At 43.5% G+C, this 70,960-nt stretch overlaps 4 protein-coding genes and 1 long non-coding RNA gene across 17 annotated transcripts; 1 reads left to right on the forward strand and 4 right to left on the reverse strand.

Annotated features, from left to right (window-relative positions):
* The first annotated feature begins 5,223 nt into the window (after positions 1–5,223).
* Positions 5,224–10,616, forward strand: LOC144715836 (cell division control protein 6 homolog). 5 transcript variants are annotated; one of them, XM_078590844.1, is made up of 16 exons: positions 5,230–5,591; positions 5,665–5,773; positions 5,859–6,079; positions 6,894–6,968; positions 7,039–7,151; positions 7,261–7,367; positions 7,467–7,526; positions 7,708–7,781; positions 7,860–7,910; positions 8,258–8,307; positions 8,808–8,871; positions 9,286–9,375; positions 9,526–9,585; positions 9,774–9,869; positions 9,960–10,055; positions 10,185–10,616. In XM_078590844.1, the coding sequence occupies exons 1-16, from the start codon at positions 5,388–5,390 to the stop codon at positions 10,221–10,223; spliced, it is 1,509 nt and encodes a 502-aa protein (XP_078446970.1). In that variant the 5' UTR covers positions 5,230–5,387; the 3' UTR covers positions 10,224–10,616. The 5 variants fall into 5 exon arrangements, with proteins under 5 accessions (XP_078446969.1, XP_078446966.1, XP_078446968.1 ...); XM_078590843.1 differs by lacking the exon at positions 10,185–10,616 and having other exon boundaries at positions 5,224–5,591; positions 9,960–10,177; XM_078590842.1 differs by having other exon boundaries at positions 5,225–5,591; positions 9,774–10,055.
* On the reverse strand, positions 9,192–9,928 carry LOC144715837 (uncharacterized). Its single transcript, XR_013584746.1, has 2 exons — positions 9,789–9,928; positions 9,192–9,610 (listed from the first exon to the last, which is right to left on the reverse strand). It is a non-coding gene; the product is annotated as an uncharacterized LOC144715837 (long non-coding RNA).
* A 17,837-nt stretch (positions 10,617–28,453) lies between the features above and the next one.
* On the reverse strand, positions 28,454–44,551 carry LOC144715630 (pfkB-like carbohydrate kinase family protein). 9 transcript variants are annotated; one of them, XM_078590584.1, is made up of 13 exons: positions 44,417–44,506; positions 43,967–44,089; positions 43,614–43,801; positions 43,037–43,113; positions 42,840–42,949; positions 42,634–42,748; positions 42,206–42,268; positions 41,936–42,099; positions 41,782–41,843; positions 41,519–41,585; positions 28,966–29,031; positions 28,749–28,877; positions 28,454–28,667 (listed from the first exon to the last, which is right to left on the reverse strand). In XM_078590584.1, the coding sequence occupies exons 1-13, from the start codon at positions 44,500–44,502 to the stop codon at positions 28,640–28,642; spliced, it is 1,278 nt and encodes a 425-aa protein (XP_078446710.1). In that variant the 5' UTR covers positions 44,503–44,506; the 3' UTR covers positions 28,454–28,639. The 9 variants fall into 9 exon arrangements, 8 of the variants coding, with proteins under 8 accessions (XP_078446710.1, XP_078446709.1, XP_078446708.1 ...); XM_078590583.1 differs by having other exon boundaries at positions 42,840–43,113; positions 43,967–44,065; positions 44,417–44,551; XM_078590582.1 differs by having other exon boundaries at positions 42,840–43,113.
* An 8,178-nt stretch (positions 44,552–52,729) lies between these two features.
* LOC144715475 (S-adenosyl-L-methionine-dependent methyltransferases superfamily protein) lies at positions 52,730–62,934 on the reverse strand. Its single transcript, XM_078590400.1, has 7 exons — positions 62,745–62,934; positions 62,494–62,597; positions 54,793–54,926; positions 54,177–54,319; positions 53,444–53,515; positions 53,241–53,366; positions 52,730–53,123 (listed from the first exon to the last, which is right to left on the reverse strand). The coding sequence occupies exons 1-7, from the start codon at positions 62,824–62,826 to the stop codon at positions 52,957–52,959; spliced, it is 828 nt and encodes a 275-aa protein (XP_078446526.1). The 5' UTR covers positions 62,827–62,934; the 3' UTR covers positions 52,730–52,956.
* A 64-nt stretch (positions 62,935–62,998) lies between these two features.
* On the reverse strand, positions 62,999–64,675 carry NMT1 (myristoyl-CoA:protein N-myristoyltransferase). Its single transcript, XM_078590399.1, has one exon. The coding sequence runs from the start codon at positions 64,572–64,574 to the stop codon at positions 63,222–63,224; it is 1,353 nt and encodes a 450-aa protein (XP_078446525.1). The 5' UTR covers positions 64,575–64,675; the 3' UTR covers positions 62,999–63,221.
* Between the last annotated feature and the right edge of the window lie 6,285 nt (positions 64,676–70,960).

Below are 70,960 nucleotides of genomic sequence, written 5' to 3' on the forward strand. Positions count from 1 at the left end.
TTCTCAAAATAACCCATTAAGTAAAATATATTCATAAATGTCCCTATGATCGTATGTGTATATCCCTCTAGGCCCATGTATCATTCTAGTTAATAACTTTAGTGGTCCGATAACAATTATTGGTGAACCTTATCAATTAACTATATCATCATGTAGACTAATTAACTATTGACCAATTTAACCCAATGGACGTGTTAAGTTTTCGACTGGTGGGTTGCCAAGCTACACATCGTGCTCTAGAAGATACTGAGTAGTATTCAAACTCTCTCTTTGAACTTTTATCGTCATCGATTACCGTATATGTATAATCCATCGTCCACGCAAGACTCTCAAATGATTTAGTATGTGGTTGATCATCAAACCTCAATCTATCATTATATTAGTATTGGTGCGTAACGGGGATCATTGGAGAACGCCTTCTCCAATATCCTCACTACCCTAGCCAGGGATTTACTGCATCGTCTTCCTTGAGCCAATTTCCTCTTATACTGAGGGTGAATGATCCCATCTTGACTACTCAATCATCTCGTTGAGCTTCATACTACATCCGAGCTATAACTTGTTTGAATCCAGTGATTAGAGGCTCTTAAGTCATAGTCAAATGTAGTCTTCCATCCACGAGATGTCCTTGATGTCTCACGTCAATGGATCATTTATACAACTGTGGCATGAATCAACTTGATCAACATTTAGGTATAATACTATTCAGAGATTCATACGGATCAATCAGTAAACTCTTTCTCCAAAGAACACCCACTATTTGCCCTTAGTGTTGCCACAGTAATAGCCACATGATCAGCTACACTTATCGTCTAAATATGATCAGTTTGTGTTATTCTATCTAGATAATTTGATGTCCATTTCAACAATCCATTAAATAATAATTTAGAATACATGTTTGAAGATAAGAAATCATTGTATTATTATCTCATCATAATTCACAAGGTCACTACACGTATTCATGAACTTCATTATAAATATGACACTAGAATTATAATGAACATAACATCTTATGTAGAAGGTTCTACATAAGATGATGTGATCATCTGTAGTTTTATATAAATTCTGAATTTATTTAGACATCTCACTAAATGAAATTTGATTTCAAGCATTCAATCAAAACCAATGGAACCAAACAAGAGAGGGAAGGGGAGAATGCTAGAGTGATAGAGAGAGGGAGAGAATTCGAGAGCTATAGAGAGGAAGAGAATGAGAGAAAGAGAGTGAGAGAATGAGATTGCTAAAGAACCATCGTGTTCCTCACCTTTGTCATATCTCTCTTTCTCTCTCTCTCTCGCTCAATGTTTCTCCCTAATCAACTACATATCTAGCATGGGAAAGACATTGAGAGAGTTGTGGAGGAGGAAACAGCGAGGGACAAATGTGTTCTAATAAACACCTTCAAAATGAACACCATGATGGACAAAGGTGTCCAAAGGGTAGAAATGGGTGTTCTGTTCGCTTTGTGTGAATTTGTGCGAATTGTTCGTTCTATCCGGTTTTCCGAACAGAACAAAATCAAATTCGTACAGACCCGTGTGCGGTTCAGTTTGTGCGAATTGTGTGAATTGTTTTGTATTTTTTAAAAAATAATACAGAAAAAAATTCATTCCTCCCTCAGTCCCTCCCTCGTCGGCTCGTCGCTCTCCATGTCCCCCCTCGGCCCCTACTCCCTTAGTCCTTCCATCCCTCGTCGCTCTTCGACGTCTCTCGTCCCCCTTCTCAATTTTTAGGTATATTTCAACGAGTCACACGAGCGTCCCTCGTCAGCCGTCACTCTCCCAGGCCCCCCTGCTCCCTCTGTCCCTCGTCGGCCGTCGCTCTCCCAGCCCCCCCTGCTCCCTCCGTCCCTCATCGGCCGTCGCTCTCCCAGCTCCCCTGCTCCCTCCGTCCCTCATCGGCCGTGGCTCTCCCAGCCCCCCCCCTCCCCCGCTCCCTCCGTTCCTCGTCGGTTGTTGCTCTCCCAGCCCCCTGCTCCGTCCCTTGTCGGCCGTCGCTCTCCCAGTCCCCCCTCACTCGTTGCTCCGGCCGTCGGATGAGGAGCACACTGGAGCTTTTTCCGGCACTAAACCTTTTCGGATCACCAGCTGCCTAATCTCTCGGCGAGGTACAAACTTGCCCACTCTCTCCCTCTCCCTCTCCCTCTTCTTCTCTTTTTCACTAACTCTTCCTCTCGCTCTCCCTCTCCCTCTTCTTCTCCATTTCTCCATCTCTCACACTCACTGTCACTCTAATTCTCTGTCTCTGTCTCCCACTCTATCGCTCTCCCAGTCTCCATTTCTGTCTCTCACTCTCACTGTCACTCTCATTCTCTTTGTCTCCCTCTCTCTCACTCACTCTTCCTCTCCCTCTTCTTCTCTATTTCTCTGTCTCTCACTCTCACTGTCACTCTCATTCTCTACCTCTCCCTCCCCCTCTCCCTATTTTTCTTTCCTTCACACACTTACCTCACACTCTCCCTCTCCCTCTTCTTCTTTCTTCCACTCACTCTCTCCCTATCCCTCTCCCTCATCTTCTCCAATTCTCTGTCTCTTACTCTCACCGTCACTCTCATTCTCTCTGTCTTCCTCTCTCTCATTCACTCTCACCCTCTCCCTCTTCTCCTCTCTTTCACTCACTCTCTCCCTCTCCCTCTCCTTCTCTCTTACTCCGTCTCTCACTCTCACTGTCACTCTCATTCTCTCCCTCTCCCTCTCCTTCTCTCTTACTCTGTCTCTCACTCTCACTCTCACTCTCATTCTCTCCCTCTCCCCCTTCTTCTTCTACTCTCTTTCACTCACTCTTCCTCTCTCTCTCAGTCTCTCTTTCTCTCGCTGTCCCTCTCCCTCTCCTTCTCTCTTACTCTGTCTCTCACTCTCACTGTCACTCTCATTCTCTCCCTCTCCCTCTCCTTCTCTCTTACTCTGTCTCTCACTCTCACTCTCACTCTCATTCTCTCCCTCTCCCCCTTCTTCTACTCTCTTTCACTCACTCTTCCTCTCTCTCTTAGTCTCTCTTTCTCTCGCTGTCCCTCTCCCTCTCCTCTCTTACTCTCTGTCTCTCACTCTCACTGTCACTCTCATTCTCTCCCTCTCCCTCTCCCTATTTCTCTTTCCTACACACACTTCCTCATGCTCTCCCTCTCCCTCTTCTTCTTTCTTCCACTCACTCTCTTCCTCTCCCTCTCCATCTTCTTCTCCAATTCTCTGTCTCTAACTCTCACCGTCGCTCTCATTCTCTCTGTCTTCCTCTCTCTCACTCACTCTCACCCTCTCCCTCTTCTTCTCTCTTTCACTCACTCTCTCCCTCTCCCTCTCCCTCTCCTCTCTTACTCTGTCTCTCACTCTCACTGTCACTCTCATTCTCTCCCTCTCCCTCTCCCTCTCCCTATTCTTCTTTCCTTCACACGCTTCCTCACGCTCTCCCTCTCCCTCCCCCTCTTCTTCTTTCTTCCACTCCCTCTCTCCCTCTCCCTCTCCCTCTTCTTCTTTCTTCCACTCACTCTCTCCCTCTTCTTCTCCAATTCTCTGTCTCTCACTCTCAACATCACTCTCATTCTCTCTATCTTCCTCTTTCTCACTCACTCTCTCCCTCTAACTCTCCCTCATCTTCTCTCTTTCACTCGCTCTCTCTCTCTCCCTCTCCCTCTTCTTCTCTCTTTCACTCAATCTCTCCCTCTCCCTCTCCCTCTCCTTCTCTCTTACTCTCTGTCTCTCACTCTCACTGTCACTCTCATTCTCTCCCTCTCCCTCTCCCTCTATTCTCCATGACATTTTAATCAACTGTTATTTAAATGAATGGACGCAGGAGCACATGATGCGCCTCTGGCAGAAGGAAATACTCCGTGTAAGATCAAGCAAGCAAGAACACTCTTTTACCTTCTCATGAGACAACAAAGAAACAGAGCTTCCAAGGTATTCCATCCGGATACATGGAAGATATATGGGTAGATACATTATTCAAAATCTGAGAAGACGATGATTTGTTTTTGACTTAGATATTTGTTTTAAAACATATCTTTGATCGCAAATCTGTCAGCGGCAAACTGTTACAATGTGGAGCTTGAAGAGACAGAGATTAAAAATTGCAAAAATTAAGAACAAATACCTAAATATATTATTATTGAAATCTAATCATTCCACCCTCTAACTAAATTCTAGAAAAATATCGAAGTACACAAATTTTCATATGAGTCATTTTAATGAAATTAATTCTCAAAAATCTATTAAATCCATTAATTGCTTTCTTTTAATACCGAATGAATTCAGATAAGTCACCAAGCGAATTCAAATGAATTACCAAAATGAATTCAGTATAATCCCCTCTTCTAAATAAATTACCAAATGAATTCTTCAAAATAATCCAAACTTTTTTCTTAAATCTAAGTTACAACAATGACATAAACCCCTAACATATCAGGCACCATTAAATTATAAATACCATTATCACTGGATTTAATGACTGTTAGATTTGTAATGATAGAATTTCTACTGAAGATGGTGTGTTGTGAATTAGAATAATTATAATAAATTAGAATAATTTTAGTATAATATACTTTGGAAGATGCATAACAATTTTTTGCAATTTTGTGCAATTTACGAACAATTATATGCAATTTTTGACTCTACGTGCGAATTATTTTCTCTTCGTGCGAATGCTGTTCGTTTTGTGTGAATTTGTTCGGTTGTGCGAATTTGTTCGGTTTGTGCGAATTTGTTTGTTTGTGCGAATTTGTTCGGTTGTGCGAATTTGTTCGGTTTGTGCGAATTTGTTTGTTTGTGCGAATTTGTTCGTTTGTGTGAAGTTATTCGGTTTGGGCGAATTTGTGCCGTTTGTGTGAATTTGTGCCGTTTGTGTGAATTTGTGCGATTTGTGCGAATTTGTGCGAATTGTGCAAATTGTTCGAACATATGTTCTAATTTTCGCACATAAAAAGAACAACACAACAAACAGACCCCTGTGCGGTTTGTTTGTGTGAATTTTTTGTTCGTTTTAAACGAACGGAACAGAACAACCATGTCTATCGAAGGAATAATTCGAGTGTCGCATTATAGTAGGCTTCTTTTGGATTTTTAAATGGTGTATAGGAGTTATAGTACCAGGTAATAAGTTTAAATATATATATATATATATTATATTATAGAAGTTAAAATATATTATAAAAGTTAAAATTATAAGTAACGACGCCTCTTCGGTGCGTTTATTCCTTCTCAACGAACAAGTAACTAACCGCATCGGGGAAAATACCGTGCTGGTCTTTTGAAGTCCTCTCGCGCCCGCCATTACAACGTTTTCCCGCCCACTGGTGGTCGGATTGAGTATTATTTCCCGCGTCTTTGGACGGTCGATGTAGTCTCCCCCTCTCTTGCCTGTCGTCGTCGTCTAGGCGAAGCCCCAGGAGAGGAAGAATGGCCAATACCCCCACTCCGAGGCGAGGCAGGTCGGCTGTCGTCGCGGAGGAGACGGAACCGAGCCGAGACGGCGCCGCGCATTCTCCCAACCGGAAGCGGAAGAGTCGCGATCAGCCAAGTCCTGCGAGCCCCGTCAGTTCTACTCCTCAGGAGAAGCGATCCTCTCTTACCGGGCGTGTCTCCTGCAATGCCGATACGAAGGTCTTCGATCCTTCCGCTCTTCGCTCTTTTTTCGCTCCCCCCGTCCAAATTTCCCGAGCTTTTGCTTTTGCAGGAGGGAATTGCGAAGATCGCTAACACCGGGATTACATGTTGCTCCCCCAAGTCTCCTCGAAAGCGCCTCTTCGCCGGTTCACCGCAGAGGAGCCGATGGAATCCCGCAGGTTTGTGAATTTTTGTTCGCCAATTGAGAGGATGCCTTCTTCTTTCTTCCCGCGTTGAATTCTATTTACAATTATTATCTGGCAGATCCGGTTCAATTGAGCGCGGCGAAGGAGGCTTTCCATCTTTCTTCCCCACCCACGACTGTCGCGTGCCGCGACAGCGAACAGAATCATATCTTAGAACTCTGTAAGACCTGCATTAAACAAGGAATAGGCGGAAGTTTGTACGTGTGTGGGTGCCCGGGGACGGGGAAGACGCTGTCCGTGAAAAAGGTCGAGGAGCTCTTGGTTGCCTGGACAAAGGAGGTAAGCTTTCTAATAATCCCACATTCTCAATTCCCTGTTGTAATTGTATATATCTGTTGTGATGATTGGACCACGAATTCAGCCTCGAAGGCCCAATCCTCTCTCGCATTTGCCGTAGTTGTTCGTCACACGCCGTTGCATGATGCGACTCGCATTGCTCTGCGACCTATTTAATGATTTATTATGATGCACGAGCATTGCCACATTTTTTTAACAAGCCTACTATTTTCTTTGCGAGAACGACGATCGGTCTATGATTCCGTCGGCAGTTCTTTCGAGCGAATAATTTATATTCTCCGATATCAAAGACGGTCTGCATTTTCCGTTGAGATATCTGAATGTCTGACCGGACAACAAAAAATATTTTCACAATTATATTCGCCCTTTTATCAAATTATATTTATTTACGCGATAAAATGGCTTACGCGAAGCCGCGATGCATTGCACTTGTAATGTTCTTTTGTCATCTTTTTATGCGATAATTGATGCGGGTTGAGAGAAATTCCTCAGCGTACGTTCCCGTACAAGATAAACTCAATTCCGGGTACAAGACATTCTTTAACTTTTCTTGTCGTCTTTTTTTCTACAAATCATGTTTCAAAGTGCTCCAGGTGCATGTAAATCCAATTTTAAAGGCTGAATACTGAATTAGTCATATTTTCCCGCCGACCAATTAGTTTTGCTTTATAATGGGGTAATGCAAATCTGAACCGCCACCCATTGATTTATTCACATCCATGACGATTCTTCCGTTATTCATAGTCTATGTCTTATGATCAGATTTACTTACTACTAGCCTCATGGCCACTCCCAGGTGGGACTTCAATCTCCAATTACATTGAGTATCAGTTGTACCTCGCTTACCTCGACCTCTCAGATTTTCCCAAAGGTGCATCTTCTCACGCTCCATATTTTCTATTTTTGTTTTTTTTGATTTGATTATTAAAAAGCTTAATCAGTTGCAGATTCTAGAGAGATGCTGCCTTCAGAAGGTTACTGGCGCGTCTTCGCCTCTGCAGAAGCTTCGGGACTCGATTTCGAAGAGGAAGCCTCCTTTTTGCGAAAGATCAGTGTACGTTCTCCCAGACATCTCGACTTTGTACAATTAACATGTTTGTACTTCCTTGACATGGGATGTCACCTTCCTGACTGTTTCCTTAATGGTGAAATGTCTTCAACAGATTGGTTATTTTGGACGAGTTGGACTACTTAATAACTAAGGACCGTGCGGTTCTCCATGATCTCTTTGCGCTCACTACTATTCCTTCGTCTCCGATCGTTTTAATTGGTAAATGCGCGTATTGAAGTGCCAAATTTGCCCCATTTGTACGGCAAGAAGAAGAGCGCACGTAACTTTTCGTTTGTCTTTGATTTTTTTCGTCCTCAGGAATAGCAAATGCGATTGATCTGGCAGATAGGTTTCTACCTAAGCTCGAGTCGTTAAGCTGTAAGATTTCTCAATCAATGATGTTCAAATTTATTAGATCGTTCCTTATGTTTTGCTCGTGGTCCATCCGTTTGTTCCCATTCATGATTCTCTAGTCTCCGATTTTTGTTTTGATTCTTCCTAACTTGTCATCTCGCACTTCAGTGAATCTATTTTTTTGTTTATGGAACTTTTTTTTCAGGCAAACCTAGTGTTGTAACATTTCGGGCTTATAACAAAGACCAGATACTCGAAATACTTAATCAAAGACTCTCTGTATGGATACTCCACGCCTTTTGCCAAGTCTTTTTTTTCTTTATTTTTTCTGATTCCTTGTTTTCTCATTGTTGGCAGATTCTCGGGTATGAGGTCTTTGACGCGCAAGCGCTTGAGTTTTGTGCCAGAGTGAGTGCATAATTTTTGTTGTTCAACTTATCCGACAACCTATTAAACCTGTTTTCCTAAATATGAGTTAGTTAGATGTCTGATTAAAGAACAAGGACGAAAATTCTCATTGACTGTTTAAAACAATTTTCACCGTCTTCCTCTTTGCTCAGCGGAAAACATAATGATGTTCCTCATCTTAGGCTCACATAATAATCTCGAACGACTTTGATGACTTTAATGCCTTAAGCATCGTCCGGTCATTAGAATAGTGAGATGATACGCACGGCAAGCAGATGATTCTCTTAGTAACTTAATTCAACCAATTAACGAGGTAGGAACGTTCTAACCCTGGGCGCTCATTTCAGAAAGTCGCTGCCGCATCTGGAGATATGAGGAGAGCCCTATCCGTGTGTTTGTAAGTTGTCGGATTTAATTCATCCAAATACGCTGTAATTCAATTAGTTGATATTAACTTTATACTCGCCAAAAGTTTTCTTCGTTTGAATGAGGTCATTTCCCCAAATGCATATCCTTTGGCATGTCTTCGTAGCTTCTTGTGCCTCGTCTGCTAGTAATACAGAGTGAGCACTGAGCATTTTTTTCTAATTAATTGATCGTCTCCCATTTTTCTTTCTGCACAAGTTTGGTATTTTTTTCTGCACAAGTTCGGTAGATGTCTCGTGGACGTAATAACATTCGTTTTCTATTTTCTCAATCTTTTTAATCCACCCTTTTAAAAGGTATTTCTCGGTTTATTGAATTTGATGCAAATAAAACGAACTCAATGATTGTTGTAACTAGGAACAACGTAACTCATTGCGGTCGGATTTTATAACTCGGGCCGTGTGAAAGTAATTTCCCAATATATTTAAGTTTTTTTATTCTAATCTTGGGTTTTTTGACCCGTGATTTCAGGGGTGCCATCGAGCAGTTTGAAAAAGAACTCAAAATGGATGAGAAAGAAAAAAAAATGGAATTGGTAGGCTACTTTATTGCCGGTATTTTTTTGACTATTGTTCGTATCAATTGTCTTCTGATGGTCGATATTAATTTTATATATTAGTTCTCTATTCCTGTGGAAAGTTTTATGACAGTTGTGGAAAACGTGGTTCCTGTTTTCATTATCGCCATGTATGGCTGGAAGTAATAGATGAACTCATCCCTCGATGCGGCAAAACGATGATGGCATGTCCAGCCAAGCATCTTTTTGTTGGCTTCCGGGGAAAATGCCCCGGCAACTATGCCAATTTAAACGCGTTATTCTTTTGCGCCTAAATTCAAAAGGCATGATCTTTGCCAGGCATGAAAATCATTTACTAGATTCAACGACGAATAAATAGCATGGATCTTTGATTTCGTCACAAAATGCATCATTTTTAATGTCTTTATTCAGGTGGGGTTTAATCACATGGATTATGCGTTGTCCAAGGCATTCAGAACGCCCGTGGTGGAAACAATCCAGTCGTTGCCTCAACATCAACAGGTCAGTCCGCTGTTCTTTGCAGCATACGCCCCTGAAGACTATCATGCCACGTGTCTATAATATTGTTAAATAACAAGAGATGATGCACACTAAACCGACCCTCGAAACGAACATTGACTGGCACATTTACCGACTGTCCGTCGGTTTCAGATAATCTTGTGCGCGCTGGTGAATCTTTTGAAGCGTCGGAAGACATCGACAGTGGGGGACGTAAGTCTTTTTGCTCATTCTCGACCTGTTGACAGAAACTTGTTATTTTTCTCAATGTAGAACATAAAACAATATAATTAGCTGAACCGTAATAAATTTATGTGTCGGCGACCGCGGTTTCTAAGGTACGGCAAAAGTTAAAAAAGGAAGTGAGTTAATTTCACACGATATTCATTCCATTGGCTCAGCTTAACAAGTCTTACTTAGAAGTATGCAAGTCGGTGCAAGTCGCGGCGGCTGGGGCGACGGAGTTCTCGAGCATGTGCAGAGTATTGGGCGACCAGGTCAACTATCCGACGAACCACATAAACAAGTGTGCAAATGTCTGCGACCGAAGAGCGATGACCGTTTACTCGCTGGTGAACTGCGTGCAGGGCCTGATCGAAACGGTAGGGAACAAGACGCGAGAAGAGATGCGGAAGACGGTGGGGCTGGCAGTCGACGCAGCCGACGTGGTCTTCTCTCTCAAAGTGGGTGAAGAAGCTCTCACTGCCTTCTTTCAACTCCTTTGTCGGCGTCGTTCGAGGAATGAAGCGCGCGATTGAGTTTGATGGTAAGAGTAATATAAATATTTAACTTAATATTGTCTTGCTTGGCAGGGAATCCGATTCTTTCGGCAGTGTCTCTTGAGTAGTTGAGTCAGCCAGCTTGTCAGTCAGGCGGTCAGTCAGTCAGTCAGTCGGCGGGAGATGGCGAGGGTCGAGTATCTATTTCAGGGCCCGTCGCAGATTCCACGGAGGGAGAACACGTGGTTCGCTGCGCCGGGTGGAGATCCGATATGACGTTGATATGATGAAAATGACGGTCTGCTACCATGTCCTTTCTGCGGATTCGACTGACTGGTTCGCATAGCCGCCGTCCTCGATTTCTGCGAATGGTCTGTCCGCATCGTGAGATTTTTTCCACCAAATCCTGCCTTCTGTGACGTGTGATTTGACGGTGAGATTTGTCATACGGAGGAGGAGCGGGTTCATTGTGATTTTATTGATTGATTCTTTGGCGATTATTCAGCGGCACTCACCTGCCAAACTGCCCTTCCTTCCCAACTTTCAAGAAATGCGAATGATATCCCCATCTTCTTATCCTCAGAAAACAGAGTATCAAGAACTTGCCTGGCTCTGCATAATATTTATAATTAAATATACAGTATGGAATAAAGGGAAAAGCAGTGATCTTTTATGAATTATAAAGAGTCCCAACTTTCCTAAATATTAATGTCGAATTCTTCTTCATACCAACACCCCTCGGGTTAATAGCACAAAATATCCTAAACTTTTTCAAATATCTGAGATATGACCTAAACTTTTTTTTGGCATGGTATATCTCAAACTCTCTAAGTCGATGCCAACATATCCTGCTGATGATGTGGAATCCATCGTGGCTGCCATGTGGATTTCCGATTTCATGTCCGATTATGTGAGTTTTCTCTCATGTCTCTGCTCGTTCCCTTCTTCTCTTCTCTCTCTCTAGAACGCCTCTCTCTCTCTCCCTTTCTCTCTCTAGAACGCCTCTCTCTAGAATGCCTCTCTCTCTCCTTCTCTTTCTCTCTAGAATGCCTCTCTCTCTCTCTCCTTCTCTTTCTCTCTCTAGAATGCCTCTCTCTCTCTAATCAAAAAACACCTGGCAGGCGGAATACCCGTTATGACGTGGAATCCATCGTGGCTGCCAGGTGGATTTCTCTAGGTCAAAATCTGGTCGGAAATCTACATGGCAGCCACGATGGATTCACGTCATCACCGGGATATGTCGGCGTCGACTTAGAGAGTTTGGGATATACCGTGCCAAAAAAAAAGGTTAGCTTATATCTCAGATTTTTGAAAAAATTTGGGATATTTTGTGCTATTAACCCACACCCCTCTGATAGATATATTTCTATCTTCCTACGCCGTCCTCTCACAGCTCTTCAGCTAAATTATGTTGGTGATAATTTTGCAATGGGTTTGTCGGACTGATGACAGATCTACACCCAGTCAGTCCAATCTATTAGTCCACATTCAAGGACGGAAGACATTGATCATTTATGTCAACAGTCATTGATCTGAGATGACTGATGACCAAAATCACATAACAATAATCGATGACAATATGACAAAAAATAGGGGGAAATATTTAAGTTAGATTAGTATTGTATTTAATATTTAATCTTATTATCATATTTTTATGTTGTATAGCATATATTCTATATGGTATTTAATATTTTGAAATATAAAACTTGTAAACTCTACAAATAATATGTCCTATGATTTAAAGGTGGACAAAGATGGTAGAGGAAATGAGGAACATGGCAGAATGATGTATTGATGTTTTTATATTCATCAGGAGTGAAATCAAGTGCTCTTCACCTTTAGAGTTCCTCCGCGGACATGAATGTTTTTCCCATGCCTTCACATTTTGGAAACATTCAAGAAAGAAACATTCACAAAATAAATCAAGCATATAACCAAGAGAAATTTTGGCACCAGAATCTTGTTGCGTTCTTCTAGGCCAATTAGGGATTGGGCAAGTTCAAAGTGTTTCCCCCTCTTCGTGGCCTAATTTTAACAATCATACTGTATGGATGGGAAGAGGGAAAAAAGATGAAACTGCCTTGAAAAATTCAGGTGGATCTGACGATTGGATCTCAAGATATAGAGGTTTGAAAATGATGATTTATGACCATCCAATTTCTTATATTTCTCTCTCCTCTAATGGCTGTCCTCTCTCCAGCATTTTGTGCACGTTATTTGCTCATGTCATTTCAACATGATTGACGCAAAAAACCTTGAGATTTACATCTTAATTCCATGCATCTTCATCCATGTATCACCTGCGCAGCAATCAAATCGGTTAGATAGTAAGAAAGAGAAAGAGAGAATAAACGAGATCCATGGCTGGGACCACCCCAAATATCTGGATCTGCATCAAATTTCAGAGTTCATTCACTGGATTTGATTTAAATAATTCGTGTCATTATTTCTCTTGAAGCATTTAGTGTAAAAGGTGTTTTATTTTCTTTAGTGGGAACATCAACAATTTCTACGTGCATCTATTTCACAAAAAAGGCGTCAAATTTTTTATTGGCTGACATTGCTCAATGCACTTTTCAAATTTCGTTACACTCCCACATGTTCCTGCATGCTTTAAAAATCACCATAATTAACCTAATTTTTTCTCATTTTAATCTTGCAAATCTCGAGGTCAAAATAATGTGTCTTCCAATGATTCACGGACAATCATCATTGACTGATGAGATTCACTTATTAATGTTCAATACATGTAAGAATATGACACACAAGATCACATTTTATTCATAAAAAGGGAAGTAAAGGAATTAATGATTCTAAATATCTCATTTCCAATTAAAAATTACTTTCTTAATGAATCTCTTGTTGGAAAGATGGGTTTACCCCTTGGTCATTCCATTCCCATTCGAGGGCTCCAGAGAGTGTGATTACGTCACAACCTTGAACTCTATCTCTTCGGGGTGTAATCCCAATCACAATGTCAGCTGGTTTCATGACTGTTCACTTAGCCGTGTCTTCAGGGTGTTATGTAATGATCCATACATTGAGTGCCCCATCATCCTCATGAGCAACACCGGGTAATGAGGAGCCTGCAAAGGAAAGACCAGTAAGGATTTTTGGTGTTTTAAATCTTACCATCCAAATTTCATTAAGAAGATTAGATGGCTGAGATAAGGTCTGCCTATTTAAAAAAGCCTGTTTTGACATGGGCTTTGGGCCGGATTGGCTAGAACCCTAGTCTTTTTCTTACATGTCTTTCTTGAAGTCGCGGACTATTGGAATGTGATCTATTTATTAACTTCGCAGCCTTGCTAGTGCAAAGCTGAAAATTAGAATACAACTTATTAATTCCATATCAGGAATTTTTTTAAAAAATGTGATATAAAAATGCCATATTTATAAGCCTAGTGAATTAAATATTCCTTTTTCCAGTGTGTGTGTGCAGGCTGCATTCTCACATAAGTTCTCTAATGTAGACTTCCCATGTTCTCTTGCGCTAAGTCTGGGGCTCCCTCGTGATCCTTGTGCTTTTACTACTTCCATGCATGTGCTTACAGGCCGCAACTTACCTTGCACTCCCTGGCATGCATCTGGCAAGCTCAGCCTCTAATGTAACACGATCGGGTTCAGGATCGAACGGCTCGTGTTACACCAAAGAATGAGCAAGTGCCATCATATTATATAGCGGAGACGAGTAATGATGATGTCATGTTAATGATAATGCGACCATAAAATCAGTAAGAAGTATAAATTCAGCGTCAATGTACGCCAATGACCATTGAGCTACGGTAAATGTGACCAGGAAATGCCACTTGGCTCTCGATGATCCGGACATCGGGTTGAAGGCCGACGGTGCGGGCTCGGCTACTGCCGCTTTTGCACACACCTTCGACGGTCCGAACCAAGGACGTGCCAAAATGAAGTCCTATTCCTCACAACGTGAATCCTATCTATCACTTATCTAACCCCGACGGTGGAGAAAATGTTCGGAGGCACTGAGGGAAATAATATAACGCCGAAAGGGAAATAGATAAGTGTACCAGTAGCGCTAAGCGCGAGCGTTGTCTGATTTGGCAGCAGTGGCAGGCAACCAACTTGTAGACGCGAGGACGACACAAGTAGATGCGGTAAGGCACGGCGACGCACGCGCTGACGAGGCACCGCGGCGATGGACGCGGCGGCGAGGTGCGGCGAGGTGCGGCGATGGACACAGCGGCGAGGTGCGGCGATGGTTGTTGCCACGAGCATGATGGTGAAGTGCGGGTTTGGGTGCAGAGATTGGTGCGGTGACGATTGGGCGCGGCGGCAATGGTAGGGCCCGACAGCGGGTTGCAGTGGCCTTCGGTCAGCCACGAGGTGTGACAGCCTGAGATCGGCCGCAGAAGCAGTGACCTCAGATCGACCTCAAGGTCGGCGACCTCGAGTCAGTGGCTGTGGGAGCCTACAGTAGCCTCTGGTTGGCGGATGTGGGCGCTTACAGTGATCGCGGGTGGCCTGGGCGTTAACAGGCTGCCGAGGTGGCGGCGGGCGACCTGGATGGCCACGTGCAGCCCTAGGAAGCCGCAGGTCGCCTGGGCAACTAGCGGCGGCTCACGGCAGCCGCTCACGGCAATGGGCTGCCGCAGGTGGCTTGGGCGACCGCCGGCAGCCTCAGGCGGCCGCTCGCGGCGCTGAGCGGCTGATGGGGGCCACTTGCGGCCTTGGGCGGTCGCTCGCAGCCCTAAGCAGCCGGTGTCGGCCGTTCGCGGCCCTTGGCGGCGGCTAGCAGCCTTGGGTGGTTGCTGGCAGCCCTCAGAGGCCAGTGACGGCCCTTGCTGGCCGCTGGCGGTCCTCAGCGGCTGTTGGCGGCCCTCGGCGGCCGTTGGCGGATCTAGGCGGCCGGTGGCAGCCCTGGGCAGTGCTGGATTGCCTCAGTAACCACTTCTGGACCTCTAGAAAAGGCGGCCGCAGCGGCAGTTTCTGGCAAAGGCGGCGGCGGTTTTTGGCAAAATTTAGGGTTTTCTTTCTCTCTCTTAACTTCACATTGGCATTTTCATAAATATGTCAAAAAATCAAAAAACACTATAAAATCAAGAAAAATACTAAAAAATCACATATTTTTTTTCAATCTTCTTCTACCCCTCTTCCTATGGGTGGGCACCACCTTTTATATGGGCAAATATGGGCCTTCCCCCTTTAGAAATAAAGGAGAAAAAGGCCAAATTAAAAATTAGGCAATTGATAAGCCAAAAATAGGGGTAAATTTTATGCAATTTTAAACCCTTTTCGTTGTCAATTTTAGCTTATACAATAAAATTTATAAAAACTCTACTTAAGATGTGTAGTGATAAGTATGAGTGTCGTCCAAGGGAAGCTAGTAAGGAATCCAATTGATGTTCTTCTTGAATAATTTGAACCTAATTGGGGTTAATTTAATCTTAAACAGAGATTAAATCACCCTAATTAGATGAGAAATTTGAAAAGGGGGGTAGAATAGATGAGAGAAGTAGAAGAAATAAGGGGCTCTAAATTGAATTAATTGATCCAATTGAAAGGATCAAAGAAGTCAATTAGAGAGACTAAGAAGAAGGTTTAGATGTGTTTTGGTTGATTCTGTAGATTTGATAATTAAGGAACAACTACTCTATTGAATAATGGAATGGGAAATTCAATATCCTAGAAAGTTAACCCTTTTTATGTTTTTTTTATAGTTTTCTTGAAATGCACTTGAAATAGTTATGAAATCTCTCAATTTCTCCTCTAAATCCTAGTCAGGGCTTGTACATTCCGCTCAAGCCAAGCGATTTAGAAGTTCAGATACGGATCAAGAAGAAAGATTAAGAAATTCAACTAACAACATCCAAAATACACCAAAAGTTCAAATACAAAGAAGGAAAAAATATCAAATAGGTTGATCCAAGCTGGAGCTCCTCTCTGTCCTGCAGCTGTGATAGAGCACCATCAAGAATGAGCTCCCCTCTCGAAATTTACCTTTTATACTTAGGTTACATGGTAAAAATCACCATTTTACCCCCATTTAGTAATTAATGTTTATCTATCAACGTAGGCTGGATTTGAATTATCCAACCATACACATAGAAAGAGGGGATCAAGACGAAAAGATCCATAAAAAAATCATCTCAATCGGACTTCAGGATCAAAAGTTATTAATAAATCAATTTTAAACCAATTTAATCCATTGGATTTAAATTGATTTATTTATTCATTTCTTTTTTAACATGCCATGACGTGTCACTCTCTCATTGGCTGGCGCATTTTGAATTCTCCTTTTTTCAGAAAAGTCCTTCAAAAGCCTGGAATTGCTGTTGGACGCCGCCAAAAGTAATTGTGTATATGCCCCTTGCGCACTCTCTCTCCTCTGGTTTCTGCTAAAAACATTAAATAAATATTAAATAAATGCAATAAAACCCCATAACACTTTAAGTCACATCTTTACGCCTGCAACCACGACCGAGAGCTGTTTTGAGGGTATCATTGCAACCAAAATTTACAAAAAGGCCCTTCAAAGTTTGAAAATAATGTTAATACTCTTTTTTTCTTATAAATATATCTTTTTTTCTTAAAAAAATGTATTTCTTCTTCAAATAAATCTCAGAAAAATCCTAAAAAATCCTAGAAAATTCTAAAAAATTTCCTGATTCATCCCTGTACTGATAAATCTCGAAATTAAATATTAAACTTGCCATTTTCATTCAAAAATAATCATTTCAGGATCAAATAAGTCCCTTAAAATTCATAGAATTAACAGAAAATTAGAAAAAAATCAGAAATCACTTGAAAACAGTATTTTCATGTAAATCAATGATAACAACCCTATTTTAAGCTCTTTAACTGCATAAAATTGTGCTAGTAGCATGAAATAAAGACCGAATTTAGGGTGTTATCATATGCCCCCAACTTAGACATTGCTAGTCCCTTAGCAACATCTAGGTATTTTACCGAATTATCATTTTTTCATCCTGTAGGTCAAAGAAAGAGTGTTGGAAGTGTTAAGTATATAAATCACAAGCTGAGATAAAACAATAAATGGCAATTTGAGCATTGACCTTTTCAGGAATGTGGGGTTTCTTTCTCCTTGGTTTGGATACCTAAGTAAATGAAAATGGAGTTCACTTGTTGCTAGGTATGACGCTATACTCCTAAGGTAAACTCGCTCCACTCATTTGAAGATGGCCTCATTTCTCTCGCAAGCAAGATCACTCTCTCCCGGGGTGGCGGCCACCTAGTACTTGTCTCTCCATTAGCTTTTATCCTACCCAAGAATATGAGAAGCCATTTCCTCCTCCTTTTGAGCACAGAATATGGAAGATAATAAGAAGAATATATGGTGGACTTGTAAAGACTGTGATAGGGAAGATGGAAACCTTGTGAAGTGGTTAGAGTAAGCGTTAACAATGAGATAGATGTACTGTTCAATGGGTGTGGTGCTACCTAAGATAACCTAGTCCCAAGATTTTAGAAGAAGTGAGAGAGATAGAAAAGATATGACCAATATGATGATTCATACACGTAGACCAATCTACCATGAATGGGATATTAACATAGGAAATTCATACATGTCAAAACCCCCCTCTCCTTTTTTTTTTTAAACTTTATTTTTCTCTTTATTTCTTTTATTTATTTATTTTTTAATTCTTTTTTTTTATAGAAGAGGGGTATGACAAAAAAAAATATCTTTTGTCCTATGAACTGTTTATAAACATCTTATCACAACTAACATGAATGGCATATCAATCACATTGGTCAAGCTAGAAAGGAAAGAAGAATAAGATTGAGATAATGCAGATTAAATTATGGACAGAAAAAGAGGCAAAGAGGTGATATCGGCTTGATACCGTGGAAAGGGAGATAGAAATACTTGGGAGATAGGTATATCTTCAGTAGTGGAATCGAGGTGATGAGCAATAGAATGTAAAATATGCTGGAAAAATGAGGTGATGGGATCACGTTGTGATGGATAGGATGTGAAGTGTATGGAACGATGAGATAGGTGAAGACAACGCGTTCATTATGAAATAATGACCCACTCCTATTATGAAATAAGAGTAGGCTAATGGAGAGACAAAATATATAAGTGGGATTGGCTATTTTGAGCTGATGGAATGGGGGATCTCAATTCACTCATCACTCTCCTTTGAAGCATAGAGCTTCTACCCTTAGACTTTCCATCATCTAATCACCTACTAGACACCCTCCCCAATTTGAAATTGAATCCACATTTCACGTGTGTTGCACCTCAACATGTTCTTCATCCGCTCTAGGAGCTTAACTTCTCTACACATGTTACCAAATATTTATACTATATTAATACCTTGTTCAATATATACACCATAAAAATTTTGTTCCATATGGAATAATAGGATTTGGAGTTTAATAATAAACTCCGAATCATGTTGTCCCATATGGAAGAAAACAATGATTTTAGGGTGTATATATTTAATGAGGTATTAATATACATTAAATAAATTAATAATACATTTAATATATATACATATCATACATTTAATATATATATAATAAATTCATCTTTAATATATTATTCCCTAGTATAATATATACATCTCAGAATTATTGTTTTCTTCCATATGTGATAATCGGATTCAAAAACTCCAAATCCATTTATCCCATATGGAAGAAAACAAGAATTCTAAGTTGTATACATTAAACGAGCTTATAAAACATTTAAAGAGCTCTCTGCTTACCTGCTGGCCCATGGATTTCCACTTCAAACCATTGCACTGTCACAACTATGACGTAAAATATTGATTTTTAACAACCATATTATGTTGGATATCGAACTTTGATATCAAACTTTGATATCCATTATCAATATCTGCTATCGTCATCCTTCCCCTGAGACGGAGGCAGATGATGACATCGAGATGGATCACGATATCGGATATCAGTACTATAGCAACCGATATCTGATATCGTCATCCAATATTCAGATCACAAAAAAATGGATACTGGAAATTTGATTTCTGGTATCCGGTACAGCATTCGTCCTGATACTGTAATCTGATAATGGTATCGGGAGGGGCGATCCCTATTCGACGCACATGTCGTCGTCCATGTAGTACCAACAGAGGTAAGAGTTTATACTTGACTCCAAGTCAATGAACTCCTTCGGCTTCCTCGGCCCTTCAAAGACGACGACACTGGCTCGTACACCCTTCTGGATTCGAGACCGATGTTCCTCTCATCGGTGGTCGTGATCATCTAGGTGTCATTAGGGCACTGAGTATTCTCCATCATGGTGCGGCGTGGCGTTGAGGTGGGTTGAAGTAGCGTTCATGGTCTTTCCAACGTAAGGGTTGACCATCATACGATACGCGGATATCGGGAATCATGCATGGTGAATGACGGAGGAACCCCACTGAATTCCTTGTATGGGGGGTTGTGGGGCCGGATGTAGTCGTCCTACCGGGCCAGTGATGGCACATGCCATCAAAGATCATCATCGACATCATCCATGCAGCGCGCCCTTGACATTGAAGACCAGGTGAAGCTGCTCCAGCTATCCTTTCTGTTTTCTCGTCTCTCTCTCTCTCTCTCTCTCTCTCTCTCTCTCTCGTGTTCTTGTCCTTTTCCCGTTCTGGTTCATCCCATTTTTGTCGTGTTTTGTCGCGTTCGCGATGGGTTTGTCCGTCTACCATTTTACCATCAAGGGGAGGGACCGTCCCTTGATCCTTCCCCCATGTCTCCCTCTCCTTTTCTTTCCCCCACTTCCTTCATTTCCCCACTTTTTCTTATGTTCTTTATCTTTGTTTGTAATGAGGGGAGCCCATTTATAAGGGCTCCCCTAATGGACTCCCTTTGTAGGCCCAATTTGGGGGCCCATTCCCCTTCCCCTTCCCCTTTATAAGGGAAGAGGGGGGCGCCCTAATTGGCAGACTAGGAAAAGAACTAAGGGAAAATCGTGTTTTTTTGTCTTGGTCTCCCTCTCTCGAATTGAGAAGAAAAAAAAGGAAGGAGAGGATCGACAAAGCTGAAGAAAAGAAGAATTGGAGTTGAGAGGGGCAACAAGGCAAGGCATTTTTCCCCTTATTGAGTCGCCCAAAACGTTCGCTCCGCCCTCCCTGGACTTCTCTCCTCGCCTCAGAGACGCACGCCTGCTGCTGGATCAGAGTCGACAGCTGTCGGCGAAGTTCGCCGCCGATGCACATTCACACCGGATTCCGGCAGAATAAGTGACGTCACTGGCTGCTAAAACTCCTCAAATTTGTGACTTCTCTCTAGGAATCGAATACAGTGAAGTTCCCCCAAGGTTGGGTGTCGACCTCGGCAACATCCGGCCCCCGTGCTGCTCAATTCGGGCGTGAAGGTTATCGGGAAATCCCTGCGTTGGCTGGTGTTTGATTCCCTCGTTCGGATCCCTGATGCCACAGATTGTTAATCCCACAGTCAGACAGATCGAGTGAACAAATTTCTTACCGCCCCAACCGAACGACCCACGGGAACAGCGTGGTCGACGTGGTCATCCCACCTGCTGCAGGATCGGCGCCATTTCCTAGGCCTCAAGCGACGACCGTCACACTCTGCGTGGGGTCATGGGGTCGGATCGCCTGAGTCCATTCGGGTCAGCCGATGAGCAGCCGCAGGATCTGCACAACCCCGGCTGCTACGGACGTTACCGACCCGCCTACATGGGAAAAACTGATCATCTTGAGTTACTCCCGAGGTCCGTCACCGAATTGCCCAGCCGTAGCATACACTTGACTGCCGCGAGCGTGGTACAACCCTCTGGTAATACAGCTCTAGGGTTGTCTTCCGGCTAAGCAGTCCCTAACCTGTATCAGTCCAAGCTGGCTCGTCCGAGACCGGAGTGCCGGAGACGATTGACTGCCCGGCGAGGTCCAGTTCGTCGACCTCTCTCCTCCAACCTTTATTTGTAGCTCCGGCATCTTGCCGTCGAGCCACCGTATCTCCTCCGGCGCCTCTCTGCCCCACCCGCTCTGGACCACCACTGACGAAGATGAGATTCTGCACCACGAGCCACCGTCGACGATGTACGCCATCCTCTCCCGTCACTCGTTTAATTATTCTCTTGTAGTATACTTTCATCCTGTCTCCACCGCGCTCGGGCTAGGTAGGTGAGAGAGGCTAAACGAGAGATAACTACAAATCTGAGTGTCTTACCGGTACGGACGAGTACGTCCGTTACGTGCGAGCCCAACCGATTGAGTTCGTTTGGCCGTAGACGTCCTCATCGCTCCGACAAGGTTCGAGAGGCCCCCATCGCCGTCACCCGACGACTCCTGTCCAAGCTTGGAGCTCGGTGCCTCCCTTGAGTCGGAGCCTGCATGTACGACACGTAGGGCATTCTGCATCACGTAGTTACATACCTGTTAGGGTAACCGTCGGACAACGACACTGCCGTAATACGATACCATCATTGCTTATAGGCACCGAAGCATCATACTCGGTGCCGACCGGATGACGTCCTAGATGATGTCCGACATCAGCCGGTGATTCAGCCCTGAACCCATGGTCAGATTCACCTCATGGAACTAGTCACTCCCCAAACTAGCAAACCTAAGGGATGTGCCTAGGGTAACAGTCGGGGCGTTAGTCTTTCCGAAGCTCGTCATGTCATCTGTTGTCCTCCAAGGAGTCGTCTTTGTCATACGGGCTTCGTGGTTGCTCTAGTGGTTGTGCATCCGGAAGTGGGTCGCATGCTCTATCTAGGGCCAAGGGCGTTGGCACGGCGGCAAGTACCAGTGGTGCCACAGGTCGAGCCAGTAACTGCTCTACTCATTCTACGACGGAGGTCAAGGTGCGAAAGTAGACTTATCGATCCTCGATCGGGTCCTCCCGGGGTCGATGCAACTAGTGCGGCCTTCCTTGAGAGCATCCAACTCCTCGGCCACGTACAAAGGGAGCTCGTGGTAGGGGCTCACCCACTAGATCTTTACCGTGTGGGCGGCGACTAGTCATCGTAGGCTCCTCGATGTCACTAGGGAACGATGCTCCTAGTGATTGTGTGGCACTACGACTCGGTCGTGTGTGTCCACGACAACGTCGGGTCTGCCCGTGTGGTATGGTCGACCTGGCGGCACCCCGATTGTCGGGTGCCATCTGCCCAAGTCCCGAGCCGCCTCCTACAGAGGTTAGGGGACGAGGTTCGGGGAGACACCTAGGGCTGCCTCTCTCTAATGGTGATGAGCCTTCTCGTTGCAATGAGATCGGTTCTCCCTGGGGCATCCTCCTGTTAGATCGTGTCTTGATACCATAGCCAATAACCTCTGGGTACCTAGATGGGTTTTCGAAAATGGATGAATGCAGTTGAGATGATGTGAGTGTACGAAAGCGAGATGTGGGTGACCACAGGTTGGCTCTCATATCAAGATGATGCCGGACGACTTGATGATGTCGTTTGGTGGGTAATAACCTACGGAGATGTAACTACGTGATGCAATATCCTAGGTGAGAATACGTACAGAATCTGACTCGTGGGGTTTTGCTGAGCTCCAAGCTCCAGCGTGAGAGAATGGTGACGGTGTTGATGACCTCATGACCCTCGTCGGAGCGACGATGGCATCTACAACATCGAGCAGACTAAGTCAGTTGGTGCTCACATATAACGGACGGGCTTGGCTGGTACCTAAGATATCACTCGAGTAAAATCTCTCGTGGTAGTTTATCCTCTCACTTGTTCTAACCCGAGCGTGGAAGAGTGCAGCCAAAAAGTGTATGCCATAAGATAAATTAACTTGGTGAGCTAGGGGAGTGAGTGATGCAGCCTTTGTACACTAATAGTGTAGGAATATGACTTGAATCCACAAGCCTTGCACTACTGGAAGGAGCCAAGTCCTGAATCAACAGAACTAACTTCTCCAACTTGAGTCCACAAGGGGTTTGCTTGAATCTACAAGCAACTAAGCACTCTCTAGCGAAGAGAACACTTAGAGGGGAGAAACAACAATTTCAACAAGATAATAGATTTCAATAATGCTCATTCAGAGGTACATTGGGGCCTTATATAGGTCACAAGTGTAGGGTCCCCCATAATGACTGTACCCATGATGAGACAAGTCAAAATATTGAGAAAAGCAATTCTGACAAGCTAAAACAAAGGATGAGCAGCTGACAAGCCTGAGCAGAGATATCCTGCAGATTTTAGGGCTTGTAGAAGCTGTTCGGAGATATTTGTGTGGCTCAAGAAGATCCTGATGGGACAAAACAGAAGATATGCAGCTCTGACAAGTTAGAGCAGAGATCCTGGCATAAGAAGAATCTGTCAGAGGATTCTGTCAGAGAAAATCCTTTAAGAAGATACTGTCAGAAGATCTTGTTAGAGAAAATCCTGTTAGAATATCTTGTTAGAGAAAATCTCGTCAGTGGATTTTGAGAGGCTCTAGGTAACTTTCTGCAGATCCTGTCAGTTCTAGAAGAATCTCCTTCTTGGGCCACAAGTTGTCAATGGGCCTCAAAAAATGGGCTTTTGGGCTACATCAGTGAGGTACCTGTTTGGTGGCATGTCCCACTGTCGAAATACACGTCGGTGTAGGAGCCGAGTGGGCGGAGTTGATGGAGATGTGCTGGAGACGGACACTACATCGCTCAACTGGCGGTGGAGTAGCAGCTCAGGAGATGTGACACTGGATTAGAGGAGGCGGCGCAGGGGCGCGGGGTGCAGCGGCATGCGATGCGGTGGCAATGGCATGGCGAGGCTGCAATAGCGTTGCAGATGACACGGGGCGTGGTGCGGGTGCGGCCGGTGGCAACAACAGCTGCGGGCAACGCAGGCTTGGCGGGAACGTAGGCACATCGGCGAAAGTGGTAGCGGCGGGGGACGCGAGTGCGGCACGGCACGCGCACATGTGTGAGAAGCGGCGACACGGGTGCAGGCACGAGCAGCGGCACGACGCATGGCGCGAGCGTGGGCAGTGTGGATGGCGATGCGGAATGCAGCATGGGAGCGTGCCGCAGCACGACAGTTGTGGTGGCGTAGGCACGATGCTGGAGAGTGGCGGCACAGCGGTCGCGGGCAGCGCAGGCACAACGAGGGCGCCTCACAGCACGAAAGTTTCAGGCGGCGCGAGCGCAATGTGAACGCAGGAACGGCAGTGGCACGATACTCGCCGGCAACACATGCACAGTGCGGGCGTGGCTTAGCACGAGGGTCGCGAGTGGCACAAGCGCGGCGCGCGCGCCGCGCAGCATGGCGGTCTGATGCGGGTGGGTGCGGTGGCAGACTCCAGTGGCTTAGTGGCTCAGTGTTGTGGGCCACGGGTGACGCAGCGAGTGGCGCGACGGTCAGGCAAGCTGGCGCGACATGCTGGCAGCGCGTGACAACAACTCGGAGGCCGGCAGTGGTGCGAGCGGGTTGCGAGTGCGCGGCGCGGCCAACAGCCGGCGACAATGATCCGACGGCGGCAATGGCGGCGGCACTCTCTTTCCCTTCCCCCATTCTCCTTCTCATTGTCCTCCTCCCTCTCTCTCACACGATCGTGGAGTTCTTTCCAAAAATAATATTTTGATTTAGGAGGCTAGGGCGTCCACTCCATCCTTTATAAAGGGATGGTGATGGGCCCCTTCATAGAGGTCCACAAGAGGGGGCCCATTAGACATAGGAGCCCCCTTAAAAACCAAAACAAATGAACAAAAATAAAACAGAGAATCGAAAAAGAGGGGCCGTGCGAGTGGATATGGCCTGAAACATGTCAAAACCTTCAAGCACAGGCGTTTCTTCGCCTTTGCCTTGATGTGCTGATCAGGCTGACTCGAATCGGCGGCTGTCGATGATCATAGTGTGGGCTTCGACGACATCTCTGATGGAGTGGGACTGCACACTCCATCAAGATCAACTTTTATATGTGTACTCTAGTAAAACATCCAAGACACTAAGAACGAGCTTCATGGATTCAAACACCTACTCCCTTTCAATCAACACGCAAGTGTAGGAAGCAATTTTAATGATTATTTTTAAGATCCATGCCTCAATGTATAGATAGTAGGGCATGGATTAAAAGAGGGAATAAAGATAAACCCCCCCTCAAATTCTCAACTCACACGGCCTCTTGGATCATCAGATATCAAGCTCTAAAGTTGGAAAAAATCCTAACTGTCCATTTGATTAAATTTCCTCTCCTCATTAGTCAAGTTATCATATCCTTTTTTTCTGATGGTGACCTGAAATCCCAACACATTCTCCCATATTTCAATGATTGACTCATTTCCCTTGTCTTCTGCGATGTGTACCTTGAAGAGAGCCATTGGCACTACATGGATGAATAAGACAAAAGGGAACTTAAATAAATTAACTAAAATGTGACATGGTCTCACATCATCCTGTGCCACATCACCTTGCTTTTGGTTTTTTCTATTGACATGCTGACACATGTCATTCTCATCATTTATCAAAAAGAAACACATATTTATTGACATGGAGATGCAGATTGTTAGTCCACATCAACACTTTTTTCTCTGTGACTCAAGTGGCACTTCTTCACTTTATTTTGTAGGAATGAACTAAAAAGTGTGTCATTGGTCACTATTCAATCAAATCAAATGACACCCCATGGCAAGGTGGAAATAAAACCAAAAGAACTAAAACATAACAGATATAATAATTCGACTTACAAATTTAGTATCTCCATGAATATAATAAAAAAATTACAAAATCTTCTATGACTTAGAAAATTAATTTATTTAAGAATATAATATTAACAGAATACCCAATGATTCCGCAAAAGTCAGAATACCACTCTAAAGTAGGTTAATCATTTTAAGCTTCATAACAAATATAATCCTTTTAGTACAAACAAAATTTATAAATTTCAGTATATTAACTTAATAATTAGCATGCTATCAGCATCAAATTTCATTAAATCAGCCTTCATGTTCCATCACTTTCAGAAATCTTGATTTTACGAAACACATTGAGAAAATTGATGTTTTGCGATTTGGTTATCACTAAAAGTGGGTGTTCTCTTGTGAATCAGAATGTCGGAGAGAGGAGTATGCTATTGGAGAAAAACCAAGGCCTGTATTTCCTCGAGATACAAGGGATGAGAGACGAGGCCCACAAGACAGGGAGATGTCTGCCATGGGCATGGAAATTTGGCTCCACAAAAGACAGGGACATCATTCTTTTTCAGCATACCATTTGTTATTCCCAGAAGCATGTAAATGTTTCAATGATTCAAACCTTGAATGTAACACTTTCTAGTTGGCTAAACACACTCGTGCTCATTATCGTCTTTCAGTATAAAGGTGATAATAGCCATTTATTCTTGTACAAGAGCTAGTATGGCGGATAACAGGGCTTTATTATATTTACAGATGATTGCGCCCAGATGACATGGGTGTATTTCTGACCAACAAATGTTGCTGTTTCTACAATTATCAAGTTATTTAAAATGATTCAGTTATAGTTTTGTAGGAATATTCACGTGTTTTGATCAGACAATACAAAAGACTATTAACTCATGACTTAACAGGATTCATCAAAGACAATGGGAATGTTCATGAGACATCACGTGTCAATATCCCTCAGCAAAATGAAATGACAAAAAAAATTGACACTTACTAGAGGCCAACAGAGGCGTACTAATAAATAACTATTTGTGGGGCGAGGGCATTATTAACAAGCACATATTTGCCGAATAATTTTCCAACAAGGGTATTAGGTCACAAAAGTCCAGTTGAAGAAACTGATGGCCTTACACAATCTCTGTGGATGTGGTTTTTTTCATTAACCAACACAATGAAACATTTGGGTTACCAACAAAGTCAATGTGATCACACTTTGTTTGGAAATCATTCAATACAAGGCACTTCTAGTTTATTAGTCAATGTGGATGATACGATCCCAACAGGGAATGATCAAAGAAAGATTGAGAAGTCAAATAAACAATTGGTGAAGGACTTCGCAATAAAGAGACTTAACCAGCTAAGCTACGTCCTAGGGATATAAGTTGCGAATTCACACATGAAACATTGTTATCTCAACTTAAATACACATGAGATACCTCAAAAATAATATGCATACTTGAATGCAAACCTGTGCCAAAACTTATCGATCATGATCTCAAGCTTGACTTAGGAAATGACATGCCACCTACATATAAGGTCAGATACCAGATTATAGTGGAAAAACTGAATTACATATCTCTCACCATACCTGATATCTCCTATGCGGTGGGTCAAGAACCAAGGGACATAAATGAACAGGTAGTCATGCTTGTACTTACATACTTGAAGGAGGAGACTCTAGGATAATGTTTTGTAAAAACTCTCGTACTGACCTTGAAATTGATACTGATGCTAATTATGCAATGGATATTTTTGCTAGACAATTTATCATTGGATTTAGGTCATTCTTGGGAGGTCACCTGATATCATGGAGAAGCAGTAAGACGAAACAAGTGGTTATGAGATTTAGTGCAGAAGCAGAATTCAATACGGCTCAAATCCATCTTCAAAGATCTAAAGATTAAAATCAACGCACCCAGCAAGCTTATTTGTGATAGAATCCAGTACAACAGATTAGTACCAAGGATGTGAAGGTGAACAGGCACTTAATCCAAAACAAATAAGCAAATGGTCTGATCAGCACACCCTAGATCAAATCAGAAGATCAATGCACTGAAATACAAACAAAAGATCTACATAACCTGACACTTTAGATACTCATCTGCAAGCAAAGAATGAAGAATATTTTCTGCAGCTTGAGGGGGAGTTTTGATGGACAAATGTATTTTTAATATTTTTCTCACATTTTCTACAATGCCTAAAACTTTTTCTCCTTGCAGCATTGAACCATTGGAATGTATGACCCTTAGATCAAAAATCCAATGGATCATGGATTTGAGATCATCTATATGTGAATGATTACTTAAGTAATGAAAATGTTGGTTTCTGGTGTTTTTCATGTTATCTCCTCCCTGGGTTGTTATGCCCTAAGACGCGATGCTGCATCTCCATTGTGGACGACTCCGTTGCTATCCCTGACCTGAGTACACTATCTCATTCTCCTCTTAGATCAAATACAAATGTGATAATTTGACAAATTGTATAGCTTAATATGCAACAGCAAATTCACAGTGACCAGTAATAATTCTACAACAGAAATAAGCACCCTTTCAGTTTGAATCTCACACTAAGGCTGAAGTCACTTATGGTGATAATCAAATGGAGATGGTGAAATTAAATAAAAGAATACATTGGTCGATATATTTAATCTAATTGTGTATCCCTCCAACATATTATTTTTGTATCAAAAGGTGTTCTAAATATATGGACAATGGGGCACGAATGGACTAATGAACAAATTTGTCATAATATTCCAAATGGCTGAAGGTAAAGGAGGATTGAGTCATTGAGATTGATGAAAAATAGTAGTGAAAAATTCATGGGCATAGGAAAGAAAGGAACATGCAAAACACGTCATGCAGCAATAGGATGAGTGAAACCTATGTTTTGAAAGACCGGCCCTCAAACAGACAATAAGAGGGAATGCACTGTATAGCAGATATACAACTTATTTAAGGACAAAAGTCAGTGTATGGCAGATCTTATCATGATGTCTGGAACAAGGCGACTCTTCACTTTTCCTGGCACAGAACCTCCACGCTGCAGAGGAAAAATAATTTCAAAATATATGCATAAAATGTCATACTAAAAAGGAAACTACATTTAAATTGTGGATAAAACCTCGTCCCCAAGCTCTCAATAATATCAGATGTGAGGGTTGCACGTTTCTTATCTGCGAAGGCAAGAGAAGCAGCTTTTCGGAGCAATGCAGATCCAGCAATGCACCCCAAAATCATTGGGTTTGAGGAGCTTTAAAGCAAACAAAGAATGGATCACAATTTGACAAGCAGCAGCAACATAATACCTCAGAAGATGAGAGTTCTGAAGTGCCAGATACCTGAAGTCAAAATGCTCACCACTCTCAGAGAGGGTTTGCTTTGCCCAAGACGAAAAGACTGCCACACTGAAATTCAGACATACAATCGCAGCAGCCAGCTGAGATTTGCACCCAAATTCAACAAGCAGCATAAAAGGGTCATAAGACACTGAATAAATATGCAGAAATTTCCCTTGAAATGCAGTTCAAACAAGATGCTTTTGATCTCATATATGATAACATTATGATATATAAGAGAACATAATGCTTTACATATTCGGTTCTACTTAGGCTCCAGAAAAATGTGCTTTGCTGATATTGAATACAGTCACCTTCTAAATTTTCCAGTAACTCATGCACTCAATTCCTATCTGGGGTTACTAACAGATGAGACCTTGATGTAGGTCCCTATCACAAAAGATCTTGGAAGGAAGGACAAGAGAAAATGGGAAATAGAATTAGCCAAATGGCAACAGGCCTGAATCTGTGCCCCCAAAATGACAACCAAATAACCAAATATAGGTGTCCATGCCCCCCCCTCCCCCCCCCTCCCCCACAAACAAATCAGGAGGATCTCCCACCAAAATTTCACCAACTCCAGCTAAATTTTGAAGAAATGCCTAAATACCCCTAAGGGCTTTGGGGATCATATCAATAGTTCCCCCTCAGGCATCATAATATCCCAGCCAGGATCCGATCTAATTGTACCTTGGAATATTGATGAACGCATGATGCAATCTAACTGTAAGGAGCAAGAGACAATTCAGAAGACTCCATGACCTCTGCAATCCCAAGCAAACACCGGTACCCATTCTTCAACTTTCATCTATTATTTCAAATTGCGATTGCCAATATCCTACAGTGTTTAAGTCGAGCATGATATTACCCCCCAAAAGAGAGATAGATCACAGGATTCACTTTTTTCCTGGATCATGACCCGTACATTTGAGACCATACAGATATTCCTACTTGCATATAAAAGAAATTGAAGAATTGATCCAAGAGATGCTAGACGCCCAGATTATCAGACACTCTACTAGCCCCTTTTCAAGCCCAGCATTACTCATTAAGAAAAAGGATGGAGGAATTACATGGAGCCACTATTTTTACCAAACTTGACCTTAAATTAGGTTATTATCAAATTAGAATGTTTGAAGAAGACATCCAAAAGACCGTTTTCAAAACTCATCACGGCCATTATGAATTCTTGGTTATGCCTTTTGGTCTGTCTACGCCACCTGCTACTTTTCAAGGATTGATGAACTCCATATTCAAGCCATATCTGCGTTAGTTTGTGCTTGTGTTTTTTGATGACATTCTTATATACAGCAAATCACTGGGGGATCACGAAGCTCATCTACAGTTAGTTCTGGATTTGTTGCAGAAGAATCAACTATGGGTTAATTAAAAAAAGTGTGAATTCCACAAGGATAAAATTGAGTTTTTAGGTCATTGGGTATCAGCAGAAGGGTTATCAACTGATGCAGGAAAAATTGAAGCTCTCCAGAATTGGCCAACTCCAACTCTCAAACAGTTGAAGAGGGTTTTTGGGATTGACTAATTATTACAGACGGTTTGTTTGCCACTATTCCACCTTAGCCTACCCTTTAACGTTGCTCCTCAAAAGAATGCCTTCCAGTGGTCACCAGAAGCAGATTTCGCTTTTCAATCATTAAAAAAGGCATTGTACTCTGCACCCATACTCAGTCTTCTGGATTTCTCTAAACCTTTCGCGGTGGAGACAGATGCTTCAGGTTATGAAGTTGGAGCGGAATTAATTCAAGATTCACACCCTCTTGCATATTTCAGTAAAGCACTATCAGTCCGAGCTCAGTCCAAATCTACCTACGCAAGAGAATAGATGGGAGTAGTATGGGCTATTAACAAGTGGAAGCAATATTTATTATTCAGAAAACTTTTTATCCTCACAGATCAGGGTTCCCTTAAATTCCTTAATGACCAACAAGGAATTCCTCAACCCTATCACAAATTGATCTCAGAAGTTCTGGGTTACGAATTTGAAATTAAGTACAAAACTGGTAAAAGCTATAGTGTGGCAGATGCATTGTCCCGCTCCACGGGTGAAATGTCCCTTAACAACTTGTCTGTAACACATTGGTTGGACAAAAAACAGTTAGAGCAGGAAATCTCTCTCGACCCACTGCTTTTGATATTAAAGATTCCATATTATCTAACACAGGAAAGTATATTAATTACTCTCTCCACCATAATCTCCTGTTTTACAAGAAAAAAAGTTGGTAATTCCAAGTAATTCTCAGCTGATTGATATTGTACTACAAGAGTTACACGATGCTAATACAGGTGGTCACGGTGGTTTCCTCAAGACCTACAAAAGGATAGCAAAACAATTCCATTGGCAAGGAATGAAGAAGAGAATCAAAGCTTATGTCTCCTCTTGTCATATATGTCAAACACATAAAGCGTCCACATTGAATCCAGCTGGTCTACTTTCACCATTACCTATTCCTGATAAAATATGGGAAGACATATCCTTGGATTTTATTGAAGGATTACCATCTCTTAGGTTCAATTCTATTCTGGTAATAGTGGATAGATTGAGGAAATATGCTCATTTTATTCTGACTAAACACCCTTTTCAGCTCACGATATTGCTCAGGTCTTCATCAAAGAGATTGTAAGATTGCATGGTATACCAAGATCTATTGTTTCGGACCTAGGCAGTGTGTTTACTAGTTTATTTGGGAAAGAACTACACAAAAGCCAAGTTACTTCTCTTAAACTCAGTTCATCTTATGATACACCTATGTTGTATCAATGAATTATCTCCAATAGAAACTCAAGAATTTAACAATATTCACCCAATTGTGAGTCTGGATCCGATGTTGAGAGAGAAAAGAGAGATAGAAAGATAACAGAATCAGACGATAGGACGGCTCGCCCTTCCCGTGACGGAGCTCCTTCCTCGTCGTCGTAATCCCCGTTCTAGATCTGCGGTGTCTCTGGTCCTCTGGCAACGTAACCCTTGCAGGCCTGAATCAAGAAAAACGTCCTCCTTTCCCCTGACCATAACTCCCTCTTATTTATAGGGTCGAGTCCCTGGTCAGGTCATCCGGTCAACAATCCGTTGACCTGCTCGCCCTTTCCTTCTTTGGTACTTTCTTGAAAAGTACATATCATCTTATCACCCAGAAACCGATGGTCAGACCAAAGTTACCAATAGAAGCTTGGAATGTTACTTGAGGTGTTTCTCGTCAGAACAACCTAAACTTTGGTCTAAATGTTTGCCATGGCTGAGTAAAATTATAATACATCCTACCATTCAGCTATCAGAACGCCCCCATTCAAGGTGGTTTATGGTAGAGATCCTCCGCATCTTCTTTGTTATGGGAGTCCAGCTACACCATTGGATTCTCTGGACACTCTTCTTTAAGAAAGAGATCAAATTCTAACATTGTTAAAATCTCATTTGAACAATGCTCAGCAGAGTATGAAGGCTCAAACTGATAGGCACAGACGTGATATAGAATTCAGAGTGGGTGATTTGGTGTATTTGAGAATCCGACCATATCGCATTAGATCACTTGCCAAGAAGATTTGTGAAAAGTTGTCTCCAAGATACTAAGGACCCTACAAAATTTTACAAAAAATTGGTGACATCGCGTATAAACTTGACCTTCCTGAGAGTGCCAAGCTGCATCCTGTTTTCCATATTTCTCAACTTAAAAAGGCCATTGGGGGTCATACATCTATGCTTGATATTCCATCTAACTTATCTGAAAATTTGGAATGGCAGGTGTATCCTGATTGCATATTGTTATATCGCTTCAGCCGAGATGGCACGCAAGTGCTCGTTAAGTGGAAAAATTTTCCAAATTATGAAACCACCTGGGAAGACATCAACGTTATGGAGCGTCAATTTCCCAGTTTTCCAATTGGGGACCAATTGGTCTTCAGCCAGGGAGTAATGATAAGTCTCTGGTGAAGGCTTATCAAAGCAAGCGAAGACGCAACGCTTCAGTCACACGTGCCAGTTGATGCAGCACGTGCGAAAAATTGAATAAAACGTGAAAATCTCTATGTAAAGGAGAAGGGGCTCTTTTGATCGGGCATCAAGAAGTCGTTGCAGACGTCTTCTCAAGAGGGAACGAGATCCAGCCTCATGGAGCTGTGGAGCCAATTCGGTCATTAGCTACTCCGATCTATCTCAGTCCTTTAGTTTGCGGTTCCATCTTTGGTTGCATCTACTGTTCATTTCTATTGTACGGCTTTATAAACTCTCGTATTGTTGGGAGCGGCAAGATCTATGCATTGTCATTGAGTAAATCACGAGGATCGTTATCTCATTGTGATTGCGAGTATAATTACGCCAGTGCCTTAACATAGTGGCTGAGGCGACAAGCAAGCCAACTCCAGAGGGGGTTGCAGCTGAGGCTGCAGATGGGGCAGCTGCCGTGGCGGATACATCAGTGATCCTAATACGTGGTGGATCCTGCGCTGGCAAACAAGATTTGGATTCTGCACAAGCGGGATTCAGCCACTGTGGTGTGGGGATCCAGAGCTGCAGGATGTGGGGATCGTCAGTCATCTTAAAAGTGTTGTCTGATGATCAATATCCAATACTGCCATCTGATGAAAGATACCAGTAAGACAGATATCAGTATCGGTACCTGAAGGAATGAACAGCATCAAAGCAAGGAGAGAACCTTTGCAGAAAGCCTCAACGAAATAGACGAAGAATCAAGGACTTTAGGTCACCATGAGAGTGATAAGAACCAGAGTTATTTCCCGAGAAGTTAGGGAAAGAAGAGAACCGGCTGGACAAATAGTCGCTCAGAACTCAGAGAGAAAGGGAGAGTGCTGGAAAGATCATCAGCAGAGGGAAGTTGGCCGCAGGAGGAACATCACCAGAGAAGTAGATGTGAGAACCAACCACTTCTTTTTACTTCTTCGCTGCCATCCGAAAGGAAGGGCTGCACTATTTAAAGAGGAATACATGTAAGAAGAGCAGAAGAAAGAGGCAAAACAAGTGTGCATTATTTCTCAGGAGAAAGCACCCTTCCTAAACAATCTTACTGGATATACTACCCCCTGGGATGATACGCGTACATCAGCTACTTGTACAATGGTCAAAGAGGAAATAGGAATATATACAAAATTACATAAGTTTTAGGGTAAAACTGTAAAAATAAGAAAAACAATTGTCTTTGCCTGCAGTACCCGACGCTGATATTGAGACTCACTATCAGTTTTGATGTGGATGCCAGTATTGGATTTCGTTATGATCAGATATCAATCACTGATATCCCTCCCCCTCTTCTATGTGGACCAACTGGGAGAGGGTGGGCTACATGGTAAGAGCTTATGAATGACACCCTCTTCTTGGAACCCAACCTGTAAGCGGGATACAAATCCAATTTTTTTATATGGGATAACCCCAGGAGGTTTATATGAATAAACCTTATGATATCTGTATCAATATCATGTATCAATAATGATAACCATAATCCACAACAATAAATGATATTGGACATGATATTCCATTGTGGCCGGGGCCAAATATGCTGTCCATGATGATTTTTCTCCATCACTGGAACTGTCTTGGTTGGCAGGAGACCAGCAGAGGATTGTGATTGTGGCAGAGCCAGAGCCAGACCTGCGATTGAGGCCTCTACCATGATCTTATCCTTAAGATCTTGGTCGGAGCCCTCGTCCATTGGTGACGATGCCATGCTGCTGGATGTGGAATGAGGCCATGTGATTCAAAAGAACATGGGCAATGAGTGCTTTGACAAGGAGCTCCAATGGGAGAGCTACTGATAGACCGTATGAAGTAGAATGCCAAGAAAGTTGAGAAGCAGCTTGATAATGTTGTAGAAAGTATCAATGTAGCTCAATAAGAATGAAAGCGCAAGATTAGGCGAGTTCCCCTCCCTCAGTGGCGCACCTCCTCCCTCGACGAGATGACTCCCACTCCAAGTTGGAGTTCCTTCTCCTCAGGCGAGACGGCTCCTGATCCTCGGTTGAGAATCCTCCTCCTTCGGGCGGCTCCTCCTCCTGCAGCGAGCTCCTCCCTCCAGTTGGTTGGGCGAGATTCCTGATTTGGACAAGTCGGGTCTTCATTTATAGGGAAGAAGGGTCCCTCCCCTTCTTGTATACTAGTCTTGGTCAACGGCCCGTTGACCGGATCTCGGCTGCCTCCTTTGGTATTTCCAGGAATAGAACTTATCAGCTACACCAGGTAGGAGATGTTGTCCAATTTCTTGTTCAGAGCTGCCATTTCTGTTGTGTTGCAGTGTTGGAGTTCACACCTTTGACCAATCCTTCAGGCATCATGAATTGGGGATGTCAAAGAGGCATTAATGCATCTGATACCATTGTCATTAGTGTTCGCCCGTCCCGATACAGGCACCGGATGCTGTATCGGATACCAGAAAGGCATTTTCCGGTATCCATTTTTTTCGATATCCGGATACCAGATATCGGTATCGGATATCAGTTGCTACAGTGCTGATATCCGATACCGATATCCGTCTCGATGTCGGCATCCGTCTCCGTCTCAACGGGGCAGATAACAATATTGGATATCGGATGCGGATATTGAAAACCGATATCCACATCAAATTATAATAAAAATATTATTAATTATTAAATGTCTCACATTTCGCATAGATTAACGTGGGCACGAGAGAAACAGAAGAGCTTTCTGATAGGTCACACATCTCGTTTATTATATACAGTCGAGTATTTTTAATTTCTTCCATATGGGATAACAGGATTCGGGTTTTGTGTTAAACTCGGAATCCCTTTATCCCATATGGAAGGAAATAGAACTCATTGTTTCTATTTATTGGACGGTGTCCTCATATATTAAATGATTAATATATATAAGGGTCTTAAAATATAGCGATAATTGGTATAAATATTATTTTAACATTAAATGTATTGTCGGACTCACTTAATATATACAGAGAAACTTTTATCCCAAAGTTTACATAAAACTTCGAATTCTGTTATCCCATATGGAAGAAAAAAAAAGTTTGCATTCTATATATTAACTGAGATTGAATAGAAATCAAAACCATACAATGTGTATTAAACTAACTCGTCGTATATGATGCGAAGGTTATTTTTTTCCATCAATACCGGATATCGATATCAGGATATCGGTTCCGATATCCGGAAATTGAAATCCGATATCCGGTATCCGATACCCGTTTCATCCTCACCCCCCCGATATCTGGTACCGATATCCGTCTACCCCTCAGAGACGGATATCGTCCGATATCTCATATCCGATATCCGGCGCCGTCCCATTTTTTCCCGGATATCGGATATCGGTTGTCCAATACCGGATATTGGACAGATATCGGACGGATATCGGTTGGGCGAACCCTAATTGTCATAGGAGTGAATTAGTGTCTTATTTTTCTGGTTTTTTTGTATGCCTTGTGCTTCGTATATTTGTTTAACTGCCCTTCTGAGGCTTTTAATAGTCTCAGAAACAATCACTGAATATAAGTGACCCAGAATCTTACCCTACATATTTTTGTATGGACCCTTTACGATGAATGAGAAAGTATTTTATTTCTTCCTACATCGGCTAGGGTTTTGATACGAACCTTGATCTAGGTTCGTATCGGAAGAAGTTCCTGGGGTAGAGAGGTGAAATGGGAATGGTAGAGGGCGGGCCGAGCGGAGGGGGAAGGGATCGGCCGGGGACGAGCCGCCTGAAGACGCGGTGAAGTGGAGACGATCGCAAGGACGGGGATTGTAGAAGGGGAGAGAGAAACCAGGCCTAGACGAGGAGAGGGACAGGACAAGAACACTTATTCTAACTTATTCTTTCTTCGCTGCCCTCCTAAAGAGACGGCATCCCTATTTAAAGGGAAATACATAATAGCAATTGTCTAAAATGCCCCAGTGGTCTAAATGACGAAACTACCCCTAGATAGGTTTAGGATCCTATCAAGGATCCTATCAGGTTTCTGCAGGTGGCACTGATAGAGCTATTGCGGGACCATCCACGGGGGATGGTGGTAAGATTGTCACCCGAATGAGAGGATGAGAGGGCCGTCGCTAATCATGCAGGGAAGAACATCAATGGAGGCACAAGGGAGATAAGGGCAAGGAGACCAGGGGGATGTTGGATGGACTTCGGTGAGGAGACAGAGAAACACTTTTTGATGATGACTCTTTGTTGCGATCCTAAAGGGAGGGCTGGCCTATTTAAAGGGAAGATGCACCAAGAGAAATGACAAAAAATGCCCCCAATGGCCCAACTGAATAAAAACTGAATCAAATATGCCTAGATATGATGGGGTTGTATCAAGGTGGCATCTTGCTCTTGAGCTGGTTCTCATACTCAATCCTATTGAGTAGCGGAGCTCATCATCTAGCTTCATAGCTCTTCAGGGTGGCAGTAGTGTTGCCCATCCTGATGCCAATATCAGGAGGGATGCGGAACCAGGTATCGGATTAGCGGAATTATCATGAACCCCCCCAAAACTTGCTTGACGATACACATGTCAGAAAAGAAGTACAATCAGAGCCCTAATAAGGCGGGCCCAATTACACTACAAATAAGAGGGCAAATAACCATCAAGAATCATGGGCTATTATTACCTGATTGGGTGTAGCGGGCTGGAGCAGTGTAGATACTCCAAGATCTAATGGAGGGGCAGCCAATCCAGCGAGCATCCATGTTATTCTTCTATTGTTCCTCTACCGTTTTTGTGAACAATTCTCTTCGCAGTTTTTGGAATTCGTCTCAGTGAATAGACTCAGCCCTGCTGTATATCTAGGTGCATAAGTGAAGTATTGTTTCTCTCTTATTTTGGTGTTTCTTGATCGGATCCTTATAGAGGTCCGTATCAGAAATTTGCCTTGAGCAATATCTGGATATCAGATACCGATATTGGGTATCCATTATCGATATATGTTATTCATATCTAATGAATTTCCAAAAAGTGGTAACAAAACATATAACGTGTACAAATCTTTCCACTTCCAATTCGACCCGATCCATTCGTTCGAAGAGCAATTTACACGATTGCAGACATTTCTGCGACACCCCAAATAGAGGAACAAAAAGTCAATTTTGAAAGAACTTCTTGTCAGCCTTTTTCAGTTAGGATTCTAGCTGATTCAGAAGGGAAGAACTCAGCATCGATATCTCAGTTTCAATTCAAAGATGGGCTTGATTCACACCCCATGTTCTGAGAAATATTTTCTATCCAGAAAGAGGAAAAAACAGAGTATTTGTCTAACAAAATGCATTGGGAAACAGCAGATGTATAGAGCCTTTGAACGAGATGGTGCTCTTTCAAATCTCTCAAAATGTAAACTGCTCCAAACACATATGCCATGGTTCTGATATCAACATCTGCCTTTGTCTGGGGCTTGGATGCTGATATTGGATATCAGTCACTGATATCGGTTTTTCCTATATCCGACTTGATATTGTTAACATATTTTAAATTGTTTTTTGTGTTAGTAGAAAAAACAAATATGTGATCAAACATAATGAATCGTACAATAAATATGAGTACCAAAGTTCTAACTATGACACATGATTTAATAAGAATTTGTATGTTTAATATAACTGGAGACAACCTAATTAGGCATAAAATTAAGTTAAGTACCTAGTTTACAAGGCTGTGTATGTACAAAATATCAAGCTAGTTAATTTTATACATAATAATATCAGCTATGTATTTTGATTGTTTCTCAATCTTTGTGATCTTGAGAAGGTGAGACGTTTCAGAAGATGCAAAATAGCCCATCAAGCACCAAGACTAGACTTTCCATGGTCACAAGCAACATGAGGCTTTACCAGGGACCATGCACAACTGTGAACACACCTAGCTCTTAAAGTTCAAGCAAGATGGGAGTCAAATTCAATTATAAGTCCACACCAAACAATATATACCCCATTAGTTTTAATCTTCTCCATATGAGAAAAAGTCTCCCGACAAAAAATGTCTGATATCTGGATATCAGAATCCCTCATCCGGATATCAACATCCAAGATCTGGATATCAGATGCCAGTAAAGATATTGTTACTCTGATATCTGGTGCCGATATCTGGTGCCGTCATCTGCCATCTCCACACCCCATCATCATTTGTCCTGATATCCGGTATGGTCGCACATCTGTTATCTGTCCTAATTCCAATGTGGTCATCTCATAATGTCTTCGTTTTCACAGAGATCGGATATCGGGACAGATATAGAAAAGGAAGTTATTAGACTGCACAAGAAAGCCCATTTATGGTATGGGAAGGCCCAATATTCCCCAGAAGCAGTTGGACCTGCACAAGAAAGCACATTAAGGGGAATGGGGAAGCGCCCATTGGTTCAAGATGACCTTCTGGACCCCACTGCCTGGATGGACCCAGAGTTGAGTGTGCACCAAGAGTGCGGCTGAGTTACAGTTGGGACGAAGTTGGACCCCAGCCGAGCCAGGGGCCAATAGCTGGAGGGTCCATCAAAACAGTTCATGATGGCTTCGGCCGTAGCGGGCTGGGTGGCAATGCATGGGCTTCAGAGAAAGCCCCTGATTCTTCCCCCATTCTGATGGCCCTTTTGGGACTTCATTTCTGAGGCTCGAGTTCCTGCAACAGCTTGCCCAGAAAGGAGGATGTGAAGTAAGGCTTTGAGACTGATCAGTATCTTGTGGGTGTACTGCCAGCTATGACATGTTGGCGGCTGATGACAGATGTTATGGTGGTGGCATCAAGGTTGGAAATGGCGGCAACGATGACAGCAGTGGATGTTAGATTGCGGGCATCGCAGCTGAGTTTAGCCACGGCTGCTGGTGCTGGTGCTAGGAAGATAAGGTAGCGATTAACTAGCTTTGATAATTGTACTGTACATAGATGATAGCTGGGCACAGAAGCACACTGACAGTGTTGAACGCAAGTGCTTCAGCAAGATGCTGCAGCTGAAACTGACATGCTTGCATTCCAGATGTCCCCAACAGGCGTGGCGACAGTTATGACAGGGCAATGGCTATGATGATGGCCACAGAAGCTACAGTGGCCACTGTGGCTGCAGCTACTGGGACTGCAAGATCGGTGGTAGAAATAGTAGCAGAAGTGCTGACCTTGGCTGCAGAGACCACGACTGTGTTACGATCCTGTTAGTATCTTTCTCTTGACAATGCAGATGGGACAACAATCTCCAATGAAAATGTTCTCCAATAGAAAGAATACAAAAGAATCAGTGTCTTGAGGAATGAACAAATGTAGCGAGATAATCTGGATCAGATCTTCTCAATTGGAGGCCAGAGGAGAGTCAGATCAACCCTCACTCCACAGGATTCGGAGTATCTCCTATCCCGCCCGAAGTCTGCTCACGGTTCTTGAATTCATAAGTCGATTCCCATTCTGTCTCTTGATCGTTATTAATAGTAGGCACTTCCAGCCCTTTTATTCCTACTAGTACGTGTGACTAGCTTCTCCTTTTCTTAGAGCTTTGAAAAGTGCTTAAAGGAACCTTATCAGACTGCAGAAAAACTGGTAAATGCAGTTCTCTGGAACTGGGCTGTGGGTGATCTGTGGTTGTGCCATAAATGGTCCACGACCTGGACCCAATGAGGCCTGCCCATATTTGGATGATTCCATGAGCTGTCCACAATGTGGGAAATGGGTGATCTGTGACTTGGCTGCAGGTGGTCCACAACTGTGCCAATTATGGCAGGGCCAACTGGTCTATCCCTTATGGGCCTTCCTAGGGGCAGCCCACAGAAAGTTTCAGGAAGATTTGAAGAAATGTTTTGTGGAGACTGTTGAAAATAAGGGTGTTAGTATAAACTCTATTTGGACTTCCTACTTTTATTTATGGGGTGGGAACCCTTAGTTGTAACATGAATTTGGCATTACTGTTTTCCATGACTGGATTTCAACAGCAGAAGGAGGGACCCCCCACTCTGTTCTACAGCCTTCCTGTTCCTCTCTCTATCTTGCTTCCACATATTCTCTTCCAGGTCTGTTCTTTTACCAGATCCACATGTGACCTCCCTTTGAGGATTATCTGTCGCTTGCTTTCCACTGAAATGCTTCCCTGAGACAGCTCTGCAAACCATCATGCAAAACCCTTGCGTGGACCATTGTAGCCCCTGTAGCTATGGAATGGTGAAGGCGGAAACGTTTGTGGTGGCACTCATGGTGACCATGGTGGGCATGGAAGAAGGCACCATGCTTTATCAGCTGCTGTGTAGTTTTGGTTGCAACAGCATCTCACAGAGTGGCGGTTGTGCCATATGCAGAGATAGTGTCACCTTTGGAGCTGATACCTTCAGCTCATCAGCCACGACCTGCTTCACAGTTAGGAATCCCTAGGAGATTGATATTCAACAACAGAAACAAGTTCTATTTCCTCTTTCTGGTCTAATATACCAGATTCGTGATTACACGAATTGGGCCATTAGTTGGGCCCATTAGACTATATAAGGAAATACCTAATTAGGAAAGACACAACAAAAGGAAAAAAGAACAAACTAGAAAGGAAAGACATCTCAGCTGACAGATAGTTATTGAAGACAAGGGAAAATTTGTCCAGAAAACAACAAAAAAATGGACAAGAAGCCAACCTTCCAGAAAGGATATCGCCTTGCCCGCCGCAGCGACGTGGGGATCCATACGCACTCACCATACAGACTGGATGATCAAATATGTTTGGGATGACAAATGTTAGATATAACTGAATTAAGATAAGAAGACATTTGGTTATGGGAGATAAGAACGATCTTTAAGATGCATGCATTTGACACCAACATTAAACAAGATAGGTTGTGACATGTAGAGAAAATTTATGCTCCTGGTAGTGCGCAGGAAGTTATCACAAGCAATTCACCTGTTCTCCCATCTGAAATAAGATCAGCTTTTCCCTTCCGCAGAATTGTTACTCCTCCAAGTCTGAATAATGAGACACATTCGGCTTCATGAGTTAGACAAGAAAGGCAACTGAAGGAGCCAAATATATTTGCAGAATTTGAAAGATGAGACACCTTGATGAGAGAGATGAAAGTTGACCAGCTGCATTTTGATCGTCAACTTCTCTCTCTAATACTTTTTCAACCAGACGCCGGTATTCATTCACATTTGGAGTTAGAGCAGCTAAAGAATAGCCCAAAATAAGGTCAAGGTTATTGGTGACCAGGAAAAGTCCATCCTGCTCCATGAACAGTCACTACCATATTTAGTCATCATTCGAAGGATACTTCAACAGGATAAATAAATATAATATGGTTAATAAATAATAAGGCGTCAATACCAACCCCGTCAACGACAATGGGCACGTTTAACTGTCTTGCATGCTGAATTATTTCACTAACACAGTCCTTCGTCACAAAATCAAAAAAAACATCGTTAGATGATTAGAATGGAAATTAAAACGTCTTTATCGGCCATCATTATTTGGATGAAAATTGAAAATACTCATAACCCAATCTTTAGTCAAGGTGGTTTCAACAAAAAAAAAACATGAGAGATTTTCCAAAGAATATGAGGGAAGTAGCACAAAATTTCATTAAAAGCCTACACAGGACGGGAAGTAACAAACCACAACAATTCCTCAGATCAGCTGCTGTGGTGATTCTAGAAGGATACGCATTGAGGTGTTTTCTCTCACGGGGGGTTTCATCATAAAGAAATCTCTAAGCCATGTAACTCAATCATGGGAAGAATATCTGATTCAAAAACTAACCAGAAGAAAAGGGTCTCTTCCAAGGCCTGGACCCACAACAAGGCAATCAAACCGTTCCATCCACTTTCTGACCTCTGCCAGAACTCGACTGGAAACCAAGACCTTTTCATCCTCCCTGAAAGGAAGTAGATTGCCGTATGTGATTAAGGATCCCCTAGGAAACGCCTCTTCAGCCAGCAGTCTACGACAAATACATAATGGACTACCTTACACTGTACGACTCTTCAAGCACAGGGTGCACTATCAGCTCAGGACTGTAGCTTTTAATGACAGCCGCTGCATCTTTTGTGCAAAAGACGTGAGACAGGTCTGCTCCCTGCATGAATACCACATATAAAAGAAATCTGGAATAAACACATTCATACTCTGGAGAAAAAATATTGATAAGGAAGGAAGATGTCACAATTTTGAGAGCAGAAATAGCAGCGAAATACGGCGCGCCCGTGTATTCACGGCATCCACCGATAACTGCGATCTTTCCTGCACACAAATTTATTGAGTGGGATGGAGTGAAAAAAGGCAAAGGGTTTCACCTCGCCAAATGAACGCATGACTTTGGAAATAAATTAGCTTGAATTGGAGACCTAAACACATAATACAGACACTTGTACTTTCTGGTCATCCCCAGTTAGCATAGGAACGAAGGAATAACAGAAGATGAATATCTCGAGACAACAATTCGGCCCCTCCTTTTGAAAATATGGTTTACTTTGAAATGATTTGTGTTCCGTCTTCATATTTCTCTGCAATTTAGGCTCAGAAGCCTGAGAAAGCTACCCGGACGAGGGATCAGGAAAAAAAACTTCAGTCGAAGCTTTTAGCGAAGGAAATTCCGAATCACGGTCGAAATCGCCACACTATCCAGCCATCGAGAAGTTTCACTCAATAGACGGTACTCAAATTTACCGCCATTTGTTTGAGTTGCAATTGTCGAACACTTGGATCGGAGGATGAGAATATAGAAAGCATGGAGATCTCACCGGCCTGGCCTTTGTACAGCTGCGGGTCCAAAGGCGGAGTAATCCGCTTCAGAATGTTGGTCGCATCGACTTCTATCCCGACTGTCGTCGCCATTCTTGAGGCGAGAGCCGAGCCGAGTCGCCCCTTTACTGGTGACCTTATGAAGGACGGATGCCTCCAGGAAACAGCGGCGCCCGCAACGGTGCAACTGCGACCGAAAGGGGAGAAGCCGCGCAGGGGGTACATGAAGTCAGCGTGAAATCAAAGCTTCACTCAAAACACGCGATACTCTTATAGAATTGCATCACCCAGAGAAAGGAAAGAGACATATTTTTTGTCCATCCAGACAAAGCCCATGGAAAAAACAACTGACCCGATTGCAGAGTCCGTTGGTTTGCAAAAAGGCCCCTCACCCAGAGCTTGCGCCGGAACGTAGGAAGATGAACTGCGAGCTCTTGGGCAATGTAATTTCCTGCGTAGCTCCCCGATGATCAGTCTATATCAACGTATAGAAACCTTGAAATCAGCCCACATCCCTTTATCAGTAAGAATTTCAGCAAGATCTCCGAGTCATACACAAAGCAATTAACCCTTGTGGATTCCAACTGGAGTGATTCTGCGATCGTCTCCACATCATTGCATAAGAATTCCGGAGTTCTGGCCGAATTTGGAATGATCGATACTCAAATGTGAGACTAAAATGTATTCGTGTGTGTAGTTTGGGTTGTTTTTGGAGAAGGCATACTTCTATGGTGCGTATCATTCTTGAGAGAGTTAATTTTAAGAAGTGTACATCTTCGAAAGAGAGATTGATGCGACGTACCTCCGAGATTCTGACAAAATTTTACTGAACGCGGCTCTTTTAATTTTCCAGAGTCTACATGTAAGATGAGTGCCCCGCGCGGTCATGAAGAAGGCCTCCACGCCGTTTTACTGTGTCGACAGATCCACTGAGTTTTCATGATTCAAATGAATGGCCGCTTGATGTTTCACTAAACGTCAAAATAGATGTTTAAACCATAGAATTTGCAATTTACAAATAGAAAGTTCCATGTATGAAGAAGGTCATGAAGTGAAACTCTAAATTTAGTCTCCCCTGACTTTTTAAAGAATCCTTTAAAAGGTTCAAGCCCAACTAAAACATAATCAAATATAAGGGGATTGTTTTTAGATGTGAATCCAATGTGACCAAGCAAACTGAATATAAAAGATGCTAACCGGATAGTTAAAAGGGTATTCAATGATAAGTGAATTCTAGAAACAAACTCCGATTGTCCAATTATAATTGTCAAAAAGAAAGGCAGTGGAATAGTTAAGTGTACCTAGTCCACACTTTGATGCAATTAAAATTTCGTCACAATTTTAATGTAAAGGACCATTGAAGCTCTTATAAATGCACATGAACAGTGCCTTTTGTGAAATGTGAAACGGAGGAAGGACTTAATATTTTGAAACATCTTGTACTCAAAATGTTGAACAATATTGTTGACACTTAAGCTCTTTTTTTTGTAACTAATAGTCCCATATGGGACATTCTTAAATAGCCCATTAGGGCTTCCCTATATAAACACTTGTAATTCCCTCTTATCTTTTTAATCAAGTTGGTTTTCTCTTTCTCAAACCTCTTTCTTGGTTCAACATGGTATCAGAGCCGAAACCCTAAATTTCGGACTCATCATCGCTCCGACTCACTGGCTCCTGCCGTCATCGTGCGTCCTCTGCTCAATCGACCGACTGACCGCGGTCGACCGACCGCGATCGACCGTCCGACCGGCTCTCTTTGTCTCTCTCTCTCCGCGCGCGGACCCTCTCTTTATTCGTGCGGAGTAGCCTCTCTGCGTGCGGCCGTCTCTGCTCTGCGCACAGCCGCCTCTCCTTGCACGGTTGCCTCTCTGCGCGCGTCCATGGTGACCTGCTCCATCTGGGTTCCCTGTGCGCGTCCCACGGGTGACCTGCTTCATTCGGGTTCTCCTGCGCCTCGATCCATGCTGTCCGATGTCTGAAGAACAGACCTTTGCCTCTCAGACATCTGGGATGACTCCGGTGCATTTTCCTGTGCCTCTGACAACGGCTGCATCGACTCGTCTCATCGGTCCAGCACCATTTACTTTGCCCAAGATGCCGCCCGATGGAATTTTCACTGGCTTCAACCTCCTTCAATGGCGACAGTACGTGCAGATCACTCTAAGAGGATGACTAATGCATCATTTAACGGAAGACAGACCACCGGTGACTGACCCAACATACTATGATTGGCTCGACGTTGAAGGAGTCGTTCATCGCTAGCTACTTGACAGTATCACCCCTAATATTAAGGGGGAGTTTATGTCTTTGGCGAGTGCTCGAGCCGTCTGAGAAGCCGCCCTCAACAGCCACTCCAAGAGGAACAACATTGGCATTTTGTACGAATTGGTGCATCGGGCCGCTAATCTCCGTCAAGGGGATCGGACGGTATTGGAGTACAGTAACAAACTCACCTCTTTGTGGAATGAGATCGACCATTACATGCCACCGGAGGTGAATTCGGTGGAGCGGGGGTATGTGCTACAGCTTCTTGTGTTTCAATTCCTGATGGGTCTCAACCTGGAATATGAATCACTACGTGGCCAGCTTATTCATCAGGAGAAGATGCTCACCTACCAAGATGCACTCCGGAGTGTACGGATTGAGGAGTCTCAGTTTCAGCAGGCACCTTCCCTCACCTCGGCGTTAGCGGCAACACCGCCCGCGGCTACTCATGCTTCATCACCGAATTCTTCCGCCCGAGGGACTTCATCTCACTCGGAGGAGTCTCCCAAGGGCGATCCCACACTCTTCTGCAATTATTGCAAGAAGAGGGGTCACTCAAAGGAAACCTGCTTCAAGCTCCAACGGAAGCGGACTCAACAGAGTCACCTTGCTGCCGCTGCCCCTCCTGCCAGCTCACCGAGCGTGCCGAGTCCAGGACAAGTACCTATGCAGTATACTCTGCTTCCGGCCAATGCTTCCTCATCTCCTAGCTTCACTCCTAAGGAAATGGAGCGTCTTCGACGTCTCCTTGATCCTCCCGTCGTGGGCTCGTGTTCTTTAGCCCACGCAGTACGTCCGCCGCTCTTGCCTCTCTAACCTTGACTTTTGGAAATTTTCCTTCGTCATCTTCCAATTGGCTTCTTGATTCTGGTGCCACCGCTCATATGACTCCTAATCCTCGAGCTTTTTCAACCTATGAACCCGTTTCTAGCCATTGCAAAGTCAAAACCGCCTCTAGAGATCTTCTCACCGTCGCGGGTGTTGGTCATGTTACTCTTTCCCCTTCTATGAAACTTTCGCGCGTTCTTCATGTTCCTCCTCTTGCTCATCATCTCCTATCTCTATCCCGACTTGTTCGTGATTTAAACCATGATCTCACCTTTTCTCCAAATTCCTGTTTTTATCGTGACAAGGTGTCGGGGGAGACGATTTCACTTGCTGAGGAGCGTGAGGGGCTCTATCTTGTTCGACCTTCTTCCTTTTCTCTTGCTATTGCTGCTGCTGCTGTTTCCCTCTCGGCGTCTCATGACCAATTGTGGCTTCTTTATCGACGCCTCGGACATCCCTCTTTTGACACCCTTTATCGTCTATTTCCTAAACTTTTCCAGGGTCATGCTGTTGACCGTTTTGTTTGTGACGCATGTCGAATTTCTAAACATCATCGCACTACATATCCTTTATCTTCATCTTGTGCATCCATGCCTTTTTCTCTTGTTCATACCGATGTTTGGGGTCCGGCCCCCCCTTCACAGCACTTCTGGCGCTCGATGGCTTGTTATTTTTGTTGACGACGCTACCCGTTTCACGTGGGCTTACCTTTTAAAACACAAATCCCAACTTTCCACCATCATTCCCCAGTTTTACTCCCTTATCCAAACCCAATTCTCCACCCCCATCCGTCGCTTCTGCTTCGACAACGCCAGAGACATGTCAATTCTACCCTCACCCATTTCTTCCAACAAATCGGCATTGTTCACGAAACATCTTGTCCCTACACGCCTCAGCAGAATGTTGTTGCAGAACGGAAATTTCGCTACATATTTGATACAACCCAGAACCTCCTGTTCCATATGCATGTTCCCAAGTATTTCTGGGGTGAAGCCGTTCTCACCGCCATCCATCTTCTCAACCGCCTTCCCTCTCGTGCCCTCAACCATTCCCCTCGTATTGACTGTCTCCAGCGCTTCTTTCCCACCACTTCCCTCAAAACAAACCTCACTCCACGTGTCTTTGGGTGCGTCTACTTTGTTCCCAACAATCAGCTCGGTCAGGACAAGCTTGACCCTCGCGCCATTCAGTGCATTTTCATTGGATATTCCGTTACCCAAAAGGGTTATCGGTGCTACCATCTGCCTTCCGGTCGCTTCTTTGTCACCAAAGATGCTACCTTTGATGAGTTTACTCCTTACTATCCCTCCTCCACGGTACCACCTTCTTTACCTCCTCAGCCGGACCCGCTCGAGTTCCTTATCCTCCCTCCTCTTTCCTCCTCAGTCACTTCTACGACAGTCCCATTATCCTCCCCAGCCCCTTCACCTCCAGCCGCACCATCGTCTCCGCCCTTCCCTGGCACCGCCTTGATTCCCATTGGAGAGCCATCCGAATCTCCTCCGAATTCTCCTGCAACACCCGTGGATCTTTCTCCACAACCCTCTTCTCCCCAACCACCTTCTTCTGCTCCTCATCCACTTCCTCCCCTTGTCCCTCCTCCGGGTGTTCCTACGAATCTACCACGCTGCCCTCCGAAAAAACGCTATGGCCTCACCTATATCTCTCGCCGCACCTCCTCCTCTTCTCCTCCTTTGGATGCCTCATCCTCTACCTCCCAAGACACTCCACCAGAATAATCCTTGGCCCTTGTGCCTCCTTCCCGCTCTCCTCCTTTATATCCTTTAACTAATTACGTTTCCTCCCATCGTCTCTCCAAACCATACCATGCACTGCTTACCTCCATTGACTCCATCTCCCTTTCGAAGACGGTGGACGTTGCCTTATCCTTGCCTCATTGGCGTCGGGCTATGGAGGAGGAGCTTCAAGCTCTTGCCCTAAATGATACGTGGGATCTTGTTCCTCTCCCACCGGGCAAGCACTTGGTTGATAGCCGTTGGGTCTATGCTGAAAAGCAAAACTCCGATGGCACGATTGAGAGGCATAAGCACGCGTTGTTGCAAAAGGCTTTACGCAGAAATATGGCGTCGATTATCAGGAGACATTTGCTCCAGTGGCCAAGCTGAACACTGTCCCCATTCTCTTGACACTTGCTGCAGACCGTGGCTGGGTACTGCAGCAATATGACGTCAAGAATGCATTTCTTCATGGCGACTTGACTGAGGAAATTTATATGGCTCTTCCTCCAGGGAATGCCTCCTTGGTCCCCTCTACTCCTTCCTCGGTTGTTTGCCGCTTGAAGAAGGCCCTATATGGCTTGAAACAATCTCCTCGCGCTTGGTTTGGTCATTTCACTACGACCATGAAGCGTCTTGGATATCGCCAGTGCAATGGGGACCACACCCTCTTCTACCATCATTCCACGTCAGGGGGAGTCGCTATCCTTCTGGTCTACGTGGATGACATCATTATTACGGGTGATGCTACGGAGGCTATTACACAACTAGCGGCCTATCTATCATTGGAATTTGCTATTCGCCACCTTGGCCCGTTGAGGTATTTCCTTGGCATTGAAGTTGCATACTCTTCTGTCGGGATTTTCATTTGTCAGCGGAAGTACCCGGTGGATCTTCTTCATGAGCTTGGAAAGGAGGATTCCAGGCCCATTACTACACCTATTGACGCTAATCACCTCCTTGGCGTCGATGCGAATGAAGATCCTGCAGAGCCTGGACAGTACCGACGACTTGTGGGCAAGCTAATCTACCTCACCCACACACGACCTGTTATTGCATATTCCGTGGGGGTTCTCAGTCTGTTCATGCAGACTCCTCACATGAGTCATCTTCACGCTGATCATCGACTTCTTCGGTTCTTAAAGGGCACAGTTGGTCGTGGACTTTTGTTCCGCCGCCCTAGTGGTCTTCGCCTAGAGGTATATACCGATGCGGATTACGCAGGGTCCATTGTTGATTGTCGGTCTGCCTCAAGATATTGCACCTTCTTGGGCGGCAAACTTATTACGTGGAGGAGTAAGAAGAAAAAGGTGGTGTCTCGATCCAGTGCCAAAGTGGAGTTTCGTGCGCTTGCACATGGTCTCTGTGAGGCACTTTGGATCACAAAGATCCTACGTGAGCTACGTTGTCTGGTTTCCTCTCCCGTCCAGCTGTACTGCGATAACAAGTTGGCCATCAGCATTGCCCATGATCCAGTCCAGCATGACCGCACGAAGCACATAGAGATTGATCGACACTTCATTAAAGAGAAACTGGAGCCGGGAAAATTCTGCCTGCCGTATGTGCCTTCAATAGATCAGATCGCAGACATCTTCACCAAAGGGCTCCATGCCCCTAGGTTTTGAGGAGCTTTGTGGCAAGCTGGGTGTGAAAAACATCCGCACCCCAGCTTGAGGGGGAGTGTTGACACTTAAGCTCTTTTTTTTGTAACTAATAGTCCCATATGGGACATTCTTAACTAGCCCATTAGGGCTTCCCTATATAAACACTTATAATCCCCTCTTATCTTTTTAATCAAGTTGGTTTTCTCTTTCTCAAACCTCTTTCTTGGTTCAAGAAATATAGATTGTGGTAATAGATGATAAAAATCCATTATGGCTCTGTGATTCAATTGCTGTTGTTTATTATAAATACTAAGTTTAGCCTTGGAAAGACACTATGATTGAAGTGTCAATTTAGATATTATTGTATTTATTAAAGTGATAAAAAGTGCAATTTTAGTACAAATGGGCATTTAAGATATTATCTTTCATTGACCAACCAAAAACTAGTACATAATATTCATCAAGGAAAATAAATTTTAAGTGAGAATCTTGGGTATTTCAAATTCATATGAAAAAAGATAGATCATCAATCTCAAAGATAGAACAATGAAAATTTTAAAAGATTAAGATTAGGAATTCTCAAGCCCAGCTTTATAAGATTAAATGATCAATTTAGTAGGATGTATTATAGGATCATTTAACACAGAAATTTGAATTAATATTTACTCCATATAATCATCTGTTTCAAGAAAAATCACATAATACATCACAACACAAAGGTTTTTATTTAATATATATCAAGAAAATATTGGACCTCTGGAAGTTAAATCATTACTATGATTGTGATATATTAAATCTAAAATATGTCTATATAATGTCTTAAATGTAGTTGTTTTATGATGATATCATAAATATGTTGATCACTAAGCTTTGAATGTGTATTCTTAGTATTCTTATTTGTAGGATATTCAAGACTGATATCAAAAGATGTGGATTTGAAGTAGACCAATATACTCGCACTCTCATCATAAGATGGTGCTGGGTTTTGTGGCTTCGTTCGACGATCTGAAATTGATCATGTATCATAAGTCTGAATTGATAATCAATTTCAAAAATAAAAAAATGATCACATCAGTTGGTACAGAAAAAATTCCACCATTAGTTAGTTTCTTCAATGTGTATCTTTAAGTCTTTTAGATGATTGACCTCCAGATGTATCCACTCAATATTTATAGCATTGTATATCCTTGACATTCCCTTGAATTATGCCACTCGAAATCTTAGTAGATGTTTTCATCATGTAGTCTCCCTAGATGGGATCACTTAGAGAGAGCGAGAGAAGAGTTGCATACGTATCTAAAAATGCACATTCCCCTATTTATCCTCTACGGAATGATGTCATAAATGTCTGTAAGAAAATTCATAAATGTCCCTAGAAAACTTTTGTAAAGACCCTCGAACTTGGAATATACCCACATTGTCTAAAATCTTATTCCATTGTCGTTGAACTTAGTATAATAGTGGAATAGCTTTGCATCTTCTCATCGCAAATTATTATGGATTTTGAGACGGGAGCTTTGTTATTGCCAGAGTACTTTTAAGATAGTACTCTCCCCCCTTGAAAGAGGAAAGGAGATGCCCCATCACTATTTTATCTGGATTTAAAAGTTTGAAGCAATCATGTTGATTTGTGGTCTGTTCTAGCTAACCCTAGGTGGCATTAGTCATCAGTCCCATGTCAGTCCCATGTCATGCTGCATCAGTTAATGTTCTCAGCCAATTTATCTGCTTTCTGACATGCAAGCTGCACTCTAGGTTTTTCAGTATCTGAAGTGAACTACTGGACTTTGCCTTACCTTATTAAGGGGTAAGCCACTTTCTGTAGACGTTTAATCTGACTTAGATTACGCTGGCTCACAGGTTGATCACAATTATACTACATGATAGTTTTTCCATACTCTGTGGGAACATGGTAACATAGAGAGCAAGATGCAAAAATTCATCTCCTTCTCTAGTATTGGAGTCAAATTTTGGGCACTTGAAGAGACGTGTGAAGCAATCTTGATTCAAGGGATTCTCTGTGAAATGAAGCTTTCACCAATACAACAAATAGATCAACATGGCTGTACGAAGCACATCGAGATTGAGAAGTAAAGTAATGTTGTCCTATTCTTCTCTCCTCTCTTCCCGCTTCTGCTCAGAGGAAAACTTGTCAAAAAAGATGCAATACAAATAGTATATGACTTAGAACATTGTGGATGACAAGATGAAATTAGTCAGCTAGACGAGAGAAATTTGATGCATCACAAGTGACCATGAATAAAAGGAGGAACAATTTCTGACAGCCATCCCTCAGGGAATTGAATAAGCGAAGACACCCTATGAATACATTGGAAAGTAAAGCCAATTATAATATAAGGAGCATAAGATTAAGGGGAGGACGAGAGCTGGAGAAGTATGGGAGCACTCAGAACACTTCCCGCCCTAGACCTACTGTTGACGCCTAGACATCCTCCCTAATCCACAGGCGGCAAATGATCAGGTCTTGGATTCATAATATCTTGATTCGTCAATCAGGGATTTGCCATTTCTTTTAAAAAAATCATATCTTTGATGGGATCATATCAAATTCTTGTTCCAAAGACTGCGATTATGGAGAATATGCCGTGGAGAAATCACTGAGGGAAAAACTTAGGAGACTAAAAGAATGATGAACAAGTAATAATTGGGATAAAGGTAAGAGGAGACTAAAAGAATGATGAAAATGATAGAGTACACTGTAGATGATTAAAACAACATCAGGGGATCGAGAAACCCCCAGAGCTGAGACATGTCAGAACAGAACCACAATACTCACCAAAGAAAGTCAATGACAATTTCCTCTCCTTGACGACTATTTTTTATGCTTTAATCAACTTTCTTAATTAGACGAAGGATGGGTAAGGAAACAGAATGGCAATTGTTTCCTACTCAGCATCCCTGCGCAGACTAATGGAGTAAATACGTGCGCCCAAATGCGTCACATTCAATGAGGCATCTTCACATCCATTGAAGAACAACGCCTCATCCTCTTTACCGAGTCTCCTTCGCCAGCTCATAAGAAACAAAGGATACTGCAGATGGACTTCTTTTCCTGATGGAAAAATTTAGAAACAATGATAAGAAAATCTTGCTCGCTCCTCAACCCCAATAAAACAAGAAAAAAATAACCAGGACATCACAGTTTTTAAGCTACTCTCCTTCATCTTGCCTGCTATGGTGACAAGTTTATCTTCTGGTGGAGTTCCAACTTCAATCCCCACAGTACTATCCTTCACCCTTCTCCATCTCAGAAGGAAATGCAAAGTTTTCAGGAGATTAGGGTATTGCTTAACATCTGCCTCAAGTAAGAGAAGAAATTAGGGCCCATAATGATAGGAGTCCAGAGAAAGTTAAAGATATATGACGTCTTACAGAGAAGAATGTCGCTGGCCAAAATTACATCCCAAAAAGGATTATGAACAGGAAAGGGATCGCCCCATGTATCTGTTAAAAATCCAATCGGACGTTAGGATATATAGCGCAAGAGAAATGAAGACCATCGCTCACAGAATACAGTCAATCCGGGTCAATCTTCCTCAGATGAAATACTGTTACAGAATCGCCATGCAGGATAGGGATATCTAACATCGGAAAGAAATATGCGCATTTCTATGGAAGTAGTGGGTGAAAGTCACACAACCCACATCAAAACATAGAAAGCATCAAAACATTTGAACCAAAATTCAGGCAGAAAGTTATAAAAAAAAGCAATCCCGCCATAAGCTTGCTGCAAACGTAATTTTTTTTGGAGGAGGTATTTTACTTTTCACAAAAGGCGACTCATGAAAGAAAATGATGACAACATCCTGATTTCGTAGGGTTTACTAATTCAAGATGGACAACGAGTACATTGGATAAAAAGGCAAACCTCAACAACAATTTAAGGATCAATATCCTCAGAAAGAGACAAAAACGAAACGAAGCGGTAAAGGATTCACTGTTGATGGAAAAAAGAATAAAGTAACGAAAGTACAAAAGCTAAGTAGCTTGCTATGCCACAGACAGCCACCCAAACAAAGAGATTGAATTTATTTTTAGGCACAAGAAACAAAGAATATTAATGAGGGGAAGAAACATATGAAAGAAAGTCCGTAGAAAAACATACGCCGGATGTGGGGCAAGATCTCCAACCCATTTGCCGCACAATTGTGAGCAATATTTTCCTCAATTTCCAGATCGTCAAAATCTGAGGTTGTGATGTCAACTGCAAACAACTTTTTCAAAAAGATGGCCAATGCTCCAGTACCACTGCATGAAAATGGGTAGAAGCTAAATCCTCAAATAATCTGCATTTGATATTGTTTTTTTTTATATTGTATCTCTGCTATGTCCAAATCGGTAGAGGCGAAAGAACAATAAGGGGTCTTGATAGAGAGAGAGAGACTAAGAGTAAAAGAAAAGCGGTTATTTTAAAGCATCTAAACGGATGACAGAACAGAGTGCAGGAGTGACAACAGAATACTGAAAACGATAGAAAACCCCAGGCGTGGATGGCCATAAAATCAATCCTCTCCTTGTGAACTCCGACTACCTATGAGATCCACAGACACGCAGAAAAAGTAAACAATGCCAAAACACAACAAAATGTATAAAACCCACTAATACGCATATAAACTTTTAACAATGATGCTAAAAAATAAGATAATCAAGTAAATACTGTCTTTCAAGATAATCTTATCATTTTCATGTTGCAACCCCTATGAAGAAATAGGTATCCATACCTTCCTAATTCCAAAATCCTTTTTCCCTCAAAGCATGATTTATTTTGAAGAAGCCATTCACTGAATGAAAATGTTCCAGGCCAGAGAAAATTCGCATTGTGTTGGTGAAAAGAGAACTCACGGACAAGAAGCTCCTGAGATTGGATATAAAAAAAGAGAAGTCAGAAAAATGTTAAATCATGGGGGGGACTACGGCCAAGGGAGATAGTTCATCAGAAAAGCGACAATTTGGCTCACGGAATGGTCAAGCGGAGAGCAAGCTATTTAACATACTAATGCAGAACACAGATATATGGCTGGTTTAAAGCAAAATTATTATGTCACTAGACGTTAATTATACAGATGCAAGCACAATCATTTTTTTTGTTTGGATGTTCATGAATTCAAAATTATATGATCAGGCAATGGGTCTGTTAGAACCCCGTCCCCCCTTTTTCCCCACGTGTAGAGATTCAAGAGATGCGGTCCAAAATAACGCGCTCCTGTGGGAAGGTTCAGAACAAGAGAGACAATCGAGAGAGAGATTGGGTGGGGAAAAGGGAGGGATGCCTGCATGCTCTGATGATTTATCTTCTGCACGGCTAGTTCTCCGGGTGCTGGGAAGCCTGGAACAAGGGAAGGGAAACATGAAACGCGATAGAAAAGGGTTAGGGCATTCAAGGAGCAGGACCGGAGGAAGAGAAGAGTAGTAAGAGTACCAGTTCTTGTCTGCGTTTTTTCCATCCAATCCCTCCTCTTAGGGCAGATATCACTCTCGTAATATCTGCCCTAGTGGGCTTTGCTTTGCTGCCATGCACAGGACACGGGCCCAATTGCAGCCCTAGGGTCTTCCTCTGATAGACTCTTAATGGAGTCCTAACAGGGCCTAATGACATTCTCCTCTTCATCCCAGGAACCTCTCTTCTTACTTTGATTTTGTTTCTCTCTTTCCGATCCAGACGTGCAAGATCGAATCTATAAGGTATTTCTATTAAAACTGAATTTTGATACAAACCATAGATGCATCTGATGCCTTCTTCTCAAGAACATATCGTCAACGCGCCTTCAAGAGACCGCATTAAGCCAAGTTGCACGGGCGACTTGGCTACAAATAAAGCTCAGTTCAACAGTAAGATAAAGAAGTTGTTAGTTCTCTCCTAGCAGCTGGATGCTGAGGCTGGAACGGGGGAGCTGATAGGTTCAGATACGAACCTATCTGTACTGGAATCCAGCAATGATATATGCCATACAAATAGTACTTTGTGTTCCAAGAATTGTAAATGCAACGATGTACACTATCAATTCCAATGTCGACGATCGAGACAACTCCCTCCGTGGAGTTCCTTCTCGAGCTCGGGCATCTCCTCCAAATCTGGAAGAGCTCCTCCCTCCAGGGCTGTGTCGGCTTGATCCTCCGCTCTGGCCATCCCCGATGTGGTAATCGACAGCTGCTTCAAGAAATAGTTCATATGCATACCTGTCTGTCGACCCCTTTATTTATAGGGTGGCCTCACAGAGGCTTAAGGTCACATCGCCTGGTCAACTGTGCGTTGACCAGGCACTATCTTCTTCTTTCTTTGATATTTCCGAGAGTAGAACTTATCAGGAGCCTACCGCGAGCAGAAGGGGAGAGAGGGAGCTGATCCACCTCTCCCCTTGTATCTTTCTTTTACCCAATCGCCATTTCCTCAACTCTTGTCGTTCTTCTTTTGGATCTTAATCTCTCCGTTGGCAATTTCGAACACTACTATCAACAGTGATGCTTGCAAGTTGGATTTTATATTGAAATACTCGATTTAAAATACCGTAACGGTATCAATTGGTATCAGCGCGGTGACGATCTTTTGTGATCCACTACGTGAAGCAGACGAGGATCCTCTCAGCTATGGGTTTTCCCGTCTACCGTGTATAGCTGCAGTTTACCAAACAGACGAGATTCTTGGAAGATTGATCAATTCAAGGTACACTAAGTTGACCTTCGTCTGAGGTACACATATTCTTCAAGAACAGGTTTAGTTCTCATGGCACATTATCAGATTTGATTGAATCACAACCAAGAAAGTTCAAAGTGACACTACAGAAGGCAATCTCCAGGTTCAAAGTGACATTACAGAAGGGAAAGGAAGTAATTCCCGATCAAAGTGACACTACAGAAGTCCTCTCCCTCATATTACAGCAGCTGAAGGCAATGGACACGAAACTTGAGGTCCAGCTCCAGGTGCCTCTGCATCGACTCCAGATACAAAGGTGAGGTAAGGACTAGTACCAGCAAATCAAAATAATTCCATGGAAAGTAAATTGGAATTCAGGAAAGGAGATCTCCCATATTTTAATGGTACTCATGCTCAAACATGGTTAAACTGTGTCGAACGCTTCTTCAAGGCACACAGAATTACGGATTCTGAAAAATTACACTTAGTTGCTCTTCACATGGAAGGCCCTGCACAAGGTTGGTTCATTTATACTGAGGAGAATTTTGGTTCTGATCACTGGCTAGTCTTTCAACAGCATTTTGAGTGCAGATATGGGTTTTCTTCTAAGTCTTTATGTGAACGGCTCATGAATCTTTGTCAAACCAGATCGGATTCTGACTACAGTGTAGAATATGAGGATTTGGCAGCTTTCTTATCTCACTTACCAGCTGATGTGCATGAGACAGCTTATCTCAGAGGATAAAAGCCTGATGTTTGAGTTAAGTTGAATAAGTACAAGCCTTACATTGAAGCAGAAATCAATCTTCAGATTCTTGATAATAGACCCACAGGGAGGTCAAATTCAACATCCAACTCCAATTCCAACTATATGATCAGGCAGGGAGTTGCATATGGGCAAAGGGTGAGAAATCAAAATGTAACACAAACCAACCGGACTACAACTCAACCTACCATAGCAGAGAATGAAGCAAGGCATGGCAAAACGAAGCTAACCAGCCTTTCACCAGAAGAATTCATGCAAAGAAAAGAGAAAGGATTGTGTTACAGTATCAATGAAGTTTACATGCCGGGACACAAATGTCAGGAAAAATAAGTATTTTCATGCTGCAAGAAGACGAAGAGGAAGATACTCTACCCATAACTGAAGAAGATCTTATGCAATTGGATGAGAATCTAATTTATGATGGGGCACTGATGACCATTTCACCTGCTTCGAAGGCGACACTAAAAGTATGGGGTCACTAAAAGTATGGGGTCATATTCAACAGCATAAAATCAAAGTGTTAAAAGAAGGAGGGGCAACTTCAGTTTTATCTGCCAGAAGTTGGTCCAGCGAATTAGGATTCCAGTTTGTCCTTATCAAAAACTCTCCATAATGTTGGGAGATGGGTCGTTGAGGCAAACTTCTGGAATTTGTATCAATGTTCCCATCAATATGCAGGGATTTTGTTTCGAGCAGAACCTTATCCCATTTGTCCTAGGCAATGTGGACATTTTTTTGGGAGTTTCCTGGCTGAGAACTTTGGGGTGGTTCCACTGTAACTATCATCATTTGAGTATGAAGATTATGATGCAAGATCAAATCATCATCATCAAGGCGGATCCAGAATTAAATGGATTTCTGTATTCAGAATTTGAAGATGAAGATTCACAAAAGGAATGGATAAACTCCATCGAGAAGACTGACTGGATTAATAGACGGATCCTAGCATCATCAGCAGAGGTATACTCTTCAGTTGCTGCAACATGCATTTCCATTAGTATTCCAAAATCCAAGGGCTTTAGCTCCAGAAAGGAATTGCGATCACCAAATACATTTGATTCCCAGATCCCAACCTGTCAACATACGGCCTTATAGCTATTCACACGTTCATAAAAACGTTATAGAAAGTCTGACTCAAGAACTGCTGGATTCTCATGTTATTAGACCATAGAACAGCTGTTTTTCTAGTCCTGCTTTATTAGTCAAAAAGAAAGATGGAGGATTCAGAATGTGCATTGACTCTAGAGCTTTGAATTGCTTACAGTGCCAAATCATCATCCCATTCCCATAGTAGAGGAATTATTTGAAGAAGTCCATGGTATGGCTGTGTTTTCTAAATTGGACTTGAAGTCAGGATCTTATCAGATAAGGATGCACAACAAAGATATCCATAAGACAGTCTTTAAAACTCATCAAGGGCATTTCGAATTTAATGTGATGTCATTGGGTCTGTCTAATGCTCCAGCTACTTTCCAATCTTTAATGAATACAATATTCAAGCCATATTTGAGACAATTTGTGTTAGTACTCTTTGATGATATTACGATTTATTGCCCAGACGACCGCCAGCATGAGCAACATTTGAAACTTGTGTTTGAGATTCTCTCTGAATCATCTTTATATCAATCCACAAAAATGCAAATTTGGGCGACAGTATATTGAGTACTTGGGGCATGGAATTTCAGCTTTGGGGGTATCTACTGATCCCTCCAAAATTGAGGCCATCCAGAAGTGGAAGATTACCACCAACATCAAGCAACTAAGGGGATTCTTGGGTCTGGCAGGCTACTATCGCAGATTAGTCAGGAATTACGCAGCTATTGCCCAGCCCCTGACAGCCCTATTGAAAAAGAATTAATTTCAGTGATCTGTCGTAGCTGAACAATCATTTTAAGCTCTCAAACAAGCTGTATCTTATGCCCCCCTATTAAGATTACCAAATTTCTCACTACCTTTTACAGTAGAAACTGATGCATCCAACCAAGCTGTAGGGGCTGTACTTTTGCAAGAATCACAACCTATTGCATATTTTAGTAAACCGCTGCTAACACGAGCACAACAGAAATCAGCTTATGAAAGGAAACTTGTCGCAGTTGTCTGGGCAGTCCGAAAGTGGAGACATTACTTAATGTTTCAGAAGTTTTTCATCCACACAGATCAATTTAGTCTGAAATTCTTGTCAGATCAAAAATAGATTCCATTGCATTATCATAAATGGTTGTCAAAACTGTTGGGGTTCAACCTTGAAATCAGGAACAAGACTGGGAAGAAAAATGTTGTGGCAGATTGATGCGATTCGCAATCGCATCAATCTGCCACTCCCGGCCCAAGACAAAGGCCCATTAGCCGGGCTTACTTAAGCCGGACATCAGGCTAGAGAAAATGGCTTTTCACTACTGTAAGTGCATTGTATCATTTCTTGTCTCAATCACTCCACCTAACCGATCTCTCTCGCAGACGTCCAGACCTGTGTCAGAGTCGGAGTCCCCACGAGCTCAGGTGTTGTCCATCCCGCCTGCTTGACAGCATCGTCAAGTCTGCCAGACCCCCCTCATCTTCTCTCTATCACCCTTTCCCTCGTTTCCCCTTCACTTCCCTTCTCTAATTCTCCCTTGATACGATCGCCATCTACTGTGACATTGTTGCAATTTCATCAAGAACATTCCAAATACACAGGGTCATAACACAGGCACCCTATCCAGGGCCTTAATTGAATCTGAAGAATTACAATGTTGTTCAATCACAATTCTCCATTGGGTTGACAAACCTAAAATGCAACAAGAAATTGAGAGAGATCTCAAGTTATCATCCATCAAGAAGGCAATCATGGAAGACCCTACTATATACCCCCCATATTCAGTCCAAGGTTTGCTCTGCTATAAAACAAAAATTATTATTCCAGCATCATCCTCCCTTACACCAAATATTTTACAGGAATTCCATGACTTGAAGATTGGTGGTCATGGTGGATTTCACCGTACCTTCAAATGAATTAATCAGCAATTTTTTTGGACAGGGATGAGAAAATCTGTCAAACTCTATGTGAGCAAATGTCAGATCTGTCAAACGCATGAAGTATCTACACTGGCACCCTCAGGCTGACTATAACATCTACCTATTCCAAATCAAGAATGGGAAGACATTACAATAGATTTTGTAGAAGGATTACCAGTGTCAAACAGCTTTGACACCATCATGGTTATAGTGGATCACCTCAGTAAGTATGCTCACTACATAGCCATTAGACATCCATTTTCTGCAAAAAACTATCGTTGATATATTTTTCAAAAGAAATAGTATGCCTATATGGAATTCCCAGTTCTATCATATCAGATTGTGGGAGTATTTTTACAAGTAAATTTTGGAAAGAACTTCACCGACTACAAGGCACCCAATTGAAGCTAATTTCGTCTTATCACCCTGAAACAGACAGGGAATACGGAGTTGCCAACAGAAGTCTGAAATGCTATCTGAGGTGTTTCACATCCGAAAATCTGAAGAAATGGCAGAAGTGGCTGCATTGGGCTGAATACAACTGTAATACTTCCCATCATTCTGGGATCAATATGTCTCCCTTTAAAGCATTATATGGACGGCAACCCCCAAAAATACTCAGATATGGATCTCCACCTACACCCTTTGATTCTCTGGCTAAACTATTAAAGGAAAGGGACTCCACACTACAAGCACTCAAGCTCCACTTAAGTAAAGCACAATCCAGAATGAAAGCACAAGTTGACAAACATCATCGTGATGAACAGTTTGATGAAGGAGAAATGTTTCTATTAAAAATCAGACCCTATCGCATGAAGTCCTTGGCAAAACGACCCTTTGAAAAATTTGGTCTAAAATACTTTGGACCCTATAAGATACTTTAAAAAATCAGCTCGATAGCATACAAACTCAAATTCCCAAAGGACACTAACATTCATCCCATCTTTCATGCATCACTACTCAAGAAAGCATTGGGAACTTTTTCTAACATCCAACCTCTTCCATGGATTCTTACAAGCGATTGGAAATGGCAGGATTACCCGGAAGCTGTCCTTAAGACAAGATCCACTTCAGCAGGACCGGGAGTGCTGATTTGATGGAAGAATATAACCAAAGCAGAAGACACCTTGGAATCAGTGTACCGACTGCGCAAATCCTTCCCGTCATTCGAACTTGAGGACAAGTTAAAAGCCCAAGGAGGGAGAATTGATACATTCTTCTCAAGAACGTATCGTCAACGCGCCTTCAAGAGACTGCATTAAGCCAAGTTGCACGTGCGACTTGGCTACAAATAAAGCTCGATTCAACAGTAAGATAAAGAAGTTGCTAGTTCTCTCCTGGAAGCTGGATGCTGAGGCTGGAACGGGGGAGCCTACCACGACCAGAAGGGGAGAGAGGGAGCTGATCCACCTCTCCACTTGTATCTTTCTTTTATCCGATCACCATTTCCTCAACTCTTATTGTTCTTCATCTGGATCTCAAACACTACTATCAAAGTGATGCTTTAAAGTTAGATTTTATATTGAAATACTCGATCTAAGATACCCTAACGGTATCAGCGTCCCTTCCAAGGACGTGTCAGCAAAACAACTGAAAAATTCGATGAAAATCGATGCCAGATATTCTGAGATACGCCGTGTTTATCAAAGAAGAAAGTGGAACCGATTTGATGCTGATATGAATGATCAAGTCCTTTCAAAGCAAACCTGAATGTTCCATGATTGCTTTAGTAGATTTCTGTACTATATCAGACGCACCGCAGATAATCAAAACGATGTAAATTTTGTACACCTCAAATAAGGTACTATAAAGAGCCCGTCAATGTACACTTCAGGATTTAAATTTTCCAAAAAAGAATCTCAGCAGGCAAATAGTTGCAAGGGCTCTAACGTGAATATCGGTTCACATAGGTCCGTTTCCAGAAATAACAAGAAATTGCAATACGCCAAGAGCATCTCCTAGACAAATATTGCAGCTATAGCGTATGATCAAGCAGTTTTACTGAGAATCAGAAAGGAACTTGGGGGGTACCACTCCGCCGGGTAATGCGTGGAGTCTCTCAACAAATGTCGTCTCCTCTCCCTGCTGCTGCGTTTCCAGCGATTTCCGGGTTCCCTTGACTCCACTTCCAGAAGCTGCAGCGCCACACAGCATCAGGGGGTTATCCCGATCGCCGCCAAAAGAATGAGGTCGGCAAGAAATTCAACGAAGCCAATAGGAAGGATAGACCGGAGGTTATCCCGATCTTTCGTCGAAAAACGCGCGCGGAAGAGCGAACTCACCATCTACACCGCCTGCGCGGTCTTCATCGTCTTCATCGGAGCAGTGGAAGAGTGAAGACGGCGAAAAGAGAGCCGTTTCCATTCGATCCCAATTATCAAGAGCCGGCCCGATGGGAACCCGCGTTGATCCGGGGTATTTGTAACTGTGTTATCCCTCCCCCGATGATGATAATTAGGGGAGTAACTTCTAGTACTGTCTGGATGTTCTACGGTTAGCGTGTTAAGACAGTGCAAGAATGTGAACCAAGAGGATGAAATAAAAAGAGGATAAATTTGTTTGTCGCCTCAAAATTCAAATGAAATCTGGGGTTCCAATCTCTCGTTGCTGTTTGTTGTTCAGGAAAAAGAAAAGAATTATAAATTAAAACGCTCATAGCATCGAGTCCGATGAGCTTCACATCGACGGCATCAATCGAGCAGAGAAAGTGGGAAGAATAACACACTCCATGGAAAAATTCTCAGACGCGGAGCACTAAACTACAAGAGCACGAGGCCGAGCTCGGACGGCTTGAGCTGTTGGCGGAGACGGTAGTTGTAGAGATAGTAGTGCAGCTGCCCGTCTCCAGGACCGAACTTGAGCTCCTTGAGAAACTTGTCGTTGTGCATCACGTCGAGCGCGTTGAACACGTCGTAGTCCCTCTCCTTGGCCACGATGAGGGCGTCGTTCATCAGCTGAAGCAGAGGGGTCTTGGTGGCGACGTTGTAGTAGGAGTAGGCGGCCTTGAGAACGGAGTAGTTGTGGTTGGAGAGGACGGACGACGGGAGCGCGTAGAAGCTGCAGAAGTCGGTGAGCTGGCGGGTCTGCGGGCACTCGACGACGAAGCTCTCGACCACGTTCTCCCGCGGCAGGAGCCAGTGCCGAACGTCGTCTTCGTCAAAGTCCGGGGCGACGGCGAACTGAGAGAGGTAGGCGCGGAGGAGGCGAGTGACGTGGGGCGCGTCGCGAGGCTCCATCTGGCGAAATCCGGGGGTGCTCACGGAGGAGGGCAGCTTGTAGAGCTTGACGGTGCGGCTCATGGTCATGCGGGGGCCCAGGCGGGAGAAGCCCACCTCGATGAGCTTCTTCGGGTTGAGCGACCGGTGCCAGTACTGGGTGGTGGCGATCGGGGTCGGGAGGACCACGCCGGCGGTGTAGGCCGCCTGCCAAACGTTCTGGAGATGCACCCGGCGCGTCACCTCCTTGATCATCACCGGGGCGAGGCGCTTCGACCGGAGCTTCTTGTGGACGCACAGGAAGTTGATCTCCGCCATGGCCACGACCTCGTCCCGCACGCGGATCCGGGCCGGCACGCCCGTGATGAACGCGACGAGCTTCTGGGACGACTTGACGCGCACGCCGATGTGCCAGGCCTTGAAGCAGCCCGGGGGGCGGAGCGCCCACCGCAGGAATTCGCGAGAGTAGTTGAATCGGAACATGTTCTCGTCGTCTTCCACGTAATTGGCCGAGAGGAGGTTGTAGACCTCGGTGGCCACGGCGTCGTCGGCGATGTCGCAGATCGACCAGTCGTACGCGGCGGGAAGGGCGTAGGGCTCGGCCTTCACCTCGGAGAGCGGGGTCGGGGGCTCGATGACCCCCTCCGCCACGGAAGGATCGCCCAGATCCTTGAACTGCCCGACCGGCTGCGTCTCCCAGAAGCGGTGGCGCTTGCCCAGGGCCAGGGAATCCTGGACCTTCCTGGCTATGGCGTCGATAGCTGAAGACGACGATCCGCCCCCTGTCGAGGACGACGACGCCGGAACTGGATCGATTAGGGCGGCCGCGACAGGATCTGCAGTCCGATCCGCGTTTGCCTTGTCAACGGCGTTCGGATCCTCGTCGCCCAGCGCCATAGCTTGCCGGCGACTGCGAGCCCTGGCGTTCTGGCTAGGGTTTTTTTTTTCTTCTTCTTCTTCTTCCTCTTCTTCTTCCGAAGAGAAAGAGAGAGAATTAGTGATTCTATCAAGGGCGGCGGGTTAAAGAAGCTGCGGCGTGATCTCGGGGAGAGCAATCACTGCGAGATTTAACCCGCGGGCGCTGGCGTAAAAACTGAAGATCCCTTTTTTTTTAAATTCATTTAAAAACCCATTTTATGTACCGGAAAAATAAAATAAGACTTCAATGTCTGCTTGGACGACATTAAAGCAGTATAGTTGCACTCCAAGTGTACTCAAAGCGCTACTTGAGTTGATGTTGGCAAATAGTTACACATAGGGAACAGCACGTCCGGGACGTGACGGGACGGACGACGTTGAGTGACGAAATGTTTGTCACCATCTCGTCACGCGTCCAAGGGTTTATACAAATTCCGTCATGTCACCGTTGATCCTCGTTCCGTCACATCACCGTCCCCGTGATGCCGTCACCGTAACTGGTGACGGAAATAATATAATTTATTTTACTATCTTAATAAACATAGTAAAATAAATCCAATTCTCTGCGTCGAACCCGTCAATTGGTCTAACCGTCGAACGGTCGAAGTCCCCTACTCCCCTTAGGTCGAGTCGAAATAGGACTCGCCAGTTGCCGGTCGCCAAGTCGAAGTCGGAAGTCGGAACTCCAAGTCGGAAGCATGTCAAAGTCAAACTCGAAGTCAGAACTTCGATCGTCGAAGATCACGTTGATCTTCTCTGGCAAGCTGCAATTCTTCTCTCTCTCACAATGAGTTGTGCAAATTTTTTTTGTTTTCCATGCAATTTGAGATAGGGAGAAAGAGATATAAAGATGTGATGGGGGACCATCCGCAAGCTGAAGCACAAGGTCAACACCCGGTGACGCCCGAGCTGACGAGAAGGACCAGGAGTTTAAATACACGGCGTGATGAGGAGGCTTCCCCAATTTATTTTCCTCGCGTTTTCCTGAACTTTCTCGTTGTGTTTTGTTTGGGGAGGGCCTCTGTGTTTTGGCCCTTCCGTTGCACTTCGAACCGCGTTTTATGGCTCGATTAGGGGTTTTCCCTAATTACGGGCCGACCCCTAGGGTTTCCTCTCTCCCCCTATAAAAGGAGAAGAGATGCCCTAGAGGAGACAGAGAAATTTGGAGTTGTTTTGCAGATTTTTAGGAGAGGAGAAACCCTCCAAGAGGAGGGAGGGATCCTTGAGGGAGAAGAGGGAGCTGCCGCCGTCGCGCCGCCGCCGCTGACCGCCATTGACCTGAAGACTGAACCTGCTACGCCGGAACGTGCCGCCGCCGACCCACTTCCATCTCTCGAAGGAGAGACCGCCGGAGCCCGCCGCCCGCCGCCGCCGAGACGCCTTTCCTCCGCCGCGGCGGCCGATGACTCCAGCGCCCAACAGCCGCCGTCGGCGCCCAGCCTAGGTGCCGCCGCCGTTGCCCCGTTCGATATTCACCATGATCGCCGTCGTTCACCAGTGGACGTTTACCAGGAGTCTGCCGCCCACCGTTGGCCGCAATCTCCCCGCACGCCGCCGCCTGCCGCGGGAGCCTGCCCGCCCCAATCGGCACCTCCCCCAGTCAGCGCCCGCCTAGGTCGCCGCCGCTCCTCAGCAGGTGCCCACGTGCGTGCGACCTCGCCCGGACCGCCGCCCCCGAACGGCTGCCATTTCCCGGCGTGTCCGCCCGCCGGCCGCAGAGCCGACCAGGCCGACGCCAACGGCCGGTTGCGCGACCGGCTCCGGCGCGTCCGCCCTCCGGCCGCAGAGCCGCCCAGAACGCCGCATGCGAACCACCGCGGCGACTCCGTGCGGCTGCTCGACCACCAACCGCCCATTCGTCTTCCTCCTCCGAACGCGCCCGATCGGCCCCGACGGTGTTCTCCCCCGGCGTGCCGCTGCCCGCCGCAGTGGCCCTTCGGAGGGTTGCCCACTCCGCGACCAGCGCCGCCGCTCACCACCCGCGGCCGGGCCCGGACGCCTGCCACATGCTCGAGGGTAACGGCCCCAATCCAGGCGCCGCCCACCCTTTTGCTCCGACGCCCCTCGGGCCCTCGGAACTCGCCGTGGCCACGCCTGCCACGGACCGCGCCCTCCAAGCATGCTCGTCAGCCGCCCCCGGCATTTCCCCGGAAGGTCCAGCTTCGCCCAAGGATGCTCACCATCGGGACTTCCCGTGCCAACCCGGACGCCCTCGGCGCCCTGTTCCCTCGTGCCCAGACGCCTCTTGGCCGATCAACTCTGCTCGTCCTCTGTCTCGCCGCATCGGGCCACCACGCCAGTAAGGACTCGGCTTCGATCCACCGCGACTACCGGACCTTAGTCCGCAGGTCACACCGCTACACCCCTCCCCTTTTGAGTATTATTATTTCTTGCAATATTTCCTCACGTGCTTCATCGCCGAGGCTTGCCATTACACGCCTTTTTTTCACCTTGGGGTTCGGGTAGATGTTTCGCCTTGTTTTCTTGTCCGCCTCCATTACCGGGAACAGTCAGTCGGATCGAGGGTACCCGCATCGTTGGCGTCCATCGATTGATCTATCGGGTCATTGGGAGTCGGATCGTACATAGCACGTACGTGAACTCTTCCAGGGCGCCCGTCCTATTCAGCTATTGACGTACTTCTCGTTATTTTCATAAAAGTTGCACCCCTGCATTAAGTATCGAATTACACACTTGTTCGTTTTCCCACTCTGTATTGCAACGCGCGCCGTCGATCCCGGCCGTACGTGTTGCATCAAGATGTCTAATATCGTATTTATAGATGCATTCGTTCCGTAGTACCTTCAATTTCAGAAATATTTGCAAGTCTATAGGTAATTCGAACGCTCTCTTTTTGGGTTATTTCTGAGGCCGATCCGTCTCTTGTGTGCCGTAATCTATATCTTCATTGGTCATCTGAGTCGAAAATGGTTGATGGAATCAGTGGTTCTTGTATTGCGTTTCTCTGGATTGTTTCAGATGCGGTTTTTTTTTAAAAAATTCTAGATCGGGATTCGGTCGTTAATGATGTCCGATTAAGTGAAGATTTAATTGAGAATTTTTGTAAATTTGTCACCGAATTTCCCTAGATTGTAACAGGCATTTTGCCCAATCTATTTCTCTTTCTGACGAATAAGGATTTTGGGTTTTAGATTGAAGCGCATGTTGATGTTTCTTTCTGGAGGCATGACACATATGCATCATGGACTAGAAAAAAACGATGAATGGATGAATTTTTCATTTGCTCTTTAAAATCAGTTCATCAAGATTTGCTCTTGAATGAATGTCTTTTTTATTTTGTCTTGATTTCAACTAATGTAATTTCGTTTTAGTACTTTGAATCATATAATTGCTTTGTAGATTGACAAAAGTTAATTTCATTTAGGGAAGATTACCAGTTTTTTTAGATTAGTTCGTACTCGGTCTGTTTTTTTAGTTTCTGGTAAAGCAGGAGGTGGGCTAATGCCTCCATTCTTTCAGTTTTTATCCACGTCTTCCTGCTTCTATTTAAGGCTATATTGTGTAAGGTTTATGGAAAATATGAATAAACCTCTTCTCTATGAAGTTCTATTCATGGTTCTATTTTGAATTCTTGGAAACAAGTATTCTAAAGACTGTGACATCCCAAACTTCTTCTTAAAGGAACATCAGTTTTTGTTGAAGAAATTTTAGGAAATCTGACAAAGATAATATTTTGCTACTACAATTTTTTTGGATCATTCTGCACTTAAGTTTAAAATTGTATTTAATGTAACTCTGTTAAAACATATTGTGTTCATTTTTTGAATTGAATTTTTTTGGATCATTCAGCACTATTGTGTTCACATTCAGACATACTAGCTGTATGTGATGAGGGTCATCCAAGGGCATTTGCATTATCAGAGGAACAAGCTATAACAAGACAAGTTATAACCCAAAGTTCAGTCAAGATACTATACTTTACAAGTGCGACATTCACATCTGTAAGTAGTTCCAATACAGATCGTACAAACATCCTGGCCAACCGGTCTATGAATATTAAGCTCCCTTGATCTTCACAAATGCTGCAAACTGTTTAAATTGTCCAAACTTTGGTCTTTAAAGTTCAAGCTCAATTAGAGTTGCTTAATTAGAATGGAGTATGTCTGAATGTGAAATTTAATGGATCTAACATTCAGTATAGAATACCGATGGTAGGACTGAGTGGAGTTATACTTCGTAGGATGGGAAAGCATGGATTTATAGATTAACATCTTCCCTTTATTTTTTCAGTCACTGCCTGGACATATGGACTTTGATAAATAAGCTTAAAGTTATGTTTGTAGATGGAACGAAGATATAGTTTAGAACTTTGATCTCGAAATTGAATTATAATCCTTCCACTGTATTTGTATGAATACTAAATGTGTATAAAATTGTAGGATTTTGGAAAAAGAACCATTGATAGGGCCTGCGGATTTATTTCTAGCATTTCTATACAGCCTAAGTTTTTAGATTTCATAACTTATATTCAAAGCTTTGATGCAAATTCATAAAAAGTAGGAACAGTTAATCCAATCCAGAGGATTTTTTTATTATGCATTAAGTATTTTCTGATCCCCAAGACAGTATAATTTAAATATACTGCATCGATAATGTTGCCCTTGTCGTAGACCCATTGACAACATCCACCCCATCAGATCTCTCGCCTTTGTGATGTCTACACTACCGGATTCCCCTCCTATCCCAATCATGATATGATATGAACAATATTCGTTTACATCATCATAACATATCTTACTTTTAGATCTTCATACTGACTTAAAAGAAGTTCACATGTCATGCAAAGTATTTACCTTCCATATGAAACAATGAAGTAGGGATGAAGACAAGTTGGAATTCTGAATGATAGACTTACATTATATAAATGAAAAATTCAATGACATTGTTGCTAAGGAATTTAAGAAAAGAATATTTATAATTTTTTTTGAATTCTCAATTTATGTAAGATGTTCTGCGGTGTTTAGATGTGTCTTTTTTGCATCAAATAATTACTCTTATTTTTTTGACTGGGTCAAACTGAAAAAGAAAACTCAGCCGTGTATGAGTTTCTAATTTAAGTAAAATGTTCATGGTTTTTATACCTGTCATCTTTTAAAATTATACTACCTAAGTACTCATGCTGTTGATTTCTTCTTTCTTTATTTTTTTTAGACCATATAAGTGCTGTCCGATCTGTTGATAGCAGTTTCAAAAGTCGGGAGGCAGGAAGCCAGGATCAAGACACAACAGGAATCTACTCGTCTTCGCAATGTAGGTATTTCATTTCTTGGTTTTATGTACAATTCTATGTTTTAGTCTCAAATAGTGAAAATTGTGCCCACTATAACTGTATTATTTACCGTGTATGGCTGTAAATTATTGAATCTCCCTTGGTAGAATTTAATGTGAAAAATTTTCCCCGTTTCTTACTTGATAAAATTTATGATTGAATTGTCTAGGTGCTTAACTTGAATATATATGTTTATGATTATATTCTCTATGGATTTTAACGTGAAGCTTTTTCGCCTTTCATTCGAAGATAAATTTATGAATGAATAAGTAATTTCTCAATTTGAATGACTTATTTTTTGAATTTGAGTAAATGAGATCTTACACCTATTACCTACGACACAGTCGCCAATGGAAACTCCAATTGACGACGGGTGCGTTGACTTGGCAGTTGAGTCCTCGCAGGAGGATGTTCAAGAGACCCCTCTACCGGTGGTAGGGCCGTCACGTCCCAGGCGTATAGGGAAGGCTAAAATATTGCGATACTTCACAGAGTTAGGGTCAGGCTTATGGGCTTGCCTACTATGCTGCGACCAAAAAGTTGACCCATTGCGCAATAGGTTGAAGCGTGGAAAAAACAGTTATACAAATATTTTCTGGAGGCACTTGGAGTTCACCCATAGCAGAATAAACCACGAGATGAAGGGGACTAATCTCGATCAACTTACAATAATTGAGGCGTATGGGTAGGGTAGTGCCGTCAAGAAGATGCTAGAGAAGACTAAGGAGATCATAGCGCAGTTTGTTTGCCTCATGGACTCGTCATGGGCTATAGTAGACAACGTGGGTTCAAGATTATGTGGAAGTACGCTGCGGAGACGAAAGTTGACCCGCTAGGTTCGAAGGCAATAAAGGATGTGACTCGTAAGCTGTACTGGACCATGAAGGAGAAGTTTGTAGAGTTATTGGCAAATGTCCCCAGGGTCTCCCTGACGTTTGATGCATGGACCACCAAGAATTCATGCGGTCTTCTCGATATCACGGTGCATTGGGTGAACAACCAGTGGGAACTATGCGAATGTGTACTTGCCATACGCGAGCTAGTTGATAAACACAATGGTGAGAATATGAGCGCA

The sequence above is a fragment of the Wolffia australiana genome, chromosome 19 (genome assembly GCF_029677425.1).
Source record: "Wolffia australiana isolate 7733 chromosome 19, ASM2967742v1".
NCBI lineage: Eukaryota > Viridiplantae > Streptophyta > Magnoliopsida > Alismatales > Araceae > Wolffia > Wolffia australiana.

What these genes read in the sequence shown, in the direction of transcription:
- LOC144715836 (XM_078590840.1), top strand. Translation starts at nt 5,388, where the DNA reads ATGGCCAATACCCCCACTCCGAGGCGAGGCAGGTCGGCTGTCGTCGCG. An exon ending in AGAGCCCTATCCGTGTGTTT is followed by an intron (nt 8,308 to 8,807) that starts GTAAGTTGTCGG and finishes CCGTGATTTCAG; the next exon opens with GGGTGCCATCGAGCAGTTTG. An exon ending in AAGAAAAAAAAATGGAATTG is followed by an intron (nt 8,872 to 9,285) that starts GTAGGCTACTTT and finishes GTCTTTATTCAG; the next exon opens with GTGGGGTTTAATCACATGGA.
- LOC144715630 (XM_078590582.1), bottom strand. Translation starts at nt 44,502, where the DNA reads ATGACCGCGCGGGGCACTCATCTTACATGTAGACTCTGGAAAATTAAA. An exon ending in CCAACGGACTCTGCAATCGG is followed by an intron (nt 43,802 to 43,966) that starts GTCAGTTGTTTT and finishes TTTCGGTCGCAG; the next exon opens with TTGCACCGTTGCGGGCGCCG. An exon ending in GGTGAGCATTTTGACTTCAG is followed by an intron (nt 28,878 to 28,965) that starts GTATCTGGCACT and finishes TTTGCTTTAAAG; the next exon opens with CTCCTCAAACCCAATGATTT.
- LOC144715475 (XM_078590400.1), bottom strand. Translation starts at nt 62,826, where the DNA reads ATGGAAACGGCTCTCTTTTCGCCGTCTTCACTCTTCCACTGCTCCGAT. An exon ending in AGGATTTTGGAATTAGGAAG is followed by an intron (nt 54,320 to 54,792) that starts GTATGGATACCT and finishes ATTTTCATGCAG; the next exon opens with TGGTACTGGAGCATTGGCCA. An exon ending in TAAACTTGTCACCATAGCAG is followed by an intron (nt 53,124 to 53,240) that starts GCAAGATGAAGG and finishes TTTTTCCATCAG; the next exon opens with GAAAAGAAGTCCATCTGCAG.
- NMT1 (XM_078590399.1), bottom strand. Translation starts at nt 64,574, where the DNA reads ATGGCGCTGGGCGACGAGGATCCGAACGCCGTTGACAAGGCAAACGCG.